This window comes from Adiantum capillus-veneris, chromosome 12 (genome assembly GCF_014529385.1).
Source record: "Adiantum capillus-veneris isolate H3 chromosome 12, ASM1452938v2, whole genome shotgun sequence".
NCBI classification, from domain to species: Eukaryota; Viridiplantae; Streptophyta; class Polypodiopsida; order Polypodiales; family Pteridaceae; genus Adiantum; species Adiantum capillus-veneris.
Window position 1 is genome coordinate 8103412 of NC_140942.1, and position 72089 is coordinate 8175500.

General features: G+C 41.5%; 1 protein-coding gene across 1 annotated transcript; it reads right to left on the minus strand.

The window, feature by feature from the left end:
• Nucleotides 1-18305: 18305 nt before the first annotated feature.
• Nucleotides 18306-33401, minus strand: LOC147445279 (uncharacterized). Its single transcript, XM_086526029.1, has 3 exons — nt 33057-33401; nt 20327-22943; nt 18306-19840 (listed from the first exon to the last, which is right to left on the minus strand). The coding sequence occupies exons 1-3, from the start codon at nt 33399-33401 to the stop codon at nt 18306-18308; spliced, it is 4497 nt and encodes a 1498-aa protein (XP_086382155.1).
• Nucleotides 33402-72089: the final 38688 nt, after the last annotated feature.

The following is a 72089-nucleotide window of genomic DNA, read 5'->3' on the forward strand; positions in this document are numbered from 1 at the left end:
CAAAATCTGGCCAAAACACACTTTCCGCTCTAGTCTCATAATTGCACACCCACAGTACCATAGGTTGTCCTATAGTCCCTGATCATCCCCATATTTTTTGTTTTTCATTACGACCGTTTTTCATCTGCTTTTGGTATTTTTGAAGTTTTTCTACCGAAAATTAGCAAAATTAAAAGGAAAATAACAATTCAAACCCAGAAGATCCCAAAAAATCATAATAAATAAAAAACATCACCACAAAACATTATATACACTCACATGCAATTTTTATGGCTGGATTTCTCCATTTTACCAATATTTTGCCCGAAAAATGGCTATTTTTACTTATATACACACACTTAGGGGCTTGATTTGGCATTTGGCCCCATATGCCTGTAGATTCATGCTGTATAAGGGCATATGTACTTGGGTTAGTCCAGAAAATTTCACAATCAAACAACAACCCTTAAAAGTAGTCAAAAAACACGCCCTTTTTTGCTCTTTCTGCCATTGGGTCCGCATTTGAGAATGCCTCCCCCCCTCTTAGCCGGAGTCCTCCCGGATGACAAGGTATCGCCTCGGATTATGTGCCGTGCATGGGTTAAAAAAAAAATTGTGCTAATGCTTGGCCGTAGAATGTGGCCCTATAATGCATACTCGGTCAATGCATGGAAAAATTAATGTTGTGCAAGAGCAGGGTATAAGCAAGATGCTTATTGGCATTTGCCGTCAAAGTTTTTTGTTTTCTTTGCAAGTAACAACTGTAACTCTACTGCTCTTTGTTTGATTGTCTTTCTTGCAAAAGTCGCTTGCTTTGCCGCTACTGTTGATATGGCCGTAGTTGTCTCTTTGGAGAGAATTGGCCTAGTCGGAATGGCCGTAGACCTTGTCTCTTTTTCTTTCCATTGGTTGCTTTTCTTTGGCGGCTTTTGTAGGTTAGTTACTGCCTTGGTTGCCATTGTTTGGTTGTTGATTGGCATCCACATAAATCGGTTTGTTGGTTTCATATGCAGTTGTTTGCCTTCCGATGTTGCTTGTACTGAAGGGAGTTCCTTTTGCTTCGGTTCGGTATCCAGATGCGAGCCGTAGTTGAGTTGTTGCTGAGCATTTTCTTTGGGATCCATATTTGTTTTATTCCCTTGTGTTTTGGTTAAACTATCTGTTTCTGTTGAATTCTTCTGTTGTATTGTGGTTTGTCTGCCATGTCACTTCTATCCTTCCGCACCCATACTTGTTTTTCTCGTGTTGCTAACTCTGATCTTTGCACTGCGGTCGATGACTTCGTATACCTGTAGTGAACATGGTTGGTAGTTCCCTGTTGGTTCTTTAGTGGTACCCTTCCTTTTGGCTTTTTATCCAGTGATTGTAGTGCTAACAACGGATTATTCCGGGGTTGCTGAGAAAAGTATATTACCTGTTGTTCTTGTGCATGCTGAATTTTGATTGCATTCGCATTCCAATCTATCTGCACATTGTACTCTTTTTGCCAAGGTTGTCCCAACATCATGTGGTGTTGTGTGCTTTCATCCTCGACCACATAAAATTTGTGTGGGTAAATATATTGATGTACTTGTACAGGCATATATTCCAGCCCAAAGTTTTCAGCGAATGTGATGTACTACTTTCCAGCACTTGTGGAGTAGGATGAAGTTGACGTGTGGGCTTGAGCTGTTTGTATAATCTATAAGAGATAAAATTTTCTTGAGCTCTAGAATCAAGCAATGCCGTCGATTCAACTTGATTGCTACCCACTTTGACTGCAATTATTGGCTCCACTGTGTCTTCATCAATATTCGTTAGTCGAATGGCATTGATTCGCAATGGTGTTCCACATTGTTGTTGTTGTCGCAGAAGTCTTCTTTTTGCAATGCGTTCTTTTGCTTCTGCTTGAGCTTCTTCTCGTACCCTCTGTTTCTCCTTCATTTGTTGTTTTCCTTGATGGATTTGTTGAAGCATATCCTATGTTAGTGGTAAATGATATTTCTTCAATCGACACCCACTAATCCAATTTGGCATTTCTTCACCTGCTACTGTAGCAAGCTTGACAGCTCCGCTTTGTGATAGGTTACTAATCACAAAGGGTCCCATCCCTCGCTTTTTAAGCTTCTTGGCATGCTGCTTCAAGGTATAAACAAGTACATAATCACCTGTTTTGAACTCTTTTGTGCGCACATGCTTATCAAAAAACTCCTTTTGTCTTCTCTTTTTAACATAGATCGAAGCTACAGCTCTCAAGAGAAGTTCGTCTAGCTTTTCAAGGTCATCTATTCTTGAAGAGAGCTCATGCCCTGTCCATTCTAAGCGTTTCACTACTCGTAGAGTTGGAATTAAAAACTCTATGGGTAATATAGCATTTAGGCCAAACACCATGTTGTATGGTGTCGTTCCTATCGATGTTTTGTAAGCTACCCTGTATGCCCATAGTGTTGAGTGTAGCTGCTGATCCCAATCTGTTCTTGACTCTGATACAATTTTAGTGAGAACCGTGCATAGTGTTTTATTTGTGGCCTCAGGTTGTCCATTTGCCTGTGGATGATATGGAGCAATTTTCTATGTATGACCATGAATTCCTCTAGCAGATAGTCAATGACTTCATTAAGAAAATGTGTTCCTCGATCACTGACTATTTCTATTGGTAAACCGTATCATACAAAAACATTCTCATACAAAAATTGTGCAATGGTTCGTGCATCTTCTTTTTGTGTTGCCTTGGCTTCCGCCCATTTAGTGAGATAGTCCGTGGCCACAATGATATATTGGGTATGGGTGCGATATGCAGGGGGTGAAATAGGCCCCACAAAATCAATGCCTCATTTTGCAAATGCCCTTGCTCCCATCATTGGCCGTAGTGGCATCTCATCTCTCTTTATCGGCACCTTGGTGCGTTGACATACGTCACAACGCTTTACAAACTCTTCAGCATCCATATGTAATGTAGGACACCATATTCCTGCGGTTAAGACAATTTTTGCCGTCTTATCGCCTGAAAAATGGCCTCCACTTATTCTGCTATGTGCATGTTCTAGAATTAGCAGGTATTCACTTTCACTTGTAGAGATTCTAAGTTGATTGTCCTTTCCTCGCTTATAGAGTTGGTTCCCAATTAACTGAAAGTCATGAGCTTCCAGCTCTATAGCCCTTTTCCATGCTCTTGTTATGTTTTCAGGAAATGTCCTTGTGGTTAAGAAATCAATGATATATTGACTTCATGCAGGTGCAATGTTTACCTGAAACAATGTCGCGTGGTCCACTGGTCGTTTGGCACTACATATAGTACAATTGTTAACATAAGCATGTGTGTCTACATACATAGTTGGCCAATAAACCCCTAACTGTTTCAGTCTCTGGTGTGTTTTCACTGTTGAACAATGAAATGTACAGTCCTGGACATGCGCTTCTTCTAGGTAACACTCGAATTCCTCCAAATTTATACATAATCGTAGAATTTGGTCCGGTCCTAGATGATACAACCGTCCTGCAATCAACTAGAAGTTTTTTGTTTGTCGAATTGTTTGTTGTTTGGATCTGTCTTCCGTGTTATCAAACCTACCTCCAAAGGAAAGAATGCTAACAACTTTATGAGACCATTTGGGTATCATTTCAATATTGAAAAGATAAGCATCTGGTATGTCATCATCTACTCCTTCAGGAGCTTCCCCGTTGTGTAGCCTTGAAAGCTGATCCGCCCGTAGATGGATTTTACCCTTTTTTACCACCACTATGAAATCAAACTCTAGCAATATAATAAACCATCGTACAATCCTTCCAGTATTGCATGGTTTATTCACCAGATACAAAAGTTCTTGATGATCTGTGAAGAACACAAATTTGTTTCCGAGCAAATAATGCCAAAATTTCTTTACAGCATAAATCATTCCTAACCCCTCTCTTTCGGTGGTTGTGTAGTTCTTTTTTGCACTGTTTAATTGTCGGCTTGCATAACAAATTGGAAAATCCATTGTTCCGTCTCCAGGTTGAGCCAGAATACTCCCAATTGCATATGCAGATGCATCAATGTGAACATGGAATATCTTTTCCCAATCCGGTGCTTTAAGTACATGTGCTGATACAAGGTTTTCCTTTAGCTTTTGGAATGAAGTTTCACACTCCTCGGTCCAGTCGAAATTGACTAACAAACGATACAGAGGTTGTGCGATGACTGCATACATATATATGCATCTTCGATAATACCCGCAGTGTCCCATGAAGGATTGCACTTATTTTGCATTAGTAGGCCTGGGCAGGTCTACTATGACTTTGACTTTGTCTAGGTAAGTGGTTATGCCATTTCTTGAGACAATGTGTCCAAAGATGCGGCCTTGCCTAACCATAAACATACACCTTTCAGGGTTAAGACATATTTGATATGTTTTGCACTTCTCAAATACCTTTTGTAAATGGTCAATATGTTCCTCTCGTAGAAGAGAGTGTACACAAAGATCATCCATGTATATTTCTAAGAATATTCTCAGGTATTCTTTGAACGCATGCGTCATTAACCTCTGAAAGGTAGCTCGGGCATTAGTTAAGCCAAAAGGCATATCACGATATGCATAAATTCCCCATTCTGTGGCAAACGCTGTTTTGTGTCGATCCTCTATTGCAATTGCCAGTTGGTTGTATCCTGAAAACCCATCTAGAAAGGAATAAACCCGTTTCCCGACCACCCTCTCAACTACATGTTCTGTGATTGGCAAGGGATAATTATCCCTTATGGTGGCTTCATTTACCTTTTTGAGGTTTACACACACGCAGTTTTTTGTTCTTTTTGGGGACTACCACAATGGGTGACACCCAATCTGTATGTTCAATTTCATAGATGAATTCAACATCCATCAGCTTGTCAATCTCCTCTTTGATTCATTTAGAAAATGTGTCATTATATGTATAAGGACGCTGTTTGCTAGGTTTGGCATCTGATTTCAAAGGAATTGTATGTTGGCATATTGATGGATCAATTCCTTTGAGGTCTTTCTAGGACCATGCAAACACATCTTTATACTTCTTGAGAAGTTGTGTTAGCCATTCTTCTTCTTCAGGCTCTAAATCAGTTGCTATATAGACCGGCTGAGGCTATTCACCTGGTTCAGCGAGGTCTATCCTTTTTGCATTTTTCGGCCCATCGTAAGATTCCTGGTTTGTTCTTTCTCTGACTGGTGGTGTCATTATGATTTTTTTGTTTTGGATGGTAAATTTCCGATAGTGTGATGGTACATTCATTTTCCCCTTTTCTGACTCCCCCTTACCATCACTATCTCCCTCAATAGTCCATTCCTCTCGTAAAGACCGTTTCAGTTCTTGGTATTTCTGTTTATGCTCTAGTTTGGTCCACTCTGGGTCTTTCGTTGTTTCTGTTTGTGATTTTTGAGTTTTTTGTGATTTTGTTTCTGTTTTAGCTTTCCGTACTTGTCTTATTTTCTCTCGCGTTCCTTCCCTTCGAACTTTTGAGAATCTTCCTGATATTTGATCTTTTACACAATCCTCTGCTTTGACAAGCATTAGATAGCGAGTTTTATCTTTTATCATAGGCATTAGGTGTTCTCTCGCTTTGTTTCCTGCTCGTTTTCTCCTATAGCGTTCCTAGCATCTAGGGTGTTGATTAGCAAAATCATAAAACTTGATATTCTCTGTTTTCTCCCCACGCTCACCTGAGTTGTCTGAACACTCATTATCTGCGTCGTTATTTCCTTCCGGATGCTCAGAGGAGTTATAAAACTCTTCTTGTTCTGGTGGTTCTACCATCTCATCTCCTTCTGGTATAATGCTTACCATATAACAGGGTAACACATCATAGCCATCTTTATCGCAAAATTTTGTTGTTGGACTATCTGTAATGGTACAGACATCCAATGTTGCTAGTATGTGTTCCCATTCCAGAGGTTCTAAGACATCTTCAGGAAAAGGTTCTAGAATATACTCCTTGTCCTCAATCACTCTTTCTAAGACGCATTCCTCTCTTTTTAAGCTCCCACAATGTGAAGCTCCGCACATCCATAGCTCTTTTTGTTTCCCTAACCATGCTGGGAGTTCCGATCCTGCCACTGTAGCTGAATCAAACTCTTCCACTGGTGTCTGGTTCACATCCTTGTAACTATGGTCTTTCAAGTGTATTTTGGTTGTTGTCTCACCATGTCTGAGGTATATGTGGTCGTAACCCCAATCCTGGACCATCTTCAATTATCGCATGAATGGTCTTCCCAAGATGATCTCGTAATTGTTCTTTTTGTCGAAATCGACTATTGCAAATGTATGCTCATACTCGATTCCGCACGAAATGACAAATCACTTTTTCTAAGAGTCCTAGAGGCTTCTCCATGAACCCATATGCCAATTGCAATTTCATTCTAGTAGCTCTCAAAGCTGGTTTTTCCCATTTTTTCCAGATTTCCTTGGTGGCGATAGCAACTCCTGCTCCACTATCGAGAATAGCTTTGGAAATTACTCCTTGGAATTCTACTGGTAGCGTGGTGTTTCCATCTTCTCCCTCGCAATACTCTCCAACCTTGTTTAAAGGTACTGGCCTAGTATTTAGTTGGGGCGTGTCCAATTCTCTGATCCCTTCCTGAAGCTTCGAGGTGGGGTCTTTCACTCCAAATTTTTCTAGGTATTTGCCTATTGTGGTCCACATGTTTGGTCATAACCTTAGGAGTTCGGCTAATGTGATTGTGCATGCCACCGGGGTGGACAATAACTCAATCAACCCTTGTGAATCCATCACTTTGTTAGAAGAAAGTCTTTGAGATGGGATTGCTCTCACCTCAGACTTGGCTTCATACTCAGAGTTTTTAGCGAGTCTGGTTGGCTGTGCCCCAAACTAAATGATCCCTGGTCTCCCCTTTGTGAATGTATATCAAAGTTCATTTGTGATCTTGCCTCAAATTCTTCAATAGGAGGTAAGATCTCATTTTTCTCTTTTCCCCTGATTTTCATGTGGGAACTCTCCCTGTTAGCTTCGTTGGCCTCACGGATTTGCTTCCACAGATCATCTAGACCGTTACAGATCTTACCCATTTCTGCCAATGTTTTAGGCTGGAACCATTCACTTGCCTCATCTGTTGTATTTGGCACTATGATAGGCTCTTCGCTCGACTCATAGGCATTCGTGAGTCTTTCCTTCGTTTCTACTTGTTCCTCTAAAGCTGGTTTGATAGGGGTTGGAGCTGGTACTTCATGCCCATTTGCAGGTTTACCACGCGGGTTTTCTATCAAAGATTGAGCTATTTCAATCATCTTTCTACACATTTCCAACCTCTATTTTTCTATTTCCGCATATGGATAAGTCATCCATCTTTGCTCTTGGGTTTGGTTCTTTTTGAGTCTGGCTTCGTAAGCTTTTAGAAGTGCATCTAACTGCTCATTTACCTTGTCTGCCAGTACTGATCTTGCACTTTGGGGTTCTTCTATTTCCTTGGGTGCTATGGTTTTCGCAGTGTGTGAGCTTAGGCTAGCTAGATCCTCTAACCGCTCTAATCTATCCTTTGTGTGTTTTAACTCCTCGGATAAAGCCGTTTGCTCTCGTTCTTTCCTGGCTTTCATACGCACCTTTCTAACTTTCCAAGTGCTTCTCTGATTTTTTGTTTCTGAACTTGGGGCATCGGTTTTTGGCTCTTCAATTATGGGTTCGTTCGTCATTCTTTGAGCTTGGGCTTGTGTCACTGCCTAAATAGGTATGATTGTCTCTTTTACTGACCCTCCACTGGAAGGCACTGCTTCCAGCATGTTCAAGGTAGTTTTTGCTCCTTTGCTCGAGTTCTTAGGGAAATCAAGAATCAAATGAGTAACTCCACACTTGGTGCAATATGTGTTGACTCTAATGATTTCATCATGAGGACAATTTCTTAGCCAATGGTCTCCACCACACTTGTAGCAGGGTCCTTTAGGTTGTTGGGGTGCTCCTTGATCTCCTCTTTGTTGGTATGCATGTCTCTGCCCGCCCATGCCTCCGTTGGCTATGAACAATAACGTTCGTTCATCCAAGCTATATCTTCCTTCTCCTGCTGCCTGCGCAGAGGTTGGTGGTCCTGCACCTCCCATCATGCTCCATGGTTCTGGTGTTCAGGGTTCTTCCAGTGGATAATAGGCAGGATTTTCCGCATATCCATTCGGATCTTCATAATATGCATGCATAGGCACCAAAGCCTTCTCTTCTGATTCGGTTACTATTGGTGTGTATCCTGGTAGGGGTGGTTGTTGCCCCAACACTGGTTGTGGCATTTCTACACCTACAGGTCCTGGTAGGTTGCCTGCTTGATACCAAGGCATCGTTGGAACTTGAGGAGAAGCTACCTAAGCTTGGGGAGCATAAGGTCTCTCTCTCACATATCCCTTGTTATAATAACATTCCTCCGGCCCATGGTTTGTCCATTTTTTTTCAATGGCACACCACTTTGGCTGTTTAGCCTGGGGTTTGGCGTACAAGTTAATCTTTTTTAGCACTTCCTCTACAAGCTGCTCTTGGTTTATAGCTACTTCTCCTTTTGGTGCTGTCTTAGAAGACTTGATTCCACTTTGTTGTGATGATGAATCGTCGTCAAGATCCTTGAACTCACCCTCTTTGTAGACTGCACAATTGTCCACAAGGTAAAGAGCCTCTTTGGTTAACTCATTCAACGTCGTGCTCCTCTTCATATGTAAGTCCTTCTGGAGATTTGCATTCCTTAGTCCTTGGATAAATATAAGCATAAGTATGGACTGAGTTGGCAGTTCTTCCATAGGACAGAACTTAACATATCTTTTTAGTCTTAGGGCTGCCTTTCGCACAGATTCCCCTTCTTTCTGTTTGAATTTATGGATTTGTGAGACTGTATTATGAGCTATTCCCCTTTGTGATAATTCCTCGATAAACTTGTCAAACACTTCCTCCATAGACTCAAAGTCTCTACGCTCCACAGAGTCAAACCAAGTAGCTGCATCATCCTCTAAAGTTAGTCCAAACCCTGTAAATTGGGTAGGGAAGTCTAACACCTCTTCCGCTCTAATTACACGCACAAAAGCTGCTACATGATCTTTCGGATCTCTGTTTCCGGTGTATTTTCTTGTTTACCCATTTTTTCACTTGAGAAGGTCTAATTCTACGATGGTCTACAAATCTCATCATTGGATCTTCTCGTCCCAATCTATATACCTCCTGTGGTCTTCTGTAGTATGCTGGTTCCTCTCCCAATGGTGCTCCTAAGCCATAATTTCTAACAGTTCTTGCAAGAGATGGTTCATCTCTTCGAACTCGTTCTATTGGTGGTCTTCCATGCTTTGTTGACCCTTGAGTTTTTGGCTTACTCTCTCCTTGATACCTTGAATAGAGTGGTGGTTCTTTTAAATCCCTTAGCCCTCGTGCGGCTTGATAACCATCTCGGTTTTGGTCTTGCTCTAATGTTGCACTCTGTCGAAGCCATGTCTGCAATGATGGATGAGTTGCTCGTTGGTTTTGGTTGTTGAATGTCTACGATCGGGTAGAATGTGAGGTCGCATCATACTCCTCTGAAAATGGATTTGTCGACTTGCTAGGGGTGTAGGTGGCTGTTGGCACTTCATCGGGGGCATATGTTGATGCTCCTGGAACTGTTGCCTTTTCTACCTCCTCTGGGAGAATATGTTGGTATTCTCGCCTGTACCTATCAACAAAAACAATATCCTTCCCCATTGCAATTTCATAAGAGAATAAGTAAAGAGCCTTATCTTTGCTTAACTCATTTGGGTATGGTTCTTTGCAGCGAAAGTAAGAGACTATTCCCCCGCTCTCATGCTTGTAAATTCCCACATTCTCATTATAAGTTGAAACCCTGGTTGTTTTCTTATCATACATAAAAATCGCTCCAGGTCGATCAATGTTTGGAGGCGGTTCTTGAGTTTCAGAAACCATTTTCCCCTTCGCCACGTTATCTCCATATTTGTTGTAATCTTCAGGGTTACTAACTATCAGATAGTGGTTCCCCTTTTTGTCTTGGAATCTATCTCCATCATCATAGACTTGAATTATCTCCAGTCTCTGAGCCGACCTTTCCTCAATACAAATACACTTGCGTCCTCGATAGTCAGAATAAACTAGGGCTCCCCTCGAGTTTGTTCCTTCTAAGAAGATCACAGTGAACTTGGAATCATTCAAAGGATTTAGGGAGGTGCTTCCTCCTGGCATTGGTCCGTCACAGGTGAATCCTCCTGGCTGTTGACTACCCATCATGAAGAAGGATTTGTCTGATGAAGTGTCAATATCACTACCCTCCTCAATAATCGGCGCTAGTGGATCTAGCCTTGCCTGAGTTACACTCTCCTCGGTGGACACTAAACTACCCTGGTCACCTGCCACCTTTTGGTCTTTAAAAATGTATCTTCCTAATCTTAAATTCATCAAACTTAGCAATGCAATTTATTACAAATCCAACCACTCACCTGGCAAAAGAGCAGTCTCCACACAACTTCTTGCTTTGCTGTTGAATATAGGTACACAAGCGTTTAATTTCGGCAATCGAATCAAAGCATCTAACTGCTAGAGGTGATTTTAGTAATGATTGGTATAACTGGAGAGTTAACCTCAACCCCTGCTGATGTTCTGGATTAGGTCTGCTAATCTGGAACTGTACTTCCCTCGAATGCTGGTCAATTTATGTAAAAAAGTCTGAATTTAGTCTTTGCTCCGTCAAATGGCCAAACAAGGTCCAAATTCACTTCTGAAAGAAGTTCTCGAACCCTTAATCCAAATGGAACCTCACTGTATAAGCTCTGTTAAATTTTGCCTTCACTAAGCCCCAATAGACATCCTATGCGTAGGATGTCTCCTGATCTGTTTTGCCTCGATTTTTGCACTATGGATTCCCCTTGATGTGATGAGTCCACATCTATTTTTAATTTTTTATTTGGACACCTATAAGCTGGTCAATGGATCAATCTATTCAACTCCAATTTGGACCAAAATTGACTAGGAGGCTTGCCTCAGGCTATACAACACCATGTTAGGCCTACAGTCAGTATCTGGCTTCAATTTATTGCTTTAGACATCCTACGCATAGCATGTCTTTTTGCTCAGAATGGCTTCAAATGCAAAGCACAGACTCCTCTTGAGGTGCTGATCATTTTGGTATGCTCAAAATTAGGTTTGGAGTGCAAAATCACACAGATGACATCCTACGCGTAGGATGTCCTTTTGGTCTGTTTTACCCCAGACTTGACCCACAGCCCCTTGATGTCAGCAACCCAGTGGTATGCTTGGATTTTGGTTTGGATTTCAAAAGCCCACAATTTTAGCTGTTCTAGTCTTTTTCAGTCAAAAGTGCTAAAGTCTGCTTAGAACCCTATTTTCTCACCCAAATGAGATGAAACCTCTCTTAGTCACTCAATATATCATGCAGATCATGCTCATGCAGCCATCCTATGGTTTTGGTATTAAAATAATGCCTTGGCACAATTTGGGAAGGATGTCTGGCAATTTCAGTCTATCTGGCCTTATCCTGTCAAGATATGGTCAAATTTTCACTTTCCAGGTGAAAATAGGGTAAAACCTACCTTCTGAACACACTGGTCAACTCAAAATTCCAAAATTCCCACCAGATTAACATGTAGACGTCCTACGTGTAGGATGTCTCCTGCCTTAAAATTAATTTTCTTTTTGACAGAAATGCTCCTGATGCTCTGCAGCTCTATCAGAAACACTCACAACAACTTTTGGACTTCACTTCAGCTTTCAAACACACTTTTGCATCTTTTACAACCTTGTGATGAATCTAACAAGCAAGTATACATGCATGAAGTGCTCTAGATCTTGAATCCTGATGTCCTACTTACTCTACTCCTACTCATCATGTGAAATGGTGATAATGGTGTTTTGGTTGTTTACAGGCCTCTCTGGACTCTCAAGCTTTCCTCTCACCGCTTCTACCACTCCAACTCCTACTCTTTACAACACAACTCAACTAAAAACTACCTAAGTCTACCTAAATCTACCTAAGTCGAAGGATCTAGGCCAGACACACGCTCCCTAGACTTCCTCTAAGACCTAGAGAGTCCTCCACCCTCTGATCCTATCTAAATGTAAAACGAGACTCTTGGCAAGCCAAGAATCCCTATCCTCAAGGACTAGTCACGGTCACCTACCTAAGGTTTTCGTCCTCGGCAGCGACACCAATGTTGGACGGATACACCGCGACGGACGTCAGCACAACGAGAACTCACCTAACAAAATTTGTCAGCTAAGGACGAAGCTCGACCCGCAGGCGCGTGGAAGCAAGCATAGGGTGTCAACCTACACTCGACTGACTCCTAACTCCTACAGAGGTCTCTGCCCAATGTATAAGTCACAGCCTTCAAGAGTGCATAAGAGGAAACTTCCTACAACGCTTTCTAGAGCCGAACACCCATCAAACAATCTCGAAACACCACAGAACTTGAAGGAGACCCTACTAACACCAATAGGTCCCTCTTCCTAAGGTCTATGAATCAAAACCCCAACCCAAAACACCCGGTGCAAAATCACGTAGGATGTTTGGCCAAAATTTGTAGGTTTTTGTTTTCGAAATTTAAAGGGCCTAATGTGTAGCTCTACTCAATGCAAACGCGTGGATATGCTGCAATGCAAAATCGGACAACGTATGCTCATCGAATCACCAGATGAAGCTCGTAGATGGAGCTCGCAAAACTGGACCGTACGTGCGCATTGTAGGTATTGGCGTGTAACTCTCGTCGAGACAACACGCTGCACTTCTCTGCACTCGATTCCGACCACCGGTACGCACGTAGCGTCAAGATGAAGCTCTCACTCTCTCTCGTACACAGTACGCTCACTCACAGACTTCAAACTTTTTAAAATGACAAAAGGTCTTTCATTAAGGTCAAAAAGTGGTATAAATACCTTACAATTCTCAAATCCTAATGTTCCAAATTAACCATCTACTCAATCTAAATGTCAAAACTGGGATACAATCTGGAAACTTCTGTAAGCCCCAATATTTACAATGTGAAATGTCGGGTTTTTCTCAATACATGAATAATTACAAAAAATAATAATATGCCGAGCCGTTATTTTCCGTAGGGTGTGTCCAGCTTCTAACAGCTGGATTTGCATCATAAATCCAAGAGTTGTTGGTGTAGGCCTCCCTTCTCACAAGCTTGGAGTAGATGATGAGCTTTCCATTAAAGCTTGAGAAGGAGATAGTCTTCTTTACTCCACACATGAGATTGTGTGAGTGTGTGTGTGATAATGCCTTGCAAAAATCAGCCCCCTCTCTCTCTTGGTCGACCCCCTCTTGCTATAATTGCATATGCTGACATCCTATTGGACCCTGCAAAGCTTAGCCAATGACAATTAAGAAGCATAAGTGATAGCCTTGTGACATGTGTCCCTCTTTCCCCTGTTGTGAGAGCTTTGAGTATTTAAATAATTCAATTAATCTGTCATTGGATCCCTTAGTCTTTTGCCAATAGGAATCAGACAAGCCATTGGGCTGCTGAATGCTCATTGGACCCCTTGGGAGGCTGCTCAATAGTCTTCTAAAGAGCTTAATTTCTATTGGTTCTTTTATCAAGTGTTTTTAAACAAATTAAACTAAATTTACTCTAGCCTAATTCTCATTGGTCCACCTCTATGGCCATCCAATAGGATTTGAATGCACCTTGGGGGCAACTGGGCGCTAGGGAGCTGACATGTGTCCACTATGCCCTTTGTGTAAAGGGAGCTTGCAAGAATGTGTGTGTGTGTGTGTGTGTTTTGTTTCTCTCTCATCCCCTACAAAAAGGGCTCGCCCCCTCAAGGAAAAGTCTTCCCACAAGCATCCAATTTACCCTAAGCTTGACCATTGGACATAACCTTTGAATTTTGGAACCTTAGCATTTTGGAAGTCTTAATGGGTTGAACCTTAGGGTGTTTGAAGCCCATTGATGCACATTGCTCTTTTGTAGATGGCCCGCACAATAAAGAAAAAGAGTCTTATAAGACAATAACTTTGTTCATTTTAAACATCTTTTTACATTTGCTTACTCTAGGGAAGCATTGTAAGCAATGACAAGGTTTAGGTTATCCTTTAATTGTATGCCTTGCATCCATCTAGCATCTTCAAAAGGATAGTTTTTAACCTTAATAAGATACCGTCATATAATCTTACCGCCTCTCTCTGCAGCACCTCTTCTTGGTCCTCGATCTCCAATGGGTCTTCAATACTTGGTTCTTGAGGTGGCTCTCCTTTGTAAGGCTTTAGTAGGCTCACATGGAAAGCATTGTGTATGAGCCAATGACTGTGCAACTTAAGTTGATAAGCCATCTCATTGATTAGTCTGCAAAAAAAAAACAAAAACCTAATGATGGAGTAAAGCAAGTGTGAAGAAAGACTCTCTCCCAATCTCTTGTGCGTGAAACTTGAAACCAAGCTTAACTGCCACCAAAAGAACACGTGCCCCCACTCCACAATCGACCGAACAGAGCACCATGTCAGGACTAGGCAAGCAGGATTTACCCCAAATGGGGGAAAGGTTTCCGCCATACCTTGCATTGCAAAAAATAGGGGCACAAAGAAGCTGCACGAGAATAAGACCATGGAATGGCCAGGGACCCTCCCTGGAGAGATCTCCCAATCCCGCCTTCCCGTCAATGGAGCTGCCAAGTCAAACCTCCCCCTAGGCATGCAACACCTTGCAAAACCATGTCGCAACCACTTGAAGCCCTCCTTGGCTCATGCGCACCAGGTAGAGCACCGCCGGCTAGGTTCCTCGCACAAAGCTCTTATAATACACCACATATTCTTAATCATGGAACTTTGAAGTAATTCCTAATGGTTTTTTTTTTTAAAATCACTACCTACATATTGCAAAGAACTCTAAAGAGATGAAAAAATTGAAAGAAAAACAAAAGAAAAGAGAAACACAAATATACCAATGTGCACTAGACCACCTCTCTTTATATGTGGACACAAAAAATCTTTTGACTTTCCACCTTCGTTTCCTAAACTCACCCTTCTCATATGGACTTGAGATGTTTTGAAAGGATTTCTATTTTATCACGATTGGGGAGCCCTAATGATGGGGAAAAAATGGCATTCTTTGCAAAGCTTTGGTCGATAAACTTTCCATTTGTGCTATCCTTTTGAAAGAAAAACCAATTCTTGAGGGTTTTCAATCTACATGCACTGCATTGATTCTGTAAGAGAAAATTACCAAAATATCCCTTAAATTTGTAAAAATACCCAAAATACCCTTCAAATTTCAAAAATTCCCAATATATCCTTGTATCATTTTGGGCTAAATTTGCCCCAATTTTTGCATAGTCTAATCTTTATAACAATGGAGATCTATCTTTAAGTGTCTTTGACAAAACTATTCACCAATGAGCTTGCAAAAGTTGATGCCTTGGTGATTTTTTTTAAAAAAAATGATGAACAGTTTCATTTTAAAAGTCCACAATACCATGTAAAATCTTAGTTCTATTTGTTCTAGTGGTTTTATAGACAAGTGTGGCATAGGACAAGATCATAAGAAGCCAAACCACTATTAGGTATCATGTAAAAATTCAACCCTTGAGGTCGGAGGAAATTCAAGAATATCTGCTTCAATTTGAAGAAGGATTGAATGCTTATGTGATTTTTAGCATGTATTGATAGGCATCCATTAACACTAAAATCAAGTAAGGATTCACCCTTGAGCTAGACGAGATTTAAGAAATTGCACTTCAATTTGAAGAAAGATACACTCCTTAGAGGATTTTAGCATGCATGGATGGCCATCCGTTAAAGCTAAAATCACATATTGAGGGAGAACCAATCTTCCCATCAAGGGTTGTTAAAAGAAAAAGGGGATGTTTGTGAGGTTACGTAAGGGTATTTTGATAATTTTGGAAAAATTGAAGGGCATTTAGGGAATTTTGCCCAAACATGAGGGGTATATTAGTAATTTTTGAAATTTAAGGGGTACTTTGAGAATTTCCAAAAATTACATAGGTATTTGGCCAACATTGGTAGGGCCAGGGAGCTCTGGGTTGTTTTCAAGAGGTGTAGAGCAAGAGTTTTTCTTGGGACAAAATCTCTAGGATTGCACTCATAGGAGGATATGAAGGAGGAGGGAGGGTTTGAGATGTTCTTAAAGGATACAACAAGAGGGCATCTCCCCAAAGATCATCAATTTTTGTGAATGTGCCCAATTCATGTAGTCACTCACGTTTATTGGCTGAGAGAGATGTTTGTTATGTGTCCATCAAATTTGAAGTGAGGGCTTCTCTTCGTGTGTGTTAACCTATGCTTACATATTGTGGGGGTATGTGGCATTGTGTTTAAGACATTCATGTGCACAACCAAATCAATGATGAGATTTCTATCAAGGTTGCATTCTCTTTAACTCCATCAATTGATTGTAGGATATGCCTCTTAGCGAAGCCAATCACCGATCATTTGCAAAGAAGTTATGTGATGTAAAAGAAAGTGTGCTTGGCAATATTTTGGTGAAAATGTATGCCAAGTTTTCTGTACATTTTAGAGGACAACAATTTCTTGACAATTTTCCCATCCAAGATGCGACTTCTTAGAATGTATGATTGGAGGATATCCTCAATGGGGGCAGGGCTAGGATGCTATGTGCTATTTTCAATGAATTAGGATTGAGGGTTTCCATCTAGAGGTAGTCTCTTTGACTGCATTTATGAAAAGGTTTTTCAATATGGGAGAGGATAACATTGAGACGTTCCTGCATTTATGAAAAGGTTTGTCGTATGGGAGAGAAGAACATTGAGAAGTTCAATGGTGAATGGTTTCACACGTGGAGAATCATGTTTAGGGGCTACTTCATATAGAAAGAACTTGTGGGCAATGGTTAAAGCACCTATATAACAATAGACCCAACTTGATTGCACACAAACTAGAGCTTCATCCTCCACTAGTGTTCAACTCTCAGCAAAGATGAAAAATCCCTGGGTATAATCATTGTAGCCCTTCATGATAATTATGTACATTTCATATATGAGTATGCGAGTGCACATCAGGCTTGCAAGGTGTTAAGGTCTTTGTTGGTGCCAAAGCAAAAGAAAAGCAAAGTAACCCTTGAGAACCCACTAGGGTAAAGGTTTGTCAATATGGGAGAGAATAACATTGAGAAGTTCAATGGTGAAGGGTTTCACACATGGTGAACCATGTTTAGGGGCTACTTCATATAAAAAGAACTTGTGAGCAATGGTTAAAGCACCTACAAAACAATAGACCCAACTTGATTGCACACAAACTAGAGCTTCATCCTCCACCAGTGTTCAACTCTTAGCAAAGATGAGAGATCCGTAGGGATAATCACTATAATCTTTCATGATAATTATGTACATTTCATAGATGAGTGAGCGAGTGCACATCAAGCTTGCAAGGTGTTAAGGTCTTTGTTGGTGGCAAAGCAAAAGAAAAGCAAAGTAACCCTTGAAAGGCACCAATAAAAGGATGCGCTCCATTTATAAACCTTACCCTCCCCCAAAATGCACACGGGCCAGCGTACTCCCACATGGCATCGATTGACTGGCAACATATGAGTTTGATACTCAAGCAAAGATGTATTGGTTTTGGATCAGGGTTGTGCGGTTTGCTTCAACTCGCTGCTTTTGCATCGATTTTTGCGAACGCCTATCAAAACGCAGTGAACGATCGTCGCAAGCGACGATCACAACTTCTGGTGGAAGATCTCAATATCGCTCATCTGAGAAACCCCAAGTTGCTCAAATATGTCAAGCATAGCTTGTTGTTGGCTCTGCACAATTTGATTGTGCTTAAGTTGGCGCCTTTACCCTATATAAAGTCACCATGGATGAAGCTAAGACATTGTTAGCCTTGCTCAAAGATGAAGGGAGGCGGTGATGCAGCGAGGAGGGTAGGCGGTGGAGGGTGAAGGCTTATTGGGAGTCCACAGCTTCAGTGTCGTGCTGCTCAAGGAGTTCTTGTTTTTCTTGGCTTCATGCTCGGATCTGCATGATGGGGGCGCTTTTCTATTGTGAGCTCTGGTGGTGTTCCTCTTTGCGCTTGAGTCGAAGGGGGCACTGAGCTTCAACATTATCTTCGGTGACGCCCTCGTTCGGAGCGTCGCTGAAACGGGGCCGCGCCGGCTCACCTGCGATGCAATATCATAAGAAAGTGCCGAATACAAGGGACGCGAGTAATCACTGGAAAACGGGGCTGGAAAGTTGGGGGAAGTGGCACATACTTCCCTTATATACTCCCCCGGGTTGAGAGAGCTTGACGCCCACGTCAAGCCGGGGTTTTGAGGCGTGCCGATACAAAATTTGTTGCCGAGGTTGAAGGGTGGATATTTACAAAGATGAGAGTTTGGTGTTGCTCCAAAATGTCTAGCTACCTAGGGTGGTGCTATTTACAAGGGGGGTGAGGACTATTCTATGTGGTGTCATGTTGATCGATGTCCTCCTCTTCAGTGGGCATGTTGTAGAATCGGAGCACAAGGGGTCGTCTGAGACGGAGCATGATTTCTTCAGGTACCCAAGTGCATTCCGTCATGGGTCGGTTGCGCCACTTGACATAGAATAGTTGTCCCCGGCGCCCAAAGCGCGACTTTAGGATGGCCTCCGGCTCATTTGGCGGGCCATCCTTTACATATTCGGGGACATTCCGACCATAGGTGCTATCCGGTGCAAACCTCTTGAGGAGACTTACATGGAAAGCGTTGTGGATGTTGATTTGTGGGGGTAGCTCCAGCTTGTAGGTGATGTCGTTGTAGCTCTTGAGCACCTTGTATGGCCCGTAGAATCGGTGGTTGAACTTCGGGGAGAGGCTTTGAGGGAGGTTGATATTTTGGGAGCTTACCAGTACCAAGTCACCTTCTTGGAACAGCTCGGCCGGTCTTCTCTTTTGGTTGGCGTATTTGGCTATGCGTACCTTGCTTTGCTCGAGACTCTGCTTTGCGCGTTGCATGCGTGTTTGCCATTGCTGCAAAAACTCTTCACATTCCAGATCCTGGGCATGCACGTCGCCGGTTGCCAGTGCAAGAGGGGTGATGACTTCTTTACCTGTGGAGAGCTCGAAGGGGGTGTAGCCAGTGCTGCTATGGATGGAGTTGTTGTAGTGGAATTCCATGATGTCCATGTATTCGGACCAGTCCTTTTGATCTGCTTTGACGTAGTTGCGGATGTAGTCTTCAATACCTTGGTTGACTCTTTCTGTTTGGCCATCGGTTTCTGGGTGGTAGGCGGAGGAGAAGCGGAGCTGGGTTCCTAGCAGCTTGAAGAGCTCGCGCCAGAGGTCGCTGAGGAAGCGGGTGTCGCGATCAGAAACTATGGCTAAGGGGAGGCCGTGGTATTTGAATACTTTGGCGAAGAAGTGTTTGGCTACTTGGTAGGCTGTGACGGGAGGCTTTGCAGGTATGAAGTGAGCTTGCTTGGTGAAGTAGTCGATGACCACGATGATGGTGGTGTGGCCGTGGGAGGGGGGGAGGTCGACGATGAAGTCCATACTTACCATGTCCCAAGGCCGGGAGGGTGTTGGCATTGGGTGGAGGAGGCCAGCAGGCTTGACTCTTTGAGCTTTGACCAGTTGGCAGGTTGGGCAGGTACGCACGTAGTCGATTACGTCGTCCTTCATTTTTGGCCACATGTAGTGTTGATGGAGTTTGTCATAAGACCTCTGCTGGCCCCCATGTCCAGCTAGCTTGCAGCCATGAGCCTCCCACATGAGGTCTTTCTTTAACTCTGGATCATTGGGGATGTAGATTTTTCCATGTGCGTAGAAGAGGTTATCTTTGACTTCAAAAAGACCCACTGCCGCTCTCCCAGAGATGTGGTCGTTGAGCATGCGGAGGACAGTAGGATTAGCTTTTTGGGCGTCGAGGATCCGTTGGCGAAAAGTGCTGGTTGCTGTGGAAATAGCCGTGAGGGTGGGCATTCGGCTGAGAGCATCTGGCATGACATTTGTAGTACCTGGTTTGTGTATGATGTCAATGTCATATTCTGCGAGAGTATCTTGCCATCTAGCTTGCTTGGGGGTGAGTTTGGGTTGTGTCTGGAAGTACTTGAGGGAGATGTTGTCAGTGTATACCTTGGTGTGTTTGTCTTGGACATAGTGTCGCCACTTTCGGAGGCAGTGGACGACAGCGAGCATTTCCTTCTCATGGGTGGTCCATCTGGTCTCCACATCTGTGAACTTGTGGGACTCGTAGGCGATGGGTTGATGTTCTTGCATGAGGACACCGCCAATGGCACCATCGGAGGCATCGGTGTGGACTTCAAAGGGTTTGGTGAAGTCGGGTAGTCGAAGGACAGGGGTACTGCACATGGCTATCTTCAGGTTCTCAAAGGGTTCTTCTTCTTTAGAGGTCCACTGAAAGGGTTTGTGGCCTTTGGTTATCTCTGTCAGTGGCGCCGCAATCTTGCTGAAGTCGCGGATGAAGCGGCGGGTGTACTGACAGAAACCCACGAACTCTCGGACTTCTTTGATGGATGTCGGTGGGGCCCACTTGATGACATCGTCGACTTTCTTGGGGTCCACCATAATCCCTTCGGACGTGACAATGAAGCCAAGGAACTCGATCTTCTGGACAGCGAACTCACACTTCTCCAGCTTGGCATAAAGTTGTTGTTCCCGGAGGCGCTGGAGTACTGCCGCGACATGCTTCTGGTGCTCTTCTAAAGTTTTGCTGTAAATGAGCAAATCATCGATGTAAGTGATGAGGTAGTCGTCAATCATGTCGCCGAAACTGTCATGGATGATTCTGCAGAAAGTACTCGGACCGCCGGTGAGACCGAACCCCAGGACCATCCATTCCCAGGAGCCGTAGCGAGTGCAGAAGGCAGTTTTCGGGATGTCTTTAGAGGCGATGCGGACTTGGTGGTAGCCTGATCGGAGGTCGATGCGAGTAAAGTATTGGGCACCCTGTAGTCTGTCCAGCAGGTCTTCCATGAGGGGGACTGGGTACCTGTTCTTGATAGTGATCTTGTTCAGGGCCCGGTAATCCACGCAGAGTCGCATCGAACCGTCTTTCTTCTTGACGAACAAGACTGGGGCGCCAAAAGGGGAGCTGCTTGGTCGGATGAACCCTTGGTCTTCTAACTCTTGGAGTTGCTTCTTGAGCTCTTTGAGCTCGGTGTCGTTCATGCGGTAGGGGGCCTTTGCCGGGGGTGTGCTTCCTGGGATGAGGTCAATCTCATGTTGAATTTGCCGAGGGGGGGGTAGGCCGGGGCGGAGTTCGGGGGGCATGACATCCTTGTACTTCTGGAGGATGGGGGTAAGGGAGGGATCGCCCACTTTAGCTTGCTCGATGGTGATGGAGTTGAGCCTTGTTGTGGGTTGCTCCTTTGCTTGCATGATGCAGAGATGAACCTGAGCTCCTTTCTTGAGAGCCCTCTCTGCTTGCTTTGCACTCATGAGGTTGAGTTTGGGGGACGAGTATTCTGGGAGTTTCTGTTTTCCTTTTATCGCTGCTAACTGTGCAGGGTCTTGGCGGTTGATGGGTGGGGCTTTGGTTTGCGTATGCGCCTGACGGGTGAATGCTTGCTTTGTTGTGAGTCTGGCGCCTTGCACTGTCACTGCTTTGCCTTGATTATTCAGCAGTAACTGATCCACCTTCATGCCGAGGACTGCAATGAGATACTTGTCGTTGAAGGACAGACCAATGATGGCCTCAAAGTCGTCCATTGGGACCACTATGAAGTCGAGGCGACATGTGAATTCACCCATCTCGACCCTGACTTGACGTGCTGCCTTTACGTTGTTATCCTTTCCTTGGGCAAATTTGACGGTAGTTTCATTGACGGTGGTGAGGCGTAGGCCCAGGCGAGCGGCGCACTGAGGGGATAGGAAATTGTGTGTAGCGCCTGAGTCTACCATAATCCATTGTTGCTGGGTCCCAATCGTTGTCTGGACATACAAGTTCTGAATGTCCGTGATTGACGCTGCCATGCATTGAGGGTGGAGGGCTACGGCTCCAATCCGAAGTTGTTGGTCAGCCCTAGCGTCAGCCGTTTCTTCGATTCTTCGTTGGGGGGGGGAGGGTGGTTCTTCGATTTGTATGGTGTTGGCTCTGCCATATGATGTTGAGGCGAAATCGCGCTTGCGTACACAAGCGTAGTAGAAACCATGATCCTTCTTGCAGTCGTTGCACCACACGCGGTCAGGGAACAGGTTGTTATTATTGCCGTTGTAGTTTTGGGAGGCAAAACTGTTGGGTGTGTGATTGTAGGAGTTGCTTGCAAAAACGCTGCGTGGGACTAAGGCGCCATTTCCGCGGCCTAGTCCCGGGTTGAGATTGGGTGGTGGGAGGCGGGTAACATTGCTTCTGTTATTCTGTACAAATCCGCGACCTTGCCCGACGGGTGGGTTAGGCCAGTGGTTGGGTGCAAAATTGTTGGGACGGTTGTTTGGAGGCAAACCTGGTGTGGTGTTTGTGTCACGGAGCTTTTCTGCCATGTTGGCGGCCACTTCCCAGGTGTTGGGACTCTGTTTCTCTACCTCTCGGCAGGCCCAGTGCTTAAGGCCGTACAGGAAACCATGCAGCTTGTCTGCTGTGTGCATCAATGGGAGTTGGAGCATGAGTCGCCGGTACTTGACAATGTAGTCTGATATGTGGCCGTCTTGGTGTAGATCGCGCCACGAATCCCTGACTTTGTTGCCCTCATTTTCTGGGACAAAATAGTTGAGCATGTCTTTTTGTAGCTCCTCCCAGTCCTCCCAGTGCTTTGATTGCTGTTCAGTGAGGAACCAGACATAGGCGTCGTCGGCCAGAAAAGTTTTGGCCACTTGCACATATCTGCGTCTGCCTATGCTGTTCCACTGCATGTAGTCTTCTACCTCGCTGAACCACTTGTTGAGTGCCAGTGGGGAGCGGTTGCCTTTGTATTTCTCTGGGGGACTGGGTTTGAATTTTCCCAGTCTGTTTTCGTCTTCTAGATGTCGGTCCAGGCTGTAGTAGCGTCTTTCACTTCGATCATCCTGATCATCTTCGTCTTCGGGTCGTGTTCGTCTTTGGGTGTTCCGTCGCGTGTTGACATTGCTGGGACCTGGTTGGTCTTCGTATCGTTGGCCTAGCTATGTTTGAATCAATTCACCCGGGTTAGCCGACATCATGTTGATTTGTTGTTCCACGGAGGCCATGATGCGGGCCTCGAGTCTTCTTTCTACTGTGTCTTGTGCATCCTGTCGTGTCTTCGTTTATCACGCTCTGTTCTGTATCCGTCATCATATTCTTGATCTCCAACCATTCCTGTATTTTTGTGGCCGAAATCGAAAAGAAAAACTCAAAAATGTCGAAAACTGACAAACTGTGCGAAAACGGCTTGAAAACGTTGAAAAACTATGAAACAGTGCGAAACTGGGTCCAAAACGGCGAAAACTGTGAAAAATTGCTCAAAAACGGTGAAAACCGGTTCCAAACGGTGTAAGACGGGGCAAAACGAGGTAAAACGGGCCAAGAATGCGAAGAACGCGGTGAAAACGGGCCAAGAATGCGAAGAACGCGGTGAAAACGGGGCGAAACGCGGGTCAAACGAGGCAAAACGGTGAAAAACTGTAAGGAACGTGGAGAAAACGCGCGGAACGGGGCAAAACGGGGCAATCACGCAAGGAACGCGGTGAAACGGGTCAAAACGGGGCCACGCGGGCCGAGAACGCGGAGCAAACGTAGAAAAACGAGGCAGAACGGGCCGAAAACGTGGTGACAACCACGGGCCGTGGGCCGACGTCGGGTCGGCGGGGACTCGAGCCGAAGCTCTGATACCAAGTGTGATGCCCTCGTTCGGGGCGTCGCTGAAACGGGGCCGCGCCGGCTCACCTGCAATGCAAACGGGACCTGCAGGCAAGCAAACGCACATACAAGAACGCAACTTGAAAACTGAACGCAAGAGGGACACGAGAATGAGGGACGCGAACGAATGATCAATATCATAAGAAAGTGTCGAATACAAGGGACGCGAGTAATCACTGGAAAACGGGGCTGAAAAGTTGGGGGAAGTGGCACATACTTCCCTTATATCTTCGGTGAAACTTTATTAGCACGCCTACCTCCTAAGCCAAGCCCGGTGCTTTCGATGCATTCCATCTTTGGTGCACTAATCGTGCCAATGTTTTGCTCCTTCTTGCAGCACGCGCGTGCCTGCATGTGATAATCAACACGCCTATAAACTTTTGATATGACGCTTGTTATAATGTTAATTGACACCCTTGGGTCTTATATCCTGCATGCATATTATGTTTATAACGTGCACCAATTAGCCCTTAATTTTTATATTCTACAAACGAGCGTTGTTTAGTCTTTTTACTACAATACCCTCACTAGGGGTTGTTCCCCCGGTACTTTCTTTAACCTGATCATACCCGTTTTGCTTTAGGGTGCTTTGTTGTGGTGTTTTTCGTGGAGATTAGAATGCTACCCTTGGAGGATGACATCTTAAAGTCTTAATCGAGTGTGCATAGGCTAGAATATCTCTAAGACACCACCTAAGAGCGTGGTCATCAATGTTGGAGCAGGGCTAGTTACGATCCCCCTCAACTTCGGGACCTACTTTGGGGCATGCTTTGAGTGTAACAAATTTGGGAACTTTTCCAAGGGTTGCCCCATGAAGGCTAAAGTAAATATCGACCTGAAAATGCAAGACTCTAGGATGGAAGCAACTGTAGAAGTGAGTAAGAAACAGGTAAATAATAACAAAGAGTTAGGAGAAGCTGAAGAAAAACAGGCTACCATATGTGACAAAGAGGTGACTAAACACCAGGAGAAGGCAGTGGAGAAGTAGTGCTTCACTCTGCAAATCCCTCAAGGTCCAAGCAATGAGAACACTTCTTCGTCTAAGTCTATGACAGTGAAAACTATGTTGGCTAAAATCCCAGGCCTAAAGAAGACAAAAGGGTGAAGGCAGGATTCCACGTCACTTGAGACTACAAAACTTGGAAAGAGAGAATCCCCCCCCCCCTTCCCGCCCAACCAAAAAGGGGCGACGGTTGTTGTCCCACTTCACAATCCCTTTGGAGTGCTGGAAGAAAAGTAAGCCCTTGATTTGGATCCCCTTGGAAACTTCATGGTAACTATGGGAATTGGGAAAGGACTAATAGAGGAGGTCACCAGGAAAGAGGGCACAAAAGGAGTGTCTCAAGAGGGGGAGGAGGTCTTTCCCCTATCTCAATAATGGAGGAGTTGATCATCCAGCCATGGAATGTTAAGGGACTCAAGACCTAGAAGAAGAGCTCCCTCTTTTGGAAGGAAGTTAAAAAAGGAAGAAAAGTCAATTGGTTGGGCTATCCAAGAACATCATCTCGATGTCGCAAGTAAAAGAAAACAAGCACTATGAAGAAGCTTGTATCTTATGGAGAGGGTGGTGATGGGTACATTGGTGTCATGATGGTGGTAGATAGGGACCCAGAACTCAAGGTGTTGTTCAATCATCCATTTGGGAGAGTTTTGGCAGTAAAGATCAAGTGGGGGGACCAACATTTCACCATTGTCAACATATATGGTCCATGTGTGGTGAAGGAAAGAGCAAAGCTCTGGGATTTCCTGAAAGGCATTCACGTGGAAGGGGAATGGCTCCTGATGGGAGACTTCAATATGGTGGAGAAGAGAAAGAATAGAATAGGCTCAATGAGCATTCTTGTGGGATCAGAGAGATCCAAATGGTGAAGTTTGTGTGAGAAGTGGGCTTTAATGGACTTGTGGGAGGTGTGTACGTGTAATAGCACACTAGGATTCATGTATACCAGCTTGTAGTATGATGTCACAACATCTCGTTTTGATAGATGCTATTGTTTCCATCAAGCCGAGTGGCTGCTGCCATCGCTTGACATGAAGGTGGCAACTTCACAATGCCTATTGGATGACCTACTGTTAAGCATGAAATTCCAAAAAAACCAAAGAAGAAGGTCTCTGCTCCCAAGGATCAAGGAAGCTAATGACAATAGGGGCTCATCTCTTTAAAGGACCTCTCTTTAGAAGCCCGGTGATAAAAGCTATAATAAAGCTTTGTAAATATGTGGATCTCGTAAGCTCTAAGGCCTGAGATATCTTCACCAAGAATATTTAAAAAGCAATCAAGATTGCGGGCCCTAGAAGGAAGAAACACCCAAGGTGGCTTAAAGCAAAATGTGACTTGATTGAACAAAAACTGAGGAGGTGAGAGACTTTCCTCCTGCTGAAGGAGGCTAACCAATCTCACTTCTTCAAGGCCCTCAAAGTCAAGAGAAATTGGGGCATCGTCTACTCATTGTCCGAATGGGGAAGGAAAAGAGATTAAGGACCCAAATGAAATGGCTCATATGATGCTTAATTACTTGCACAAATCACTGGCTAGAGGCTAAGGATCTCTCCTCGAAAGTGGATGGAGCCAGAGCTTCTCTTCTGGGAAGTGTCAAAAAAATGGTATCACATCCAGACGCCAACATCTTGGAGAAGGTCTTCTCCAAGTAGGAATGCTCTCACACAATGCAAGATTTGGGCAAAGAGAAGTCTCCTGAATGGGATGGCATGACTACGGAGTTCTTCTAAGAATTTTGGTAGGAGCCTTTAAGTCTTTGATCACATGAATGGCTAAGTAAGACCTAGTGAATGGAGCTCTTGACTTGAGCGTCAAAAGAGGCCTTATCAAACCGATCCCTAAACAAGTTTGTTGTTCCCAGTTGAAGCATAGGTGCCCAATAACTATGATGTCAATTGTTACCATATACATGTGGTAGTGATGTGTGTAAACGCACTAGGACCGTCGGGGCATTTTTTCCCTCTTTAGGAGGTTGTTTCCCCCGAGCATTGTATATACGCCCATCACTCTAGGGCTATCTATCTTTCCATTGCACTCTAAGTAGCACACTCTCTATTGTGAGCCTTGAGCTTCCTTCATCTTCTCCAAGCTGTGTGTGTTTCTCTGCAACCCTAATTCCATCAATTGGTTTCAGAGCAGGTTACGTCCTCCCGGGCTTAGTCGCCAGCTGCTCTAGCACATGCCTGCTCACTTTCTCCCATTACAGTGAGGTTTGGCGAGACTACGTAGGTCGACAAATATTTTGGGAGTACTCGTAGAGCTTACTCTGCTTAGATTTCTGATTCGGGCTCATTTCCGCCTCCGTTTCCACTACATGCAGGTCTGCACAGGCAATTTTGTCATTTTGTGCAAAAAATTTTTCAATGCCAATTTTTACATAACAGGTGCCTTACAATCTTCTATGGTTTGTGCTATATAGCATGTGTTGTTCCCACTCCGTTTCTCCGATTTTTAGGCAGTTTTCACATTAGATGCAGCATTTACCATGGCTGACAACAACACAGACATCTTCAAGATGTTTGTTGTGCTGAGGACAGGTTGGATGGGGATAATTATCCTATGTGGGCTTATATGATGCAACATGTTCTTGTGTCAAAGGGCGTCTGGAATATTGTGCAGGGCATTGATGTACGTCTTGGTTCTGAGGATGTAGGCGATGTTGAGGATGTTCCAGGTATTGCTGCAAGGATTACTGAGTTGTTTTGCCTACAATAGAACAATCTCGTTGGGATGTAAAGGATGCGTAGGCTCATGCATTGATTGTGTTGTCTGTGAAGCGTACCATTGTTCCTCACATCCGTCAGCAAAATCTGCAAAACAGGCTTGGGATATTTTGGATGGTCTTTATGCAAGTCACAATGAGGCTAAAATTGCTTTGCGGCGTAAAGAGCTGGAGTCAAAGATTATGCATGAGGAAGATGATATGGACACTTTCCTTGCTAGTGTCAAGGATATCAATGAGAAACTTATGCATGAGGAAGATGATATGGACACTTTCCTTGCTAGTGTCAAGGATATCAATGAGAAACTTATTTCTACATGTGAAGTCATTTCAAACAGTTCCCTTGTGCAGACTGTTCTTGATGCCTTACCAGATTCTTACCAGACTTTTGCTAGTACTTGGAGACTTATGACCCAAGGAAATCCTGAAGTTGTCAAGTTTGATGCATTATGCACATTGCTGTTGCAAGAGTCACTTTCTAGAGGATGCAATCAAAGATTATGCATGAGGAAGATGATATGGACACTTTCCTTGCTAGTGTCAAGGATATCAATGAGAAACTTATTTCTGCAGTTGAAGTCATTTCAAACAGTTCCCTTGTGCAGACTGTTCTTGATGCCTTACCAGATTCTTACCAGACTTTTGCTAGTACTTGGAGACTTATGACCCAAGGAAATCCTGAAGTTGTCAAGTTTGATGCATTATGCACATTGCTGTTGCAAGAGTCACTTTCTAGAAAAAACAAGACTAGGCAGCATGCAGATGAACAGGCTTTTATTGCTTCTCAGAGAAAGGGTAGTAACAACAATACAACCACTTCTTATGGTTCTGCTGCGAGTGGAAAAAATTATGTTCCTAATGCTTCTGATAACAGCAATTCGTCTGGAAATTCTGGTAATAAGGGCAAAAAGAAAATGCGTTGCCATTATTATAAAGCTAATGATCACTTGATCAAGTCGTGTCCTAAGTTGAAGGCCAAAGAGGATAAGATGAAAGAGGGTGGTTCCACTGCAAATGATGGTTCCACTATAAATGCATCCATTGTTGAGTCTTTTGTGAAAGCAGACTGTGTTGCTGATGTGATGCAGAATGGGCTTTTAGTGCAGAGTGCACTTACAATCCTGTTGTCCATGATGCATGCTTCTCAGTTGCTGCAGATTACATGTGTGGTATTTCGACATTGGTGCTACAAAGCACATTACCTCACATTGTGAATTGTTCACCTCTCTCGAGTCTGTCCCTCATGGGAATTCAATCACTTGTGCCAACAATGCCTAATATCCTGTTCAGGGAGTTAGAAAGATTGTGCTTACTGCTGCAAATGGCAGTTCCTTCACACTTGTTGATGCACTTTATGTACATGGGATCAAGAAGATTCTCTTGTCTGTATCCGCACTTGCTAGACTTGGACTTGTAGTCAAATTTGTGGATGACATATGTACAGTTAATGATCTCAGTTTTGGTGATGAAGTTGTTACATTTGGCCTTTTGTGTCGTGGGCTGTATAAGATCACTTTGTATGACAAGTGTGTACAAAATTTTGCAAATGCTGTTGCAGATTCAAGGGCTAATGCAGATGCAAAACTTTGGCATGCACATTTTGGTCATTTGAATTTTGCCAGTTTGCTGTGTTTGCAGAAATCTGATATGGTTGCTTCTTTGCCGCCTCTTGAAGCACCTGTCAAACATGTTTGTGAAGGTTGTATTTTGGGTAAGACGTAGCATTCTAAGTTTCCAAAGGATGGTTTAGTTCGTGCCACATGCAAGTTACAGCTTGTGCATAGTGATGTTTGTGGACCCATGCAAACTTCGTCCTTGGGCAGTTACCTTTACTTTGTGACTTTCATTAATAAATATCCAGGCGTGCATGGGTATTTCCGCTTAAAGCGAAGTCCGAAGTTTTTATGTGCTTCAAACAATTTTTGGCTATGGCTGAAAATGTCTCGAAATGTACTATGGGCACCCTCCGTTCCGATTGAGGGGGGGAGTATATGTATGATGAATTCAATGCATTTCTGGCTAGTCATGGGATAAAACACCAATGTACAGTGCCTTATACACCTCAACAAGATGGTGTTGCTGAGAGGAAAAACAGGTCACTTACGGAAATGGCATGATGTATGGTCAAAAGTCAAGCTTTTCCGCATTCTTCTTGGCTTGAGTCCATCATGTGTGCCACTTATGTACTAAACAGGTGTCCTACGAAAGCTTTGCAGTCTATTACTCCATATGAAGCATGGCATGATAACAAGCCTTCTATTGAGAACACGAGTGCTTTTGGCTGTTTTGCATATGCTTTGGTGCCACAAACACAGCACATAAAATTGGATGATAAGGCTGTCAAATGTATTTTTGTTGGTTATAGTGCTGAAAGCAAAGGTTACAGGTTGTATCATCCGCAAACAAAACGTATTCTGGTTTCACAGGATGTAGTGTTTTGTGGAAGATTCTTTTCAGCCCTTGCTGTCATGTACTAGAGACAGTAATGTATGCTCACAGGATATTTATAATACTTTGTTGCCTCTTTTTGGTGGTGGAAATAAAAATGTAAGTTCCAATGAGGCAAATGTACAGCCTATGGGGGTTTCTGAAAATGTTACAGATTAGCCTATTACTGATGCAGATTACATTATGTACTTGATGAGGAAAGGGCTAAAAATGAGCAGCCTAGAGGTATGCCATAATGGCTAGTGCACACTTTGCGCGACAGTAAATTGGATGCACCTTTGTCTATTTGTACTCGTTCAGGATCTTGCCATGAATCTTATGCATCATATTGTTATGATTTGGTTGTGTCTAGCTTACATGATGTTGAGGAGCCTCTGTCTTTTGATGAAGCACAGAATTCAAAAAATTGGATGGCTGCCATGCACAAAGCACATTGAGGTGGATTACCACTATGTCAGGGAGAGGTTCTTAGCAAGAGAGATCAGCTTGACTTATGTGCCAACACACGACAACCTTGTAGATATTTTCACAAAGGCATTGTCTCGTGAGAAGCTTGAAGCTTTCCACAAATCTTTGGGCTTACTCCCCTCCTTTGTGGATTGATCATGTCCTCAAGGCATGGCACTTCCCTTTACTCATGTGCCAGCTCTCGTTCACCACATCACTCCAGGGGGGATTTGTTACCATATACATGTGGTAGTGATGTGTGTGAACACACTAGGACTGCCTGAGCATTTTTTCCCTCTTTAGGAGGTTTTTTCCCCCAAGAGTTGCATATACACCCATCACTCTAGGGCTATCTATCTTTCTATTGCACACTAAGTAACACACTCTCTATTGTGTGCCTTGAGCTTCCTTCGTCTTCTCCAAGCTGTGTGTGTTTCTCTGCAACCCTAATTCCAACATCAATGGCATACAAAATAATCACCAAAACAGGTTTTGTTAGGCTCTCTCCCATACTTGACAAGGTCATTCCCCCCCGCCCAACATGGATTTATAAAAGGAAGATCTATCTACGAAAACATTCTAGCAGCAATGACCGGCATAGAGTTTGCATCATTCACTAAGCAAAAATGTGTATTAATTCAATTGGATTTAGATAAAGCATATGATAGGATCACATGGTCCTTCATCCAAGAGGTATGATGAAATCACTGGGCTTTGGGTCGCGAATGTTTTGGTTGGTTAGCACATTGGGTGATGGTAGCCAATCTGAGCTCTTATTTAATGAGCGGTTTGTGGGGGCTTTTCAAGTAAAAAGATCAATTAAGCAAGGCTTCCCACTAGATCCATCCACTTCCGAGGAGGGAACCTCAGGCTAGCAAATGCCCTTCTAGGGGTGGATATAAACCACAAGCAAAGATTGTATGGGTGTTGGATAAGATAAGGAGCAAGTTGCTAGGTGGGAGTATGTGCTTCTCCCTTTTGCTAGTCGATTAAAAGTGATCAACTTGTTTATTCTACCATATATAGAATTTATTAGCTCGTTGCTTAAGATAGCCAAATGCAATTGGAAGGATTTCTTAAAACTGGTGAAAAGATTCCTCTAGAAGAACAACAACAAAGGCTCGGAAAGCTTCTGGGAGGCCAAAGCGAGACCGCTGGGGCAACGTGGTCTCAGAATTCTAAACCCTAGTACTCATGCGGAGGCCTAGTGTGCCAAGTTTGTGGTTGCAATCACAAAGCAAGATCAAGCCTGGATGTTATGAGAAAGGCCATGATGGACAATGCCAAATTGTGCTTGCAAGGTGGCTAGTGGAAAGGGCTAGAGCTGCACGACAAGTTGCTTGCCCCTCAATGGTCTAACTTGAATCTTGGGGGCTTAATTGGCAAGCTGTCTCAAAAGTGCAGCAGAGCAGCAAAGTCCTTGGAATGGGGAGAGGTAAGTAGATACTTTCACAACTCAATGTCTCACTAGTCCCCTTGGCTTTCTAACGCGGGAAGCATCTTGTTGAACCCTACTTAGAGAAAGGTAGTCAGAAAGATGAACAACAAAGGACTCCAACGACTGGGCTAGTTTTGGGACTACAGTAGCAATGACTGGAAAGGATCAAACAAACTAGCATCCCATTTCAATCTCAATGGGATTGAAAGATTGCTGGTAAATAGGGTCTTGACAATTGTTGCCTACCAACCTATAAGTCTCGATTTGGCGGTGGCCCTTAGACAGACACTTTTGTAAACCACACACCAAGGAGGTGTACAAAATACTCATGATCTCACTGGATTGGTTATCCCCCCTAAACAAGAAATGGGGCAAGCAATTTTTGGAGGCAAGATGGGTGACTATTGTAAACAACATCTGGTGCCCACAATGGCCACTTAGGATGAAGGTCTTTGTATGGAAGGTGCTATGGAGGGCCTTGCCAATTGGGATGAAAGGCCTAGCTAGAGGTATTGGTCCATATAGATGCTGCCCGCAATGCATATTGGCAAGTGACAACCTCCCCCACCTTTTCAAGGAGAAGTAGGTGCCTTGCCACTTAGGATGAAGGTCTTTGTATGGAAGGTGCTATGGAGGGCCTTGCCAATTGGGATGAAAGGCCTAGCTAGAGGTATTGGTCCATATAGATGCTGCCCGCAATGCATATTGGCAAGTGACAACCTCCCCCACCTTTAAAAGTACAATCACTAGATAGGGAGCCACCCTTAGACTAAAACAAAAAAGTGGATAGGAGGAGTACCACCGCAACAAAGGGGAGCCCGGATGCTCCATCCCCTCGAGACACAAGGAGTATCACAACAAGACAACAACACAAACCGTGAATTGATCGCCGCCCAGGCCTCTGAGGGGGGCCAAGAAATTTCCAAGAGCAAGGGAGAAAGCCCAAGGTTTCCACCTGTTCACCTAGACAATTCACGTAGTCACCACATTTAAAGAGAATGAACCAATACTTGTTATACAAGATGCCATCATTTAATATTAAAAAACCAAACTCACAATAGTGAGTATATATATATATCAAACTAAAACCAACACCATTTACAAAGTAAGCCATGCTCCAACTAAGCCATGGCATTTGCCACCAACCCACAAGTCAAACAAACCACAGTACCAAACCTTACATTAGCTGACAAAGGGAGCCATCCTGAGACCGCAACCCACAAAAGGAGCCAGCTTTGTCTTAGGGTTGCCACCCAGGAGAAAGCTTTGTCATAGCAAACCCCTCGACCACCAAGCCAGAACTATAGGGACCAACCGTTGTATGAAGGAACTTGATGAGTCACCTTTTTTTCATACGGTTTCTTAAGCAAACTAACAATTTTAGTGCTAACGTTATTACCCTTACACTTGCCAATATGATTGATGAGATCTAATTTGACACTATGAGCCTCGCCTACAATCGGCTTAGGCTTGTCAAATTTGCTAGACAACTGCGATATTGAGTCAACATTACTAGCTGGCTCAGGTTTATCCTGCATCTCCCCAATTGGGCTCTCAGTCTCTTTGCATTTCTCACCAAGAGGTTCAACTGGCACAACTGGTTCCACTTTCACATCCATCGCAATGCTATCCTTCCCTTTAGTTTCCACCCCACATGTCTCCTCTTGTTCCTTGGTCTTTGCTTCCATTCTTGTCCCATCTTTGGCATGCTTGACCTCCCTTGTGACTTGCATCCAAGCTGTCTTGATCTTTAAAACAAGGAAAGTTACCCCCTTGGGGAAATCCCTAGCATAGTGCCCAATTTGGCAACACTTATAGCAAGCATTTGGAAAGGAAGAAAATGCTAAATCCTATCGATAAGCTCCAAAACACCCCATGTTTAGATCCATATACTTGGTAATATGCTTACTCATATTCCATAAGATGCACACCTTAATGTCCAGTCACGACCTTATTCGCTACAGCTTCGGGGTGAATAGAACTCTACCCACAAGGTAGCAATGGAGTTAATATGGCTCTGAAGCCAAATAGGAAAGCCTTTGAGCGTGACCCACACTTGGCAGAAGTCCATGGAACTTGTTGTGGACAAAACTCAAGCATCCAAGGCATAACATAATAAAAATGAGAGCCTCCCCATATGTCTCCTCTCATGATCAAATCCGGAATAGTTTTCTCAACATCACACCCTGCTACATAGAAGCCTTTCCCAACTGTCGTGAATCGGTAGATCGCATTCTTGCTATTGGTCATCGTTGTCACCCTATCCCATAAATCTTGGGATATCATACCTTGGCCCATAAAATACAGCACCACTGAGTGTGCACAACATATCTCAAGGCTTCACCATCGTGGCTTCTGGATTGAATTCCGCTCAAAACACATAGCCATCTTCTAACTTGTTTTGACTTTTCTTAATTGCCCCATGCATGATATCTTCTAATATTGACCTAGTCAGAGATTTTATTGACGTGATCACAATCGTGTGATAAAGTAAATAATGCAAGTAATTACACATAAAAAGACGTGATCGCGTTAACTGTTAACGTGATCTTGGTGGTGACTTGCAAAAACCAATAGAGCCGGTAGGCTGCTGGGCTTTTTCATTTTCTCGACGGGCCTGTCGGGAAAACCCTAAAGCCCGGTGGACCTGAGTATATATAGTAAACCTCTTGTTGGCATTTTAACTAGGCAAATCCCTGGGGAGTGTATCCGAGCATCGGGTATAATTATCTCCTTGTGAATTGACCTAAGACTACAGAGTCACAGGTCCTTTTTTGGGCCGAGCATGATTCTTAATACGGTAACCACTTCTAAAAATATTTAAATCCTTCACCGAAAACAAAGGTATGAAGCCAAAAAATTTGAGACTTTGGAGGGTTGTGCTCATTCTGACAAAACCAATGGTCCATGAAAGGGCCAAATTTGGTTTTAGAAGGTGAACATATTTAAATAACAAGTTGATAGTCAAGGGTCGTATTCCATGTACTAGTGTACTGGGTATATAAAGATCCTTGAAGTCTTGCATTTTTCACCATCATAGATTTGAATTGATATACATTGTCACTGCACAATATGAGAGCTATAATCGTTAATTGGGTGAAATTAGCTTTTATGTATTGAATTGGATGCATGAGGGGGCTACAATTCATGTTTGGGTACAAGTAGTCCTCAATTAAATAATTGCATTAAAGATTTCATTGTCTTGTTTTATGCGTTGGTTTATGTAGGAAGTGCATTATGTATTATGAAAGATTGTTAGTGCATGAGATGGCCAATCATTGACATTATTGCTTTCGTGTGGGTTTTGCAAATAGTTATCATTGTTTCAATGTAAAAGTTGATTATTATTTGTAGCATGTGAAAATAGTTGTGTCTTATTGTGTATAATGCAGAGAATGTCTAACTAATCATTATATTTATAATCGCATTGACAATTTCATATCATTGTTGTATGCATAATTCCACGTAGAGAGTGCATTGCAATGTGTATGTTCGCTTAGAACATACATGGTTGATATGTGGAATTGACTAGAGTGCATTGCAAATCTCATATTGTGTAGATTTGATTGCTTTCTTAGTGTTTTTTTAAAAATATATATTGAAAAGAAGAAAAGTCTTTTTAAAACTGAACATATGGTTCTTATGTCTTTAGTATTAAATTGAAAGCAATGGAGCAAAGTGTCGGCATGAGTGATACAAAGAAGGCAAAAAAATGATCTCCCAGATTCAGCCTGACAGGCAGACTTAGTATTGAAGTATAGCTTGGCCTAAACAAGTTGAAGGTTTAGAGGGCTCCCCTATAGACCCTCTAAAGGTGCTATTAAGGGGCCCTTGAAAAAAATAATCCATGCCTCATAGCCCTTCACAAAAGTGAAGGCTCCTTCACCTAAAATGTCTCACTCAAAATGTAAGGGGTCCTGCAACCACCCCCTACACTTGATAAACGCCTTTATAACTTGGTATAGAAGGTCAACAAGTCAAAAAGAGAAATTTTCTCCCAATTTCACAGTGCAAACTACTGGAAACTTGTTATTGAAGGGCTTATGGGAACAAAAAGGAATTTTTATAGGTCCCTTTACATTTAAAAGGGCCCTTTTCTTAAAGTATGATTTAGAGGATTGATGGGGGAGCCCTCTTAGCCACACAATTTCTACAGAATCCTTACAAAGTTGTCATTGGTTCATAAGCTCTGAAAGCCAATCATTCAATTCTACAGATTGTAGAAGTTGTTTTTGAGGATGAGAAATACTCAAAATTGACAGATTTACTAAAGCGAATGATGGATGGAAGTAAAGTGATTATATTTATGGAAACAAAAAGAGGTTGTGATTAAGTTACTAGATAACTTCAAATGGATAAATCTGTAGCTTTATCTATCCACGATGATAAGAGTCAAGCTGAACGACATTGGCTTCTTCCTGCATTTAGATCTGGCAATAGCTCTATAATGAAAGCAACAGATGTTGCAGCTCAAGGTTTGGATGTGAAGGACATAAAGCACAAGAAAGAAAAATGACAACAAAGTTCACATTGACATTGACAATGAGGTCATGTCAGGGACGAAATGAATTGGGAGGGGGGGAGTGCTGACCCACCCATGGGTCAACAACACGACATAACTCAATTTCCATACCAAAGTCTTATTTTTTGAGAGTTATGAAATGATGCAGATTATGGCTTAAAAATCATTTATAATCAATAAGTATTCTAGTTGTAGAAGCCGAGGTGCAATGGCACTTTCAGATTTTAAATACAAAGCCATTTGACCCCTTGAACTCTATTTTGGTTTAACCTATGGTAGCCTTAGTATATAAGGTACCTAGGTCATTTTGTAAGGAGAACTTAATCATAATCAAAGTTTATGATGTCGTTGACCGTGTGTGAGAGATAAAGAGAGAGAGCGTGAGCTTCATCTTGACACTACTTCTTGCTCGCTCATTGCATTGGAGATTCAACTGCACCATCACGATTGGCTCAGAGAGAGCTACACAACAATGGCAAGCATTCCTCGTGAACCGCAGCACGTGTGCTGACGCATCTACGAGCAATTTGTGGTTGTAAGTTTATCAAACAATTTTTGTTTTTTGCTTGCAAGTAGTCATTATAATCGTGGCAATAGTAGGTAGCTCCCGCAACAAAGGCAGTCATCTCTCTCTCTCTCTCTCTCTCTCTCTCTCTCTCTCTCTCTCTCTCTCTCTCTCTCTCTCTCTCTCTCTCTCTCTCTCTCTACGTGTGTGTGTGGATCAACAAAAAAACACCCAGCGGGCCTCGATCAGAGCTCTCTCTATATTAAGTTGCAGGCACACCAAGCTTTAGGGTTTTCTTGGCGGGCTCGTAGGGAAAACACAAAAGCACGGCGGGCTTTTTGTGGGTTTCAAGGTCGCTCTGAACCGACTTGTTTGTGATCATGTTAACTGTGATTATGTAAATATGTCAACAAGACCTTGTGATCACACAAAATTTTTGGTAATTACGTAGATATTAAATCCTTGGACCTAGTGCCAAAGACTGAGGGCTTTAACAGCTTCTCCGGATTGGAGGTCTTTTCACCCAAAACACTCGCCCCTTTCCTCCACTCCATTGAGAATACAAAATATGTCCCCCATCCACTAGTGTTTGATGACCCCCTACTGTCTTGAGTCCTTGACCCCCCCCACAGTGGGATCCATTCCCCCATTTTCATGCCAACTAGGAAAATCCCTTGAGGTGGCTCAGCACCACATGTCCATACCACATCAAGCACAGCTTCACCCACAAGTGACCAAGGTGTGCACGGCCCCCTTAAAAACCAAGGCTATACAATCGTGATATTAAGGTCTAAAATAGCACGCACTGCCACACTTACAAAATGCAAGCCAAGCTCGAACTCGCCATGCTGCCACCCTTACACAATGCAAGCCAAGTTACAAATTGCAGTCATGATTAGTATTGCAGGCAAGTAGGGGCCCCCAATCTCAAAAAAAAATCTTTCTAAATATTTCAAATGCATAAGTGAAGGATTGTATAGGGAATGAAAAGCCCCATCGAAATAAAAAGTCATAGGAAATGAAAAGCCCGTTAAAATGGAAAGTCAAAAGATATTTTATTTCCGTATGAAAGAAGTGGTCAAACATTTCCTTCTCTTTAGAATTTGCCTGCACTATGTATGCAAAGATTCCTAGCTCTTTGTAAGGTTGGTGAAAATCATATTGGTGGTAAGACTCTGCTACGTAGGTTTATTGTAATTCCACCATTTGTAGGTGGGAGCATTACACTAAACCTAAGTTTTTTTTAATGTTTTGGAATCTTTGAGTTTTGGAACTTTTAATTTTTTTGAAGCCATTAGGAATACCTTGTAATACGCGGCCACCCCCTTACGAAATGCAAGCCAATTAATAACCACAATCGCAATTAATATCGCATGTGATAATAATTGCAATTTAGATACTTTTTTATTTTCTCGACATCAAGCAAGGCAAGATGTTGCAGCTCACCCATAGCACCCTCGAGCCTGCGACTCTCGTGCTCCACATCTCCCCAAGTTAAAAACACCCTACTTTGCTGTTGATCCACGCTTGCATTCCCAAGCTTAGTCAGTAACCTGACCACCCACAAGCCAAGAGCAAACGGTGCCCAACAGTGAAGGCAAACTTGAGGCCCAACCTACCACAACCAGCTATTTCCCCCAACAGTACCTTAAGACCCCATTGACCTACCACTCCTCAAACAACCCTACTAAAGCCAACGCTATTCTCACGCCATCGCTTTGTTCTCTCGCTTTTGGCTATTGATCCATAGGCATTCTGAGGGCAATTGATTTCTTCAAGATGCTATCATTTCATCAAAAGAAGAAGATGGGAAGCATAAATACGTCTCAATCCACTTCTTTTTTTTGCCATACTCACAATTGTGAGCTAAGAGAATTTATATTCACTCGAAAAGAATACAATTTTCCTCAAGCACTACATGTGCCTTGAGGGGGCTAGGGTTCCAGCAGAGACTTGTACACAAAAAAAGAGGATACCAAACCAGAGATGATACTCCTACCCTCTTGAGTGTTCTTAGCATCTCAATGCATGAATCCAGTCTTCATCCTTGTCAATTGCCCCCCTTCTTGCTCCTACGACATGTATGAGCTGAGTGCTCTGACACACAATATCATCAAAATGAGCTACATTTATCCTCAAAAACTCAAAGGTTCCTACACTTCTAGACCTGGTTCAGGTAGCAAAATCTAGTAGTTTGTGTGTACACCAAAAGGGCTTGGCTTTCGATACCACGCCGTCCCAAGATCAGGACATTTGTAAAGAAGATTATCTTCCAAGTCTTTTGTGCCCATTTGCAAACCCTAGTGACCAGCCCTCACCAAGTAGGGCACTTGTCAAGCAGATGAAGGGAGTCTTTAGAGCCTAACGTACAGCCAGAGGAAGTGTCAAATCCAATCCCTCTAGCACGCACCTTAATCCTAGTAGGTAGGGCTCCCTAGATAACCTTCCAAATGAATACATTTATGTATTCAGGATTTTTAATCTCCCACATGGTATTAACACTCTTTTGCCAATATTCTTCTCACCAGTTAGTCTTCCAGGTTCTATTGATTGAGTGAGGCAAACCAATCTTCTTTGTACACTAGCACATTATAGGTACTCCGGGTCTTGGGAAGCTAGAACACTTTGTCTTTTGGCCAATGCAAGTCTTTCCGATCTGTTTTTGATCCGCAGATAGGTGGAAATGAGGAAGTCAACACTTCCAAGAGTCTACTAATCAAAAGCCTTTGTATACCTTAAATTATGTTGTGACACCAAGAGATCCACATCCTTCCATCAAAATCTTTTATTATCCCAAAGACAACAAGTTTAGAAATTCCTTTGTTGTTTACTAGCTGTGCAACTTTCCTCAAAAGGGGTCCATGGAGCCCTTTTAAGTTTGGAGAGTCAGGGGGACCAATTGCGGGAGGAATCCTTGATTGATTTGAAATTCTCCCCCCATTCCATGGTTGAATCTGCTTTGTTACACTTTCATGCTAGTTCCCCTATGCAGTCGCCAAGCTTAAGGGATATCTAGAAAGCGACGTGCAAAGAAAGATTTTCGATTGTCTCCTCGACTCTCATTGAGTTTTAAATTCTTGAACTTCACAATAGTGAAGAAAACCCCTTCAAACACAAGCCCTAGTTCCAATGATGCAGCAAGCAAGCTCCCCAGTCATGACGCAACTCGGAAGTTCCTTCACCCCCATCAAGTCGATGCATCTTTTGTGTCCACTCCGCAAGTGAATCCGATGGACCGTCTTCAAGAAAAAATTTGAGATCTCAAGGATGAGAACGCGGAGCTTAAGGTGCATCTTGCCGCCATGGAGATGCGCCTCTCCTCCTTTGAGGCACAAAACAAGCGGATAATAACCACTTCCTTGCCAAGGCAAAAGAAGTCGAGCACACTCTCACTACAAGCGTGGCCAATCTTGCCACCCAAGTCCATGAAGCAACCATCGTTGTCCCCTTCAAGGTAGAGGAGTGCATGCAAGAACGTCACCGACGAGAGGCACTAGCACACTCTGTTCGTATCGATGGTTTGCCCTCTACTTGGTGGGGGGAGGACGATACCTACACTTTGACTCTAGCCAATCTCAACCAAGCCATTCACCCAACCAGGTTTGACCCCAACGCAATCAAGAAGGTTCACCACACGACAATCGCACCAACCAAGGCATTCTTGTCTCCAAAAATAAAGAGGCATGCATCGCGTTTCTACAACAAGCACGACTCCTCAAGGGCACTAAAATCTAGATCAGTGAGGCCTTAACACCCTCTCAACTTAAAGTCAAGAAGCAAGAGCTTCAAAAAGTACAAGATGCACGAGTAGTTTGAAAATGGTCCATGTACCAGGTGGCAAGGCTATCATTGAGGAGTTTTGGGTCCCAAAAACCCCCAAGCCATTTCCCTTACCCACGTCCCCTTCCCCTCCTAAATGACATATGTCACAATTTTGGTGTATCCACATTTAGTTATGTTCTCCATGTACTCTTTTAGCAAGATCCCGGAAATGTATGTTCTCTTGGTCCCATAGGTCATATTTAACCTCCGAGGACGATAATGAAATCTATCTCTCTCTCTCTCTCTCTCTCTCTCTCTCTCTCTCTCACACACACACACACACACACACACACACACACACACACACACACACACACACACATAAGTGTATATGTGTGTGAATAAGAAGAGGAAGCTTGAACAATCATTCTACAACCCGAGTGTCCTTATTCCCACTGAGTATTAGATCTTGGGTTTAAGGCTCGTTGAATTGGATTTTGAGGTCCCTTGAGATTGTTCCTATGATGTTATGATTTCCCTTCTTCTCTCTAGTAACATGTCTTGAGTTCAAGAATTTTGGGGTAGATGTTTGAGGTCTGTAGGTGTTAGATCTTAGGTTCAAGGCTTGTCATGTAGACCTTTGAGGTCTCTCTAGCAGAACAAGTCTTGAGTCAAGATTTGTTAGATGGACTTTGAGGTCTCTAGGGATTAATCTGAATATTTTAGTTCTTTTAACCCTCCCCCCCCCCCCCCCCCCCTCTCTCTCTCTCTCTCTCTCTCTCTCTCTCTCTCTCTCTCTCTCTCTCTCTCTCTCTCTCTCTCTCTCTCTCTCTCTCTCTCTCTCTCTCTCTCAATGTGAGTGACTTGAGAGCTTTAATCCACTTGTTCCTATGACGTTTAGAGGTCTCTTCACTACCCTCTCTCACAAAATCCAAATAACATGTCTATCACCCAAGTGTGGTAGATGGTTTATCCCAGTCCCCTTTCGAGTACACCCTTATGCTCAAGATTTGTCGGATGAATCTCTTGAGGTCTCTTGGGATTATTCCTATGACATTAAAAATTTCCATGCTTGTGGGTGCGGGTGTGTGTGTGTGTGTGTGTGTGTGTGTGTGTGTGTGTGTGTGTGTGTGTGTGTGTGTGTGTGTGTGTGTGTGTGTGTGTGTGTGTGTGTGTGAATAAGAAGAGGGAATCGGGATAACCTTTCTATCACCCAAGTGTGGCACATCGGTTATCCCAATTTTTTCTATGGAGTTTTCAGGTCTCTCTGGATTCTCTCTACCATGTTGGGAGTAATCCTATGAAGTCAAAATATTTTTGAGGTCTCTTGGGGTTCTTCCTATGTCTCTTGGGATTCTCTCTACGATGTTGGGATTCATCCTATGAAGTCAAAATCTGTCTGCTCCTCCCCTTCCATAGTGGAGTCACGGAGATTAATGCTTTCATGATCCCTTACATTTCATTTGTATCACTGTTGCTAAAACTGAGCAAATCCAATTGGAAATAATTTTTGAAGCCTATAAACAGTCCCTATGAAAAAGAAATAATAAAGCCACAACCCCTTGCCAATGGGGAGATGGGAATGGGTAGCAAGACCAATGAATCAAGGTGGAATTGGGATTATTGACCCCATGATGTATGCAAAAGCTTCGTGTGCAAAACTTGTTGTCTCTTTGATGGAACAAAAGCAAGAATGTGCTATCACGTCATGGGATATGGTAAACAAACAAAGCTTGCCTCGAAAGGGGAAACATGGAAGGAGGCCACATTGAAAAAGTTGGTGCCTATTGGACGTTCCTCAAGCTTGGTGTTTGCATAGGTAAACTAGCACAAAAGTGCAACAAAGCAGCTTCAACCTTGGAATGTGGGGAGAATTTCAGATACTTCAGGGATTCCTCTCTCAATTGGTCCCCCTAGCTCTCTAAACTTGGAAGGGTTCCTTAGACCCTTTTTGGAGGAAAGTTGCACATCTGGTAAGTATAGGAGTTTCTAAACTCTCTCATCTTTGGATGACAAAAAAATTTGATGGAAGGATGCAAAGCTCAGAGTATTGCAGCATAATTTGGGTATCTACGAAAGGCTTCTGATGGGTAGACTCTTGGAAGTGCTGTCATCCTCACTTTAGCATCTTTGCAAATCAAAAAAGAGTGGAGAGCCTGGCATTGGCCAAAAGACAGTGTTCTTGCTTTCCAAGACCCAGAGGACCTATAATGTGTTGGTATACAAAGCATATTGGTATGCCCCACTCATCAAAATCTGGAAGAAAGAGCATTGGAAAAAGAGTGTTCATGCCATTTGGGAGATTAAATGACCTAAATACATGAAGGTATTCATCTGGAAGGTGCTTTGGGGATCCTTGCCTACTAGGATCAAGGTGCACACTAGAGGGAAAGGTAACTACACTTGCAGGTTAGCCTCTAAAGACCCCTTCATTTATTCAACAAGTGCCCTACTTCATGGGGGTTGGCTACTAAGGTTTGCAAATGGGTACGGAGGACTTAATAGATCATTTTCTTTACTAATGACCTAATCTTGGGAGGGAGTGGGTTCCAAGGCTAGACCATTTAGGTGTGCTCCCAATTAATAGATCCTGCTATCTGCACCAGGTCTGGAAGTCTAGGAACCTTTGAGTATTTGAGGCCAAACTGGTTGTAGCTCATTTTGATGATATTGTGTGTCTGAGCAGTGAGCTCATCCATGGTGTAGGAGCAAGAAGAGGGTCGGCTAGCAAGGATGAAGAATGGAGTCATGCATTGAGTTTCTTAGAACACTCAAGAGGGTAGGTTTATCACCTCTAGTTTGGTATCCTTTTTGCTTGTGTACAAGCCTCTGGTCGAACCCTAGCCCCCTCAAGGCACATATAGTGCTTGAGGGCAATTGTATTCTTGTTGAGCTAATATAAATTCTCTCAACTCACAATTGTGAGTATGGCAAAAAAAAACAAACAAACGAAAAACCGTAGTAGGCTCCTCTCATTCATTGCTAGGAAAAGATAATGAAAGACAATCCAAATTTGAATATATCTTTGCCTCCATAAAGCCTATAGCGTTTTAGACAAGATTTCCTTTTAACTAGCAGTTTTTTGAGGTTACTTGTTCACTGAAACTAATTTTCTTTTGTTTACTTAATATGCTTATGAAAGATAATTTTTTCATAGCTATCATATTGTGAACTTGAATATTAATTTCATCCACGGTAGCATAGATCAATCCAATCCACTTCAGGATTGGAGCTCTTGTAGAGCAAAAGACTCCCTTCTTCTTTTATGTGTAAAAGACAACTTTTTAAGGCATTCAGAGAGCAAATAACACTAGTAGGGGTGTGTGTGTGTGTGTGTGTGTGTGTGTGCATGCAAAGGTCCATTAGCTTGACTCTTCTAGATAGGTTTTTGAAGCTAAAAGGCTTCAAGATAGTTCACTTCCATACTAGGACAGAGGAGAAAATCTCAACAACCTTGGCAAGGCAGTTTGATATCCAATACAAGCACACCCATACATTTCAAAAAAGGAATACCTCAAAGCTAGTCATATAAAAAATCCAAGTATCCAGAGATACTAGAGGAAGAAACCCCTTTATGCATGATGTAAAGTCAAAATTTAAAGGTGCCACAGGATGAGGGCACTTCTAGTAGCATATCCGAGATAGAGGAAATCTAAGAAGAGATTAGATTAAGTAAACCAAGTATGTCTGTAAAAAATCTAGGGAGATTCTAGACAAAGTAAAAAAAAATGGTTAGTCTTGAGAGTGTGTGTGTGTGTGTGTGTGTGTGTTTGTTTGTTTGGAGTTTCACAAAGAAAACAAATTGTGTTTCAAAGGTCAATTTGTGCACGTGTTTATGAACACATAGTATTTCTTAACATACACCAAAAAAAAAAAAAAAGTGTGTTCTGATGGGCATGATTGTATGCAAGCAAGAAAATTGGTTGCATGCTAACCTATACAATGATAGAACATGTGTATGTACGTATAATTCTATATGGCCATGTGCATGTGTGCATGTGTGCTTGTGCATACACAATTTTTTATATCATTGTGGAATTGTGATTCCACGTGTGGTATGTATGCATGCCAATGGAATCATCCCAAAATTGAATACCTTGTGCTACAAAGGTTTTTCCTAAGCAGGAGATTTTGAACAACACATGTATCCTTTTGAAGCACATGATGAAGCTAGAATTCAAAATAAAAACCATGAGGGAGTCCCTTGATACCTTAGGGGTACCTCACTTTGAGTAGTTGGCACTTGAAAAGGTCATAGGCCTTGCTTTGCTTTTGATACGCATTTTGGATACTTGTCTTAGTGCTTTCATGTCATTTTTATTATCTTCATAAAGTTTAGTCATTGATATTTATGTGTGTTGCACAGGTTCAATTCAATAGTAAAGAATATGTGGTTCAAGAGGTAGAACGGCAGTTCAATTGATGACACATTAGGAGAGCCAGCTCTCTAGTTTTGGTGAGTATCTCATGTGAACTAGGTTCAAGGCTTCATGGGTAACCAACTCATGTTGTGGTTATGGTGTAGACGTCAATGGGGCTGAGCTTAATGCAATTGTCATTATGCCTTGCAAGCATAGGTATCACTTGATCTATTTTCTAGCTGCATACTCGTTTGGATGCCAATGCAAAGTCTCCAATTGTGGAGCGGTTATACCTAAAGGCTCGTCAAGGAATCTATCAAGAAAGGGGGGTCCAATCACACCTAATTCAAGTAGATAGTTTTCATGCTTATTCCTCCTACATATATTAGGGTGTGTGATGCATGAGGTATGGTTTGTAGCATCTTGTAGGCTATCTAATATAACTTTATATGTTGACTGGTAGCATTCTGTATAATGACAACCTGCATTGTATATGCTGACTAGAAGCACTATGTGTGCTTACTAGCACTGTTAGCAGCAAGCTAACTCAAATACCATTTTTCAGAGCTCTCATTGTAAAAACACTTAATATTTTGATAAATCGGGAATACTGTAACTCCTATTTTACGAATAAACCTTGTAATTGATGAGCCGGGGCCACAAGCTTCCGGATTGTATCAACCTGTCATTACCTATCTTTAGTTAGAGCTCCCAAATTATCAATTTTGACCACCAAAAACCTTGGCTAAGGTATAAAAGCCAATTTTTGTAAGTTAATATTAAGTTTGGATAATGAAATACACAGCGTGAGCTAATGGCGTTCACTTTTCTCCTTCTCGTGCTTCCTACTCCCTCTCCGGTTGTCACATTACAATCGTGTTTGTTGCATTGCAACCGCAGGTAAGAGCTCTACGCATTGACGTAAACACATCGCAGTATTTTGTAGCTTTTGGCATCGCCGATCCGTAGACTAATTTGATTATAAGTAGGAATTTACACTTTAAAAACAAAAACTAAGCATAGGCGGGATATTGGGGCATCATTGCTAAGCATTTAAGTGCATTTTGGGTCGAAAATGATTAGGTCAAAAATCCACTGTTGTTAATAATCGCGATTTTGGCACCTAACCTAAAGTGGAATTTGAGACCATAAGCATGTGTACTTAGGTCTTATATACATGTCCTAGAAGTTTCATTATGTTTGGATGTCATTTGATGTTGTAACGGACGTGATTTGTTTGCCAATGAGCGATTGGCTTTTGGTGATTTCAGTCACTTGAGTGTAGCTTGAGTTAGATGCGAGTTGTTTTTTGTTTTCCAAGAGATTGAAAACCTCTTGTAGCCTATATGCACTAGTCAAGTCAGCTTCATCTCATGGATTGGCAATTTAATCGTGGTTCTTGTTACGTCTGCAATAAAATAGCAGTGAGGTTTAGATATTCGTCCCACATTTGGCGCCGCTGCCGCGGGGATCGAAGGAACCTAAACTAGGGAAAAACACGAGCGTCTTGTGAAGTTATCCTTTAACTTCCTCTAGGATCTCCTAGAGTAAAAACTCTCTTTTAAAAACCGCATAGCTTAAGATTGTCGTCTTTTGATGTGTAGAGGTAGCTTGGAAATAATTGTACTTGTCGAGTGCCTTAAGGATTGTAGGATTGTAGAATTAGATTAGGATTTTGAGAATGATTGATAGACGTGACAAGTCTTAAGATCAATGCTTAGGAAACCATAAAAGCCAATAAAACGAGTGTTTGTGAACACTTTCCACAATCCCATTGCATGAGAATCTAGGAGTAGGGTAGATAGGATCCGAGGTGGATTTTAGAACATTGCTCTCTATGAAAGAATCATTGTGAGTTGTTATTTGAAGTTGTAGAATTTCAGGTCTACAGCTAGAAATAGTACGAAAAGACTCCAAACCACTCAATCCAACTAGAGAGTATGCTTAAAAGTTGTATGAACCAGTGGGTAAGCTCAAAGACACTTTGAGGTAAAACTTTCAAGAGTGTGCAAAAACTCAGATTATTTACTTATTCTTGACATTTTAGGCCAAATTAAAATTTGACTTGATTCATAGGCTGAAAATAACTCATGAAAAGACTGTCCATGAAAAAAGTGCAAAAAAATTGTTCATTTTGGGCATAAAGTAAATAATCACGATGATTATTTACTTTCAGCTCAAATTTGACCGAGGTTGATACTAGTGACTCATTGCATGTGTACAAACAACTTTTGTAAAGGCACAAAAAATTTGGATCACCAAACTGGCAAAAAAGTGGAAAAAAACTAAAGTTTGTACTGACTTTCTGAAACTTGAGTGTAAATTGGGAAAAAATTAGTCCAAGCTCAATGAAATTTGATTCATAGGCTTATATTGATGCGATAGACATGTGTACATGCTCACTTGACCAAAAAGATGCACAAATTTGCCTGTTGTAAATAATCATAATTATTTACATCTGTCCCATTTTTCAACTTTTTTGACTAAGTTAGCATACCACTAGTTTTACCATGTTGTAATAAGCCCACAAACCAAATTTGGTAAGATTTGGATCATTGGATTGAAAATTGTGACCAAAATTGCAAAGTTAGTCTACGAACACAAAATTAATGACCATTTGACTAAAAATAGTCCAAACTTGATGAAACTTGGCTAGAGACACTTAAGTTGAAGTGCTTAATATATCTGTGTCAAGGTTGGGACAAAAACTTGCAAAAAATTAGCTAGAGTAAATAATCGTGATTATTTACATCTGCTTCAAAATTTGGTATTCTTGCAAATTTTATCATACCACAAGGTCAAGCATATCAAGGACCACACAAATCAATTTTGGTGAAATTTGGAACACAAAAGTGAGACTTAAGCCAGATTCTTGAAAACCGAGTTCGCGGACACGAAACAGTTGATAAACTTGAGCAGATTTTGTCCAAATTTGTCGAAACTTGTCTAAGGACAGGTTGTACACTTGGCAAATCAAGCCAAAAAGTATAAAAATTTGACAAAAGTAAATAATCACGATTATTTACTACTGCTACTCAGAGACACCATTTTTTACTTTAGAACTTGTACAGTGTTAGACCAGCATAATACAAAACCACCCGGCAATTTTGGGTTCAATCGGATCCCAATTGGTACATATTCACTCAGTTTTTGAGATGCAGATTAATCTTTTGATTTTTGCCAAAGTTGAGTTTGAAAATTTTAATTGTTGACTCAATTAGCTCGATTTTCAGTTATACACATAGACCAATCATAATGGCTAGCAAAAACTATACGGTCTTGGTGAAAGAAAAGCTAAATTGATCAAATTTATACAGGAATCAGGTTGCAGACAAGGAATCAGTAGCTTGACAGAAGTGCAATCTAGTCAAGTAGAAGTGCAATCTAGCCAAAAGGTAAGTACTCTATCCAGGGCTTCATAAGTCTTTATGAACCTTAGATCTGGTTGTGTACTAGGAAATCAGGGCATACTTAGAGAAACCGACAGTAGAGTATCCACTGAAGAAAGCATGAATCAAGGCAATTCCTTGCACACTGTTCTTGAAGAAGTCTCAGACACTTTTTCTGATTCAACATCGGAAATGTCTTCTTATTTGACTCACTCTGAAACCGTAACGACAATGCGCTATAAAGCATATACTCTCTTTTTATAAGAGTTATTGCCATGGAGCTCAGGTTTACATGGATCCTAACGAAGAGTATGCTATTCGCATTGATGACCATGGTATTGAGTTCAAAGAGGAGATCAGGGAAAACAAAAAAAGAAAAACGTACATGGATAGAAATGAAACTTAGTATTTACAAGTCAAAAACCCTGATGTGATAGACAAATGGGGGTTAGAAGTAAATACCATAATTTTAAATATGGCCGCCAAAGAAGGACCACCAAATTTAGAATTTGAGGGATACGATCAAGTTGATTTGAAGCCTTTGAAACGCCTTAGTACTGATAATCCTAGGATCGGAGTCTATTGTTGGGAGGATAGAAATGTAAAAGACCTTCTGTGGACTTTGCATGCCAAATTAGGACAATTAACGCCCATGAAGATCATCTATATCTTCAAGATCAAGGATAACTACCAACCTACTTATTTAGGGATTGTTATAACAACAACTTTGTTATGATGACTCCTGAGGAGGTGGAACAAACCAAATATCAAGGGTATTCAATAAGGATTGGATATTGGGCCAAGGACCAAAAACTATTTCAAGAGATGAACACCGTGAGAGATCTTCTTAGAGTGATGTTAAGAAACCAGAAACCACCTCATCACGCAGAAAACCGGATGATACTAAAAAAGCCAGTCCAGGGCTACACGAGTCACTATTTTTAACAGACTGGTTTGAAGGACTTGAAACAAGACCAACTTCCAGGAGACTGAGAGTTGAACCAAATAGACATGTCAGACCAGTTGATTCAAAAATGGGTCAGAAAATACAATAGATCAGGGGATCCATACGACCACTTAGCAAGATTTAAGCAAGTGCTAAGAGCAGACATATTCGATTTCCATACTCAATTCGAGGGGTTTGGAATGACATTAGAAAGGAAAGCATTGACATGGTTCCAAAACATTCCACCAAGGTCAATCATGGACTTGAACACAGTAGCTCAAGGATTTGTAGCTGCTTGTTCCAAAACGGGGATCAAACACAATACGGTAGCTCAAATCTATATCTTTAAACAGAAACAAGGTGAGTCTGTTAGGGATTGTGCAACTCGAATGAAACAATACATTGCCAGATGCCCAGGGCTAGAGATACCTACAGAAGAACGACTAGTATCATTGTTTCTAGAGGGATTGCTAAACAAAGAACTTCATGCTATAATGTACAGCAAGAAGCATACAACCCTAGAAGAGTGTGTGTCAGATGCTATTGACTTAGGAGACAATTGCGATATTTTCAACGAAGAACATGTCCCAAAGGATAACCAAAAAGAGAAAACATCATCCACTAAACCAACACAAGTGGGAACGACTGCTGCAGCACCACTATCAGCCATAGAAGACATGCTCAAAAGAATGAATGACATGATGAATAACATGCAAAAAGCACCTATGAGGGGGCCAGGGCAAGGGATACCTCAACAAGGACAACCAAATAGACCGCAGAAATGGTGTGCAATCGAGGGTAACTGAACCAACCATGAGACCAATGAGTGCCACTACCAGCCAAAGTATGATGGAAATGTTCAGTACGTGCCCATGAGGCCACAAGGACAACCCATGTACAGATACCAGCCTAACATGGCACTAGCTCAAAGACCACCTATGGGTATGGAAAGACCTCAACCCGTGTTGGGTCAACAACCTCCGTATCCAAGACATAATGTAGTGCCTGTAAAGTACATGCATGTAGAAGGAGTCATAGATGAACAAGCACTAGTGCCTATTACACCCTATGCTGAGCCTAGTCCATCTACAGTCGTGGTAGAAGGAGATTGGTATAATTCACATCCACCACCAATGGAAGAACCTGTGATGTATGCTCCACCAGATCTTGCACCAATGTACTATGTAGCTAATCAAGGTGTTAGACCTCCTATGGTAAGACCCATAATTTAAGCCCATAACGGGAAAATGTCATAACTGTGGTGCAGATGATCATTAGAAAAATGAATGCCCAGAGCCTGACAAAAACCTCAAGCCTGTTGAAGCTTATTGCATACAATGTTGCAAAAAGGGAGGACACTTCCCAGAAGATTTTCCTAAAAATCCTTTAAACAAGGTTAAAACAATAGTAAACGTAGTCCAAGTGATACCTAGTAGCTCATTTGAGAGTGAGCCGATTGTTCCAATCAAGGTAATCACTAGAGTCCAGGCTAAGAAAAAGAAACATAACTCCTCTGATGATTCAGAGAATACAAAAATTGCCTCTCAAAAGACCAAAAGAAGCAGAAGCAAAAGGTATGAGATGAGAAGGCAGAAACAAAAGGTTGAAATCGAGGAGAAATCAAAGAAGTTATCCCAGGAAAGGGTGAAAGAAATTAGAAGTGAAATCAAAGAAACAACCGTGAAATCTGGGGGATCAATTTTGGTTGATAAAACTTTTGAGCCTATTAATGCAGCCTTGAAAGCCTACCAAGCAAGACTTAAAGCATGCCAAAACATGGAAAACAAATGGAAAAACTATCCTGATCTAGACATGGAAGTAGCTAAGCCTGACGCTTATCAAAATTTGATAAGAATCACGCAAGAAATGCTGGAAAAACAAAAACCCAAGCTCAAAAGTATGGCAAAATCTGAAGAGCTTGTGGTAAGAGACACTAAAGAAAAATCCAAAGTGGTGGTAGAACCCCACCTTGAACCAAAAGAGCCGGAACTTATAGTGTTGAACAGCGAAGATGCCTTAGACGTAATTCCATTCGTAGAGGAAGACTGGCCAGGCCACTTATGGAAAAAAGTTACAGAGATCAATGATGAGAGCCTAACTTTGAAGTCAGCTCCTATAGAGGAAGTTTGGTTAGACAATCTACCTCTTGATATGGACATGGATGTACAATCCTTGTATGGGGATTGCGGATCTGAAACTTCAGGAATGTCAAAACCATTGACCTTGAAAACATTACCCTCTTACTTGGGAGATAACGAAGATGAATCCATAGTGTGTAAGACCACTCAAGTAAAAAGAAGGGAACAGACCCTAGAAGTAGACAACATTCATTCAATCATGTCTACACCCATCCAATGCACTCTTATCTTTGGACAACCGTTAAAACTCAGACCATATTTATGAAATGATCTACAAAAAACCCTAGAGAAGGTGGGGATAACGGGGCTAATATCAAAAAATTTGGAAAAATTAAAACACGAAATGGACAACAAAGAGATTCGATATGTTCCAACGAACAAAGTCAAAGAATATTACTAAGGGGAAGAAGGAAACACCACCCTTCCAGTGAAATATAATGACATTGAAACCATGGCAATACTGGATAGTGGAGCAGGCATAGCCATAGCCACCAAAGCAGTATGGGAATCCTAGGGACAGCCAGCCATTAGACAAACTCAAATGAAATTGCAATTGGGTGATGGACACATTGAAAGACCCTTAAGACTGCTTGAAAAAGTGATAGTTAATTCCTATGGGATTGAATATCAACACACTTTTGCCATAGTAGACTTTGGGAAAAAACTCAATTACGAAATCATATTGGGAAGACCTTTCATGCGACAAGTACAACTTATCCAAAATTGGGGAAACAATTGTTTGTGCTTGAAGCAAGTGGGATCTATAACAAGGGTTAATCTAAAAGATCATACTTATAGAGATGTCATGAAAACGCTCATACAAGAGTTGGATTCAGTCTCTTCGGCTAAAACTAAGCTTCCATCATGGTTGAACAAAGACACTCCTATTTGGATATGCAGAGCTTCAGAAAACGGGAGTTTTAAATGAGAAGGATGTATCTCAGAAAGAGATTGCACCGATGAATCCTATGTACCTGAACCCTTTCCAGATCATTTGTTTGAGCCATTTGAGTGGACTCAAATTTTAGCGACAATGGATGTATGTGTGAATACGTCTATGCCTACTCAATTTTGCAATGAGGACGTCTATGATATAATTCCCATCCAAATGATTTCAATCCTCTACCTTGAAGATGAAATTGAGAAACCCAAGGACTTGATGAAAGCTCAACAAGTCTTCTCAGACCTCTACTACCATGCAGCAGATGAGTTGAAAGAACACTCAGCTACCTCAAAAGATTTGGGGTCAGAAAAAGAATATGTAAGACCTAAGCTACTCATAAAAGGAGGGAAGGAAATTTTTTTTGACTTTTCTAACCAGAAATCAAGAAGGCAGAAATAGTATAGACGAAAAAGGGACACCAAAAATGTGAAAGCTAGACCTATGCCATCAATCTCCAGTAGAACACAGTTCCTGATGCAGATAGATGCACATGATTGTGTCAAGGACAAAATCACTGGCAGGTATCCTTCAAACAAAAATCTAGACATGTCAAAAACATACTCAAGCAAAGTCGAAAAAACGAGAAAAGGAGTCAACAATGACACGAGTCGAGCGGAAAAAGAAGTATCAAGAGTTGAAAAAAGCTCTAAAGGAGATATATACAACCGAAATGGAAACCACATAAGAAAATATAAAGATGTAATGAGTGTTCATCCCATTACAAAAAATATACTCTCCAAGATAAAAAAATCATAGTCAAACAACCTATTAGAGAACTACGAAACAAGGCGAGTCCTATGAAGGGCCCGAAAACGCGAAAAAGATAGATTTGGTTGAACCATGAGAAGAGCCTAGGCTTGCCTACATTGCAAATGAACTAACATAAGAAGAAGAAAAGCTTTTATTAGGCTTGCTAAAGAATACCGAGATATCTTTTCTTGGTCTTACAAGGATCTCAAGGGTGTTGATCCAGAAATCTGTCACACAGATTGGGTGTCTCCAATTGTGGTAGTACCTAAGAAGAATGGAAAATTACGAGTGTGTGTCAACCTCAAGAAAGTGAATGCAGCTACCATTAGAGACAACTTTCCTCTTCCAATCACTGAGCATGTTTTAGAACGAGTTGCAGGAAAAGAAGCTTACAGCTTCTTAGATGGCTTTTCGGGATACAATCAACTTTTGGTTGACCCAAAAGATCAGCATAAAACTGCTTTTGTAACGGAATGGGGTATTTTTACCTATCGGGTTATGCCTTTTGGGTTAAATAATGCTCTTGCCACCTTCCAAAGATTGACGAGCCATGCTTTTAAAGAATATGTTAGGAAATTCTTGGAAGTATATATGGATGATCTATGCGTACATTCATCAATCCGGACTGATGATTTTGAACACCTTAAAAAGCTATTCAAAAAATGTAGACTTTATAGGATTTGCTTAAATCTTGAAAGTGCACATTCATGGGTAGACAAGGAAAATTTCTTGGACATATAGTGTCTAAAAATGGCATAGCTACTGATATGGATAAAATTCATGTTATTGTTGATTTGTCTAGACCAACAACAGTCAAGGGGGTTCAAGCCTTCATGGGGCATTGTGGATATTACAGACGGTTCATTTACATGTACACTATAATTGCAAAACCCATGTATAGCTTGATTACACACTTTGAATGGACTGAAGTGTGTGAAGAATCCTTCATGAATCTTAAGCAAGCTCTCACTTCAGCTCCAATATTGAAAGCACCAGATTGGAATAAGATATTCCACATACATGTAGATGCTTCCAATTTTTCCATAGGGTGTATACTAGCTCAACCAGGAGACAGAAAAATTGATTTTCCTATTTCTTATGCTAGCCAACAGTTGAACATGGCGGAAAAGAATTATACCACCACCGAAAGGGAAGGATTGGAAATGATCTATGCCGTAAAAAAGTAAAGACATTACCTATTAGCAAACAAATTTGTGTTCTTTGTGGACCACCAAGTCTTATTGTACCTGGTCAACAAGCCATGCAGCACAAGAAGAATAGTGAGATGGTTCATCATTCTTTTGGAATTTAATTTCACTGTGGTTGTAAAAAAAGGCACTACACAATAAGGAGCAGATCATTTGTCAAGGATTGTTTCAGGAGAATCACCTAAAGGACTAGACGATGATCTACCATATGCATATATGTTCTTCGTAGAAATTATACCTCGATGGTTGGAAAATATGGTATCATTGATGACCATAGCTCAAGTGGTTTCACAAATACCACTTCCTATTACAATCGGGTTAATTGGTAGGCTATATAAAAGAAATCGAGATGGAATATTGCTCTTATGCACTAATCCTGAAGAGAAAACCCAATACCTAAGTCAAGAACATATTACCATAGTAGGACTTCATTTTGTGGAAGACCAAACTATGCAACGAATTTTGAGACTTGGAGTATTTTGGCCAACTATGAGGAGTGGTGTTTGCTCTTTTGTAAAGGATTGTCCTCAATGTCAAAAACAGACACCCATACCTCATGTGACATTGTTCCAAATGTCACATGTTCCTAAGTGGAGTAACTATCTCGTTACTTACTTATCGAGGCAAGCATTTCCTGAGGATATGAGTAAACGTCGTCAAAGAGCAATTGAAACAGAAGCAAGAGACTATGCTCTTATTGGAAACCAATTGTATCGGAGAGGTAAGGATCAACATTTGCATCTCTGTGCAAATGAAGGTGAATATATTTTGATTATAGAACAAGCACATGCTAGATTAGCTGGAGATTACTTTTCTAGTGAGACCACCACAAGAGCAATCTTAATGGCATGCATATGGTGGCCAACACTTTTTGCAGATGATGCCAAAGAATATTCTTGAAGTTTTGATGCTTGTCAACGAGCAAAAATGCCAACACGAGTAGATAGCATGCCCTTAAGACCAATGATGGGAGCTAGAGCTTTCACAAAATGGGGTATAGACTTTGTTGGGCCAATACAGCCAATTGCTTATAGAACTTAGGCTCAATACATCATTGTAGCTACGAATTATTTGACTAAGTGGACCGAGGCTAAAGAAACTCAAAATAATGATGCCATAACCACTACCGCATTCTTATATGAGTATGTGTTCACCATATATGGACTGCCAATAGAAATTTCCAATGATAGGGGAACTCATTTCCTCAATAAGGTAATTGAGTATCTGCTTCATGAATTTATGGTCATCCATAACAAATCAGCTCCCTATCATCCACAAGCAAACGAACAAGCTGAGCATACGAATAATATTCTTAGCTCGGTATTGACTAAAGTGCTAGTTCAGGAAGGACAGACTCGAAAATGAATCTCCATGCAGCTCTATGGGCTTATCAAGTTTCATTTAAAACAACTTTAAATGCTACACCCTTTAATCTTCTTTATGGACTTGATGTTATACTGCCAATAGAATTTCTATTGCCGACACTAAGGGTGACTAAGGATCTTGAGTGGACTAGACATGAATTGTTAGAAAGACTTGAAGATTTAGAGAAACTAGATGAGCAAAGGCCGACTACTGTAGCTCACATCTATGCACAAAAGCAGAAACAAAAATAGTTTTTTGATTCCCATCTAATTACAAAAATCTTCAAAAAGGGGGACTTAGTTCTAGTCTATTTCCTTAAGCAACACATTCCCAAGTTTTAAAAAAAAGGGAAACGGACCGTTTATCATTGAAGATGTATCTGCAAGTGGAGTAGTTAAGCTATCCACCCTAGATGCTGAACCAATGGCTAATTGGATTAGTGGATGTTGTTTAAAGAAGTACAATTTGCTACTAACCAATGAGTTGCTAGAAAGAATGCATGCAGCCAAGCAAAGAAAGATAAAATGATAGCAGGTTATTGATGAAGCCCAAGAGGAGGCTTGGCTTTGGATACTCAAAAAGGAAAGCTTCTCTCAAGAATCAACAAAGACCTATTCCCATCAATACCCTGGAAATAGATGACCGACAATGGGAATTGCAAAAAGATGTAGTGTCAACAGATGATGAGTGGTTAGATGGAATGGACCTTCGCATCAAAGTACAGCTCAACAATCATAGCACAAATGCATTGGTCGACACAGGAGCTTGAGTAAATGTAGTCAGTTATTCCACGTACAAGAAAGCAACAAGTCAGTCATTGACAGTGGGAATAGCAACTATCAAAGGATGCAACAAGAACTCAACACCAAAATTGGGAGTAGTCAACTTAAATGTGATAGTACATGGATGTTCATGCTCTCATCAGTTTGTATGCTTATCAGATGAACACATGAATGAGTTGATCATCCTTGGAATTCCCTGGATGAGGACATACAAGGCACTATCAGATTGGGATACAAATCAGCTCAAGCTATCACCCAAAGGCGGACAACTCATTGTTCCAATTGCACCAAACAAGGAGGAATGGGAAGGCAAATACCAACAAAGCAAACCACAAAGTAATCAATCTTCTCCATCCTATCGACAAGCAAATGCTACAAGTAGCATGCAAGGAGTCAGGCAAATTTGGGTACCGAAAGCACAGCTTAAGGACAAACCGATTCAAATCTGGGTGCCGAAAACATAATCGACAATATCAAAGACGGTTCCAAAAAGGTAGAGACAAGCATCTCTGAGCAAGGAACCTAGCATGAAATGGATTTGGAAGAAAAAGGAGCACTTAACCAATCAAGCAATGGAGAGTTAAGTCTAAGAAACCTCAACCACACCATTCTGACCAAGACAAACCAAGGTATCAATGGCGAGTAGTGCCCTTTCCACACCACCACGTAGCTTACAAACACCATCAACAAGGAGCTCAACCCCCATGGAGGATGCATGCACCCGCATGAGCATGCGGCCCTAGTTGCCACTAAGGTGGGTCCCCCTAGTTACCACACATCACTAGGTCTCCCACCTCTCATCAAAAGGAAAGCTTGGGGGAGATGTAGATAGAATGCTCACCAATTGGCTATACATACCCTTTTATCTTCCATACGCACTTGTGCATGTGGGATTATTCGGTGACCTTTCGCATTCCATCTACTCCCCTTTTTCATGTGAGACCCTTTTTCATGTGAGATTAATGCCTCCAATAAATTCAACCCCACTTATGGTAAGATGTAGAGAACAACTCGCAGAAGATGGGGATCAAAGGGATAAACAAAGGACAAGTAAATGAGATTAAAACAAAAGCTCAACAACCAAAAATGGTACAACTTGTGCCTATACACAAAATGTTTGAAGAGGGAGGAAAAAGTTGATGTTAACGTGTGATTTTTTTTGAAAACCTAATAATGCCGTTATAAATCATCAACAGGGGAAATTTAACTGATAATATCTCCCCGATGAGTGTAAATAGTGTATATACTATCAAAAAATAGTCATTTTTTGGTTATTTTTTATTATTTTTCTTGATATATGAGACTTAAAACTGGAGAAATCCAACAAAAAATAATAAATTTGTGTTTTTCAATGAATTTTCTTAATTATTGGATTTTTACTTTGCTTTTCTAGAGCATCTTGTTATTTTCTTTGATTTTTTTAATAAACATGTCAAAAATTAATAATAAATAGCAAAGGAGCTTAGATGGAAAAACTAAAGACACGATGGTGATCAAAAAGATAAGGTGAACACGCACAAAAAAATTCAATCAAATCGGCAGATGGAAGCGGGAAGCCTAAATTAGGCGGCCATACCTACTTTTGCAGAATTCTTGCAGAATGAGCTACAGGAATCCGATTGGGAAAATTTTTGAGTCTAACATAGATTTCACGGCGTAGTAGGACTAAGGGGAGAATCTAGGGAAAAATGGTTCGGGAAGTTCAGGTATAGATATCCAAGGTAAACTAAAACCACCTCATTTCCACTTGTTGCCTTTGGAGAGAGAGCTTTCTACCCTCTTTGTGCGTATTTTCGGGAGTCCACAGTCACGTGTTTTCAGCGCCGTCTCATGCAATACATGAGGGGTAGGTTCTTTACTCATCAATGATCCATTTTGTACGGCTGGTACCTAGTTTAAACCTCTGGAAAAAAACACTAAAATCCGAGCAGTGCACAAAGACCTACGACCAAAACTCGACCATAGCGGCGTGTCAGCTCAACCAAATCGGATGAGATTTTAACTGTAGCATGCCCCAACATAATAGAACACTTCTATAACAATAGTTGACCATTCGGCAAGGGTCGAGGGGGTCCCAAGTAGAAAAGCTAGGTTTTTGGCAGATGCTAGAATTGCATTCTGATTCCACAGACAGCTTGTATACGAGGTCTATACACAATGTATATGATTGGTTTCATAAAATTTGGCAGATGCCAGAATTGCATTCTGATTCCACAGACAGCTTGTATATGAGGTCTATACACAATGTATATGATTGGTTTCATAAAATCAATCAAGCGAAGCCCTCGAAAAGCAAAAAACAACTCGAAGGCTACAAAGCGTCAAATTCGACATACGAGGTCAAACTGACTCCAAATGGGCCAAAATTGGATGAGTTGCTTCATGACTATGTTGCGGAAAAGTTCATAGTCTCAAAAGTGACTAACCAACTCTACAGGCCGTGTAATCACAAAATCAGAGATTTCAGAGTCGACAAAGCACAAAGTGATGCCGGCAAGACCAAACTTTATCAAATTCAATTTAGAACTTGTTTAGGTGTATAGGATGTGTGTAGGTCAAAATTTTCAAGTTTTGCAAGAAAACATTGATTGCTGTAAATAATCGTGATTATTTACTTTTACACAATTTTGGCTTGAAAATTGTATCATCACCTCACTATCACTTGTACATGCCAAATTTCAAGTATGAGCCAAAATGATCAACTATAACTTGGAAAATTGCCAAAAAAACGCAAAGAAATCCTTGCAAGCAATTTCTGAGTTATGAGCCACGTTTTTTATCCAAATCACCTCATATCACATACACAGGGTCTACCATGCCTAGAACCAAGTTGTACCAAAAAATGTTCATTTTGATGAAAAAGTTAATAATCGTGATTATTTACTTTTTGCCCAAAATGGGAGAAATTTGCAACTTTGCCATCATGGGACCAAAGTACATGATACCCTAAGGCCAAATTTGGAGCTCAAAATCTCAAGATTCCTTTACATCTACTGTTTTAGAGACCTAAAGCCTAAATCTGGCACCATTCTCATCCTGTGCACCCAAATGAGCCCATATTTCACTTAGAGTATGTATTTGGTATATACTTCAAGCCTATAATGTCAAATTTGCAAAAAGTTGAAAGAATTACTCAGCTATAAATAATCGAGATTATTTACTTTTGTTGCGAATTTTTGTTTTGACTTCATGAATTTGATCTTTACATGTTTTTATGTATCTATGCATGTTCAAAAATTAACTTGAAGCAAATTGAACCATTCAGATTGAAGAACGTTTCAGAGAAAAAATTTGCCAAATTTGCTAACTTTGACACTCTAATCACTCAACAAGAGCCATGCAAGTCGCAGAGAAAGCCAAGAAAAAGATCTCACGAAAGGAGAAGCTACATGAGATACCACCATATCAACTGGATCTCCAATTCAGTCAAAACTACCAAAGCTACCTATCTATCAAGAGAACAGTTGGAAGAGAACAACAGCACAGTGTTCACAGGTAGATTCAAGAGCAAAGAAGGACACCAGGTAGAACTACAACTTCTACCAAAAGAAGTCTATGATGTCGCTACAAAGCGCGAGACCAAAGAAGCCAACCAAAGGTTAGGACTCAGAGATTTTTACGAACAAGAGCCATGTGGAGTGGACTTCCAAAAAGCTTATGAGCTTTTGTCCACGATCAAAGAAGATGAAACCACCCAATCTCTGAACAACAAGGGAACAAAGTTGAAATGGTGATTACAAAAGAGATAGTGGCACAAGCTCTCGGACTACCAACAGAAGGAATGACCATGAGGGCAAGAGATAGAAAGACGGTAGGAACTTTTACCAAGGAAACCGCCGTTGTGACATTTGCCAACCTCATCCAAAAATAGGTGGAAGAACCTGCAAGATTGTACCACCAGCACTTTCACTTCCTCGCCAAGAGATCGCCAAGGTATACGACACCTAATCATGTGGTTGCCACAACATTTACACAAGTTCTCAAATCAACAACCAAGCAACCAATTGACCATGCACACTACGTGTTGTCCTCATTGAAAGGGACAAAGAAAGAGGGAAAAATAACATATCTGGGGAGCACCAGAGGTTCTAACAGAAAGCTCAGATAATGAGGAAAAAAGAGCACAAAGGGAAGAGGTGAAAAGAAAAGCTATGGCAGCACATCAGGAGGAGCCGCAATAGAAACAAGCCAAGTTTGAAAGAGAAAAGCAATCCTATGAATGCAGCCACCAAGCACTAGTCAAGGACCCGGCAAAGTGGGTACCAATTGAACTGAAAGGACCAAGAACAAAGCATCAAACCAAGAAATAGGTAGAAGATCCCACCGAATTACTGGAAAAAATGTATCAGGAGGTAGAAGCCTTGAAGCTAAAAGAAACCCAAGAAGCGGAACGAAAAGCTAAAGAGGCAACGGAGCAGCAAAAGCAAGCAAAAGAAGCAACTGCACAAGGAGAAGCATAGCATGATCAAGGTGATATGTCTCCCCGAACTTCTTTACCTACTTCAGAATAGCATTATCACCCCATGCCAAGCCCACCACCACCACCAGCAGATAAAGCCATAGAAACTGAGCCCACAAAGGAGACAGAGCCTGAACATAGAGAAGCAGTTGAATCTGCACAACAGGCATCTACTACACAAGATCAACACAAAGAGCAAGAGCCAGAGCCAGGAAGGGCAGCGAGTCCTGCACTAGAGGACACCACAAAGTTTGAGCAAACAAGAGATTAGGAGTCCAAAAAAACACCTTCTACCTCTATACAGCAAGAAAAGGCCGCGGCATCCACGAAGCCTCAGGATGAAAAAATGGAAGAAGACCAGCCACAGCCTCAAGGGCAAGAACAACCAGCCGCCATGACGTAGCCAAAAGAGACACAAGAGACTACCGAGACATCTAGGCAGCTAGCAAGAAATTAGACTTGGCAATCAAACGATGAGGTAATCCTGCAAGTCAATGAATATACAAAGCAAATGCAGGACATGATGGAAAGACTCCGCTCATCAGCACTTAGCCGCAGCACGAAGGCTAAAGAACTAGAGATAGTGATTGACACTCTCCATGGAAGACATGGAAGTAGAAAATGCAGATCAAGAACACCCAAGGTGGAAGTTGAGGTGGTTGAACAAGAATCCAAGGTATTTGATTTTGTTTACAAGAGCACGTGCGGCCCTACAAAAGGATCCTACTTTCTATTCTGTACCAAGAGTCAAGACCTGGCAAGCACATGAGGCATTAACAAAGAAGCGGCCAACCTGGCTAAACTACGCAAGATTGCATGCTCCAGAAAAGAGACCTCCGACAGACGAGTATATGGTGACAACCCTAACAGGCGCCATGTCCTTCTTCAAAAGTCTACTAGATCTATCATGTGTGATGTTATATAAAATTTTCCGAATGCTGCTCACCTGCATCGAAGTTTTCCATGAGCCAGAGCAAGCAGGCAACCCGTGGATGTCATTCCTCGAGGGTAATAAAGGTTTATGCTACGATATAAGTGGTCAACCTGTCGAAGAAGTACTCTATGGCTTCTATGCCCGGTGCATGTTCTTACCATCACATAATATGCTGGCCTTTGAGGAAGCGTTCTACACATGGTTCTTCACTAATATTTTTTGGGCCAGTGATCAGCAACCTCACTTCGATATTTGTAGGCTACTCAGATGTGGAGCTTAAAAACAGAGTCACAATGCAATTTTTGCAGGTGCCAGATAAAGAGAGAAAAATCAGATACGAAAAGGCACTAAATGCGCTGAAAGGCCGCCTTGCCAACCGTCAACCCGAAGACTATTTCAGCCCATAAAGCTGTGTCAAGGGACGACACAGGTGAGGAGGAGGAAAATGTTAGCAGGCAAGCTAACTCAAATACCATTTTTCGGAGCTCTCATTGTAAAAACACTTATTATTTTGATAAATCGAGAATACTGTAACTCCTATTTGACGGATAAACCTTGTAATTGATGATCCGGGGCTACAAGCTTCCAGATTGTATCAACTTGTCATTACCTATCTTTAGTTAGAGCTCCCAAATTATCAGTTTTGTCCACCAAAAACCTTGGCTAAAGTATAAAAGACAATTTTTGTAAGTTATTATTAAGTTTTGGATAGTGAAATACACAGTGTGAGCTAACAGTGTTCACTTCTCTCCTTCTTGTGCTTCCTACTCATTGACATAAACACATCACAGTACTGCGTAGCTTTTGGCATCGCCGACTCACGGCCTAATTTCATCATAAGTAGGAATTTACACTTCAAAATCAAAAGCTAAGCATAGGCGGGGTATTGGGGCATCATTGCTAAGCATTTAGGTGCATTCTGGGTCAAAAATCCACTGCTGTTAATAATCATGATTTTGGCACCTGACCTAGAGTGGGATTTGAGACCATAAGCATGTGTGCTTAGGTCTTATATACATTTCCTAGAAGTTTCATTACGTTTGGATGTCATTTGATGCTGTAACGGATGTGATTTGTTTGCCGATGAGCGATTGGCTTTTGGTGATTTCAGTCACTTGAGTGTAGCTTGAGTTAGATGCAAGTTGTTTGTTGTTTTTTGAGAGATTGACAACCTCTTGTAGCCTCTATGCACTAGTCAAGTCAGCTTCGTCCCATGGATTGACAATTTAATCGTGGTTCTCGCTATGTCTGCAATAAGATAGGAGTGAGGTTAGACACCCGTCCCACAAGCACATAGAGCATTTGTCACTAGTCTAACTAGCATAGCATGTATGCTATTAAGCAAACTTAGTTTGATAGTTAGTAGTTGGCATAGCAAGTATGCTCACTAGATTCTTAGGTATGCCAACTAGCATGTATGCTAGTTTCATACACACTATGCTAGTAAGAATACATGATATTCTAGTTAGCATACATGATATGCTAGTTAGTAGTTGGGAGAGCAGGCATGCTAACTAGCTTTTTAGGTATGCTAACGAGCATCATAGGTATGCCATTAAGCAGGTAGAAAACCTCCTATGCTATGTAGCACACATGGTATGCTAGTTAGCATAATTGCTAGGCTAATTAGCATACTCAAAAATTTAGTTGGCATACTACTAATTTCTATGCCAATTATCGTACCTAAAAAGCTAGTTGGCATATCTAGAATGTAGTTAGAACCTTATTATTCTTGCTAATATACTTGATATGCTAGTTGGAATATCTTAGCTAGCATTCCAAGAGATCTAATCCAATATGCTACTTAGAATACTTGGTATGCTAGCTAGCATACTTGGTAACATAACTGACAATGCTATCTACTATACTTGGAATGCTAATTATCCTACCTAGAATTCTAATTAGCATACCTAATGTGCTAGTTAGCATACCTGGTATGATAAGAATGCTTACAATAGGATCTAGTTAGTATAACCAATAGCCTAGCTAGCATAACTGGTATCTTAGTTGAAACATATATTATGCTTCTAAAAATACTAGTTAACATACTTGGAGATCTAACTTGATATGCTAGTTAGAATGCTAGGTATTCTAGTTAGCATACTAGGTAATGTAATCTGAATCTATTAATTCGCATATCCAATATACTTTGTATAGCTAGAACATTTACTAGCTTCCAGGAATACTAGCTAGAAATTCGATATGTTAGTTAGTACATTTAGATTGTCGATAGAAAGATTTAATTGTAAGAATAGATGATAGTGTAGATGGTGGTTATCATGCATAAATACTAAAGAAAGTACAAGCATACAAGAAATCAAATGTGGAATGCTACTAGCATTTTCCTAATCAATGGCTAGGACACATATGCTTTGTAGGATATCCATATGCTTACTTTCATTGGTGAATGCTTACTAGCATATCTTGTATGTTTGCTAACTAGCATATCCAATATTCTTGGTATCATACATGTTTATGCTTCTTTTTTGGAATATGTATGCTAACAAGCCTCTCTCTTGTGCTTCTAGGTATATCTAAACAAAGCTCACGTTATAAAAGAAGGATATGAAACGTATTATATGGAGGATTTTGCAAAGAACACCGGTTTTGATTAAAGTGCTCAAGATTGTGATGAGTCTCATTGTTATTGGGTGGTTGAGGCTATTGCTACAGGTGTTTACATTATGAACATGACCCCTCCTACTGCTGTACATGATATGATGCCAGAAGATAAGTTCAGTGGTAAAAACCAAATATATCATATTTCAAAGTATTTATGTGCATACACTATGGGACGGGTGTCTAACCTCACTCCTATCTTATTGCAGATTTAGCGAGAATCACGAAGATTAAATTGTCAATCCATGGGACAAAGCTGACTCAACTAGTGCATAAAGGCTACAAGAGGTTGTCAATCTCTCGGAAAACAACAAACAACTCGCATCTAACTCAAGCTACACTCGAGTGACTGAAATCACCAAAAGCCAATCACTCATCGGCACAAACAAATCACATCCGTTACAGCATCAAACGACATCCAAACATAACAAAACTTCTAGGACAAGTTTATGAGACCTAAGCACACATGTTTATGGTCTCAAATCCCACTTTAGGTCAAGTGAAAAAATCGCGATTATTAACAGCAGTGGATTTTTGACCTAGTTGTTTTCGACCCAGAATGCATCTAAATGCTTAGCAATGATGCCCCAATATCCACCTATGCTTATTTTTTTATTTTGAAGTGTAAATTCCTACTTATGATGAAATTAGGTGGCGGATCGGTGATGCCACCAACTACGAAGTATTATGAAATGCTTACGTCAATGCGTAGAGCTCTTACCTGCGGTTGTAATGCAACAAACACAAATGCAATGTGCCAACTGAAGAGGGAGTAGGAAGCGCGAGAAGGAGAGAAGTGAGCACCGTTAGCTCACACTGTGTATTTTATTATCCAAAACATAAAAATAACTTACAAAAATTGGCTTTTATACCTTAGCCAAGGTTTTTGGTGGTCAAAACTAATAATTTGGGAGCTCTAGCTAAAGATGGGTAAAGACAGGTTGATATAATCAGGAAGCTTGTAGCCGCGGCTCATCAATTACAAGGTTTATTCGTAAAACAGGAGTTATAATATTCCCGATTTATCAAAATAATAAGTGTTTTTACAATGAGAGCTCCAAATAATGGTATCCAAGTTAGCTTGCTGCTAACATTCCCCCCTCTTGGCCTGTGTCGTCCCTTGACACAGCTTTATGGGCTGAAATAGTCTTTGGGTTGACAGTTGGCAAGGCGGTCTTTAAGTGCATGTAGAGTCTTTTTGTATCTAATCTTTCGCTCTTTATTTGGCACCTGCAAAAACTGCATAGTAGCTCAACTACGGAGTAGCCTACAAATCTTGATGTCAGGTTGTTGATCACTGGCCCAAAAATCTTCGTTCGCCAAGTGAAGAACCCTATGTAGAATGCTTCCTCAAATGCCAACATATTATGAGAAGGTAAGAACATGCATCGGGCGTAGAAGCCATAAAGGACTTGTTCGGAAGGTTGACCACTGAGATTGTAGCATAAAACTTCATTGCCCTCAAGGAATGACATCCACGGGGCGCCTGCTTGCTCTGGCTTATGAAATACTTCAATGCAGGTGAGAAGCATTCACAAAACTTTATAAATCATCACACATGATAGATGAGGAAGACTTTTGAAGAATGATATGGCGCCCGTTAGGATTTTCACCATGTATTCTTCTGTTGGCAATCACTTGTCTGGAGCTGGCAATCTTGCGTAGTTCAGCCAGGTTTGCCGCTTCTTTGTTACTGCTTGATGTGCCTACCATGTCCTTACTCTTGGTATAGGACAAAAAGTTGGATCCTTTTGAAGTGCTGCACGTGCTCTTGTGAACAAAATCAGGTATCTTGGATTCTTGTTCAACCAACTCAGCCTCCACTTGGGGTGGTCTTCATCTGCGCCTTCTACTTGCATGTTTTTATAAAGCCTTTCTTTGACCTGGAGCAACTCCACCTTTATCAAGGGATATGGTAGGGATTGTTGATGCCATTGTGCATTGATTTGATTAGGTGTGAGTTGAGTAACATTGACAGAGTGAGGAGCTCTCAACTCCCAATCCATCGCTGCTTTCCACTGCTCGTCTGTCTCTTGTGTAATCTTTTCTTTGAGTGTATCTTCCTCAGCTTTTGACAGCTGGACCATTGGAACTTCATCTGCTTCGGTTAATGGTACTCTGAAATACTCTTCTCCACCTAGGCCTTTTGTTGGTTGTGTTTCCATCTCAACGAAAGAAACTGAGGGGATATCTATATGTGGCTGTTCTGAAGTTCCTACTTCTTCATGCCTTTCTTGTCGTCCATCTCTCAACAGCTGTTTGACTCTTTTAAGCTCGCCTATTTTCTTGAGCAGCTCTTCTTCTTATTGCGCCCGCATTAATGCCAAGTCTCTATGTTGAGAGTGCTCCAGCTTTAGCTCTAGCTCGAGGTCTTTGTTCCTTTTCTCTAATGCTTTGTACACTTTGTCCGTTCCTTTGATCGAGGTAACTGCGGTATTTTCTCTAATCTATCGCAAAAAGGTTACTTGATCATTTATTCTCTACTCTAAATATTGCAAGGAGGCATTTGAGACATCTAGCTAGACTTAAATCTTCTGTATTGACAGAGTTGTAGTTAGAAGTTCGTTAGTAATCTCTGTCAGTTGTTCGTCTTTTGTTTTGCAAGCATCTGTCAACTTCATGAGAAGTTCACTTAACTCCTCCATTTCCTTTTGTTGTTTATCTCTTGCTATCTAACGTTGTTCAGCTTCAACCTTCAATTCCTGCACTTGTTGTTGCAGATCGGTGATGACATTTAATCTGTCTTCTAACTCTCCTTGGAGAGCGTCAATCACCATCTCCAGTTCTTTAGCCTTTGTGCTTTGGCTAAGTGCTGTTGATTGGAGTTTTTTTGTCATATCCTGCATTTGCTTTTCATATTCATTGACTTGCAGGATTATCTCATCATTGGATTGCCAATCTTCATTTCTTGTGAGTTGTCTAGACGTCTTGGTAGTCTCTTGTGACTCTCGTGGCAAGGTTGTGGTAGCTGGTTGTTCTTGCCTTTGAGGCTGTGCTTGGGCCTCTTCTGCTTTGTCATCCTGAGGCTTCATGGATGCCTTGGCTGTTTCTTGCTATGTGGAGGTAGAAGGGGTTTGAACTGAATCATGTTATTTTGTTTGCTCAAACTTTGTGGTCTCCTCTGGTGCAGGACTTGCTGTCCTTTTTGGCTCTGGTTCTTGTGCTTTGGCTTGCTCCTGTGTAGTGTCTTGTTTCTGTTCAGGCTTTGTTTCTTTTGTGGGCTCAGTTTCTGTGGTTCTATCTGCTAGTGGTGGTGGTGGGCTTGGCATGGGGTGATCATGATGTTCTGTAGCAGGTGAAGAAGGTCGAGGAGACATGTCACCTTCTTCATGTTGGGCTTCTCCTTGTGTGGTTGCTTCTTCTGCTTGTTTTTGCCGCTCTGCCTCTTCTTTAGCTTTTCATTCTACTTCTTGGGCTTCTTTTAGCTTCAATGCTTCTACGTCCTGATACAATCTTTCTAATAACTCTTTGGGGTCTTCAGCCTCTTTTCTAGCATGGTGCTTTGTTCTTAGTCCTTTCACTTCAATGGGTACCCACTTTACAGGGTCCTTTCCTTGAACTTGGTGGCTTCGTTCATAGGAGTACTTCTCCCTCTCAAATCTTGCATGCTTCTGTTGAGGCTCCTCCTGATGTGCTGCCACGGCTTTTCTTTTTATCTCTTCCCTTTGGACTCTTTTTTCCTCATTGTCGGAGCATTCACTACTATGTCTTTCGGAAGAGCTCTCGGCAGATTCTTCATTAGATTTGTATGTTCTTTTGGTAATCTTGTGGCTCGAGGGGGTGGTTGTGCAGACACGATCCATGTGTTCTGATCTGGGGCAAGTGGCAGTTTATCTGCCATGCCGATAGCATGGTAGGCAATTCATGTGAGTACCTCAGGTGCTCCCAGATATGTTATTTTACCCTCTTTCTTTGTCCCGTTCAATGTGGACGACACGTATTGTGCATGGTTGATGGGTTGCCTGGTTGTCGACTTTAAAACTTGTGTGAATGTGGTTGCAACCGCATGATTGGGTGTCGTTTACCTTGGCGGTCTCTTTTCGAGGAAGTGAAAGTGTTGGTGGTATAACCTTGCTGGTTTCTCCACTTGCTTCGTGATAAGATTTACAACTGTCGCAAGAGCGGTTTCCTTGGTGAATGTACCTGCTGTCTTTCTATCTCTAGCCCTCATCGTCATCCCTTCTGTTGGCAGTTTGAGAGGTTCGGCCACGATCTCTTTTGTAATTACTACTTCGACTTTGTTTCCTTGTTGGTCAGAGATCTGGGCTGTTCCATCTTCCTTGATCGTGGACAAGAGCTCATAAGCTTTTTGGAAATCCACTCCACATGGCTTTTGTTTGTAGAACTCTCTAAGCCCAAGCCTTTTGATTTCTTCTTTTGTCTCGGGCTTTGCTGCGACATCATATACTTCTTTTGGTAGAAGTTGCAGTTCTACCTGATGTCCTTCTTCGCTTTTGAATCTACCTGTGAATACTGTGGTGTTGTTCTCCTTCGACTGTTCCTTCGACAGATAGGTCGCTTTAGCTGTTTTTACTGAACTGGGGTCCAGTTGGTATGGTGGTAGATCTTGCAGCTTCTCCTTTGGCAAGACGATCTTCTTGGCCTTTTCTGCAGCTTGCATAGCTCCTCTTAAGTGAATAAAGTGTCAAAGTTAGCAATTTTGACAGATTCTTCTCTGAAATGTCCTTCAGTTTGAATTGCTGACAAATTGAGTCCAACTTGCTTCATATCAATTTTTGAACATGCATAGATGCATAAAAACATGTAAAGGTCAAATTCATGAAGTCAAAATAAAAAATTACAACAAAAGTAAATAATTGCGATTATTTACAGTTGAGTAATTTTTTCAACTTTTTGCAAATTTGACATTATAGGCTTGAAGTATATACCAAATAGATACTCTGAGTGAAATATGGGTTCATTTGAGGGCACAAGATAAAAATGGTGCCAGATTTAGGCTTTAGGTCTATGAAACAGTAGATGTAAAGGAATTTTGAGATTTTGAGCTCCAAATTTGTTCAAACTTGGTTAGTGGGTTTAGGACATCATGTACTTTGGTCCTATGATGGCAAAATTCACCCCATTTTGGCCAAAAAGTAAATAATCGCGATTATTAACTTTTTCATCAAAATGAATATTTTTTGGTACAACTTGGTTCTATGCATGATATAGACCCTGTGTATGTGATATGAGGTGATTTGGATCAAAAAATGTGGCTCATAACTCAGAAATTGACTTGCAAGGACTTATTTGCGTGTTTTGGCAAATTTTCAAGTTATAATTGATCATTTTGGCTCATACTTGAAATTTGGCATGTAATAGGTGTGTACAAGTGATAGGTGAGGTGATGATACAATTTTCAAGCCAAAATATCACAAAAGTAAATAATCGTGATTATTTACAGTAGTTAGCATTTTCTTGCAAAACTTGGAAAGTTTGACCTAAACACATTCTATACACCTAAAACAAGTCCTAAATTAATTTTGGTAAAATTTGGTCTTGTCGGCATCACTTCGTGCTTTCGACTCTGAAATCACCGATTTTTGCGATTACATGGCCTGTAGAGTTGGTTAGTCACTTTTGAGTCTATGGACTTGTCCACTACATAGTTGTGAAGCAACTCATCCAGTTTTGGCCCATTTGGAGTCAATTTGACCTCGTATGTCAAATTTGACGCTTTGTAGCCTTCGAGCCATTTTTTTGCTTTTCAAGGACTTGACTTGATTGATTTTATGAAACCAATCATATACATTGTGTATAGACCTCGTATGTAAGCTGTCGTGGAGTCGGAATCCAATTCTGGCATCTGCCAAAAACCTAGCTTTTCTACTTGGGACCCCCTCGACCCTTGCCGAATGGTCAACTGTTGATATAGAAGTGTTCTATTATGTTGGGGCATGCTACAGTTCAAATGTCATTCGATTTGGTTGAGCTGACAGGCCGCTATGGTCGATTTTTGGTCGTAGGTCTTCGTGCACTGCTCGGATTCTAGGGTTTTTTTTCAGGGGTTTAGACTAGCTACCGACCGTACAAGATGGATCATTGATAAGTATAGAACTTATCCCTCATGTCTCGTGTGAGATGGCACTAAAAACAATCAACTGTGGACTCCGGAAAATGCGTGCGAAGAAGGTCGGAAAGCTCTCTCTCCAAAGGCAACAAGTGGAAATGAAGTGATTTTAGCCTACCTTGGGTATGTATACTCGAACTTCCCTCACCATTTTTCCTCAAATTCCCCTGTTAGTCCTACTATGTCGTGAAATCTATGTTAAACTCAAAAATTTCCCAATCGCACTCCTATAGCTCATTCTGCAAGAATTCTGCAAAAGTAGATCTGGCCGCCTAATTTAGGCTTCTCGCTTCCATCTGTCGATTTGATTGAAATTTTTTATGTCTTTCTGCCTTGTCTTTCTGATCATCAGTATATATTTAATTTTTCCAACTGAGCTTCTTTGCTTTTTATTATTAATTTTTGACCTGTTTATTAAAAAAATCAAAGAAAATAACAAAAGGCAACAAAAAAGCAAAGTGAAAATCCAATAATTAAGAAAATACATTGAAAAACACAGCTTTATTGTTTTTTGTTGGATTTTATCATTTTTAAGTCTCAATATTAAGAAAAATGATGAAAATTAAAAAAAGGACTATTTTTAAATAATTTTTTGATAGTATATACACTATTTACAATCATCAGGGAGATATCATCATTTAAATTTTCCTATTGATGAATTATAAAGGTATTATTAGGTAATTTTGTAAAAAATCACACATTAATATCAAACTTTTTCCTCCCTCTTCAAACATTGCCCTTAATTACTTAGTTCCCTTTAGTTCCCTTCCAACCCTCCTAGATGGCGTACTCCGGGACGACTGTGTGCATGGGATGAACAATCGTGTCTATGCATAGCCGTGGTTGGCTCTACCATGCTTTGAAGATCAATGCAGTTCAAACCAATATGCTGTGCAAGAGTTGGGTCTTAAGTAATTAACTCAAGGGTTTCTGATGTCGAGGCTTTCTGATGCTGTTTTCCAAAGAGAAAATCTTGTAGCTTGTGTGCTCTCTACTTGATTGTACCATCATGATGCTTTAACACGCTGATTGCCTGAGATGGTGGTATCACTTTTGACTGTTGTCGAGCTTTTACCCGCCATTGATACCTTGGTTTGCTTGGTGGAGAATGGTGTGGTTGAGTGTTCTGAGGCTTAACTCTCCATTGCTTGATTGGTTTTATGGTTTGTGGAGAAGATAAGTGCTCTTTTTTCTTCCAAATCCACTTCGTGTTAGGTTCCTTGTTTGGAGATGCTCGTCTCTGTGTTTTGACCTTTGGAACCGTCTTTGGTATTGTCGATGATGTTTTGGGCATCCAGATTTTAATCAGCTTGTCCTTAAGTTGTGCTTTTGGTACGCAAATTTGCATGACTCCTTGCATGCTACTTGTAGCATTTACTTGTCGATAGGATAGAGAAGATTGATTACTTTGTGGTTTGCTCTGCTGGAAACTTCCTTTCCATTCCTTCTTGCTTGGTGCAATTGGAACAATGAGTTGTCCGCCTTTAGGTGATAGCTTGAGCTAATTCGTATCCCAATCTGGTACTGCCTTGTACGTTTGTATCCATGAGATTCCAAGAATCATTGTCTCATTCATTTGTCATTAGGAGAAACTTGGACTCAACTTTAGACCCTGTAAGAAAC

What these genes read in the sequence shown, in the direction of transcription:
- LOC147445279 (XM_086526029.1), bottom strand. Translation starts at nt 33,401, where the DNA reads ATGGAAGCAAAGACCAAGGAACAAGAGGAGACATGTGGGGTGGAAACT. An exon ending in AGAAACCGTATGAAAAAAAG is followed by an intron (nt 22,944 to 33,056) that starts GTGACTCATCAA and finishes ATTCAAACATAG; the next exon opens with CTAGGCCAACGATACGAAGA. An exon ending in CCGAGAGTTCGTGGGTTTCT is followed by an intron (nt 19,841 to 20,326) that starts GTCAGTACACCC and finishes TACACAAACCAG; the next exon opens with GTACTACAAATGTCATGCCA.